The following is a 56,528-nucleotide window of genomic DNA, read 5'->3' as shown; positions in this document are numbered from 1 at the left end:
TATGTAATCACCTGCATCCATTTAAAGATGCAACGCCCCCGACAAAAGGGACGTTAGTACTGCCGAATAGTACTAGTATGTACAGCTAAACACCAACTCAATAGAATGAATAATAATAATAATAATAATAATAATAATAATAATAATACAAGAGGAACAGTCAAGACTCAAATAATATTAAAACAACAAGTTAAGAATCATATACGTTTTCAAGTCAATTTCCATATTATTAGGTTGGGTGATCTTTAGTACCGATATTCCATAATTCACGGTACCTTCGTGTTCTTACACGGAGTCTGATCTCAGCCCGATCGACTAGGCCGTCTCATTTGAGACATTACCTCAATTTCATTATAACTTTCCAGAACAGTACCACCATGTGTGCGGCATGGCGTTCGATCACGACCCGATTGGCTAGGCCATCTCATTTGAGACATTACCACAATTTCATTCACAATACCACCGTGTTCTTACACGGAGTCCGATCTCGGCCCGATCGGCTAGGCCATATCATTTGAGACGTTACCACAATTTCATTAGTCAATTATCTCACATCGTACTTCTTAACAGTTATAAAGTCATTCTTGGCACTTGGCCGTATTCCATAGTTCCAGACCCCTTTTCTACATTCAATATCATTATTAACAACAATAAGGCTTCCTATTCAAGATATTAGATTCACATATGAGCGATTTAGGAATCTTAGGCACATAGAGGCTTTTCATACAATTTGGCACAACAACCTTTATTTCGATCTTGACATGAAGTCTTAATATTTCTAACACATATTCCACATTTTTGAACACATCCTCAATAACAAGATAACATGATGAAGCATTTAGAATAAATATTGAACTTACATCCTTCAACACAAACACGTTAGAAATCGCCAATTCTATAATGATCAAGGGCTTACTCCAATTACATGATCACCGTGAGGTTCGATTCTAATAAGAAGGGGGTTTAGCCAACATATCTTAATTGAGCTCCTTGAAACTCTAAGATGTTCCGGAATATTAGCCACTTCAATTTATTTTAGCAATATAACAAAATTGAACCAAAATTAGGAAGATGAACATGGTTTTAGCTCATTTGAGCATATTATCAAACACTAGGTGTGCATCAATGTTTTAAGCCCCTCTTTGTGGAAGATTTCATCTTTTTCCAACCCATTGTCTATCATTTTTAGCTCGCAAACTTCCCACATACCTTAGGAACACATGCATGCAAAGTAAGCACTCCCATCCCCATGAATTACCTTACTAATGGCCCATTCTAGTTATATTTTGAAATTAAGAGTTTGGGTGATAGAATCTTACCTCTTAGGAAAAAGACCTAGGTGCCTCTCTTGATAATCTTCAAGATTTTAAGTGAGAATTGAAGAGAAATGTGATTAAGATCACTTCTCCCTCTAGGAACCTCTCTCTCACTCTAGAATTATCAGAAAATATGATCAAAATGGTACATGGGATGTGTTTTAACGAAATAGGGTCGGGTTTAAAAACCCCAAAAGTGAAGCTTCGGAACAAGGTCTGCGATCGCATATGTGATCGCATAATTGATATGCGAACCGTATATCGGTCGCATAATCAGTGACCAAAATAGCCAAAAACTTATCTGTGTCTGCGGTCACTATACGGCCCGCAGACCTGTACTGTGGTCGCATAATGAACCACAGAACAATTATGCGGTCGCATAGTCGATCGCAAAGTTTCATCCAAACTGGCCCAATTAACTGCCTCACTCTGCGGCCATTATGCGGTCCGCAAAGTGATTCTGCAGTCACATAATGGACCGCAGATACACATTTCACTGCCAAACATTTTCCTTTACTTTTCGGTGCATTGTTCAATCCAAAAAGTCCGAACCGCGGCGAGCAAGCTTACCGCGGAGAATTTCTATAATACACAACATGTAAAACCAATTCGACACCGCGAAACCTTTTTTTTTTCTTTTGCAAAATTTTACGGGGCCTTACACATATTTTTGGTGATTTCGGCAAAAGATTTGAGTTTTACTGTTATACTTGAAGAGAAAATATTTATTTTCTGAAATTGTATACGAGCTGAGCATTTATTTATTGAGTTATTTCTTGTACCATCTTTATTATATTATTATGAACTGTTGCTGGTTAATGGAGTTGAACTCTGACCTTTGTCCCATCTCTGACCTTTGTCCCAGCTCGTCACTACTTTTAACCTAAGGTTAGGTTTGTTACCTATTGAGTACATGGGGTCGGTTGTACTCATACTACACTTTTGCACCTTGCGTGCATACTTTGGACGCTGATGTTGTTGTGTATGACGGAAGCTAGCATTGAAAACGTACCTGCGTTCCAGTTACAACTGCCTCTTATTTATGGTAGCCCTAGACTTATGAAAATCTGTTTATGTACATTCGGACAGATGATGTATTTATTTCATACTATCTTTGTAAACTTTAAATCTTAGAAGCTCATGATTTGTATTACTAGTCCTTGGGAATTTTTGTATAATAGTTTAGTTGTATTATCATTTTTTCTCTTAATAAATATCATTTGAACTGGTTTGTTGTTAACTGGGTTACCTAGCGGATTGGTTTAGGTTCCATCATGGCTAGATAGATTCTGGGTCGTGACAAGGTGGTATCAGAGCTATAGGTTCATAGGTTCTTCAAGTCATGAGCAAATGTCTACTAGAGTCTTGCGGATCGGTATGCTGACGTCCTTACTTATCTTCGAGAGGCTACAAGGCATTTATGATAAACTTCCCATATTTTTTTCCTTATCGTGCAACATTTATTCAGCATGAAACGTAACTCTTTGAATTCCCTCAACGCATACGTATGTGCATGTGAGCGCTCGGTATCAGCTGTGCATCACCGGCTTGTGATTCCATGGATGAGGTGGGAGGTGTGATTTTGGTGCGCTGATGATGGGTCGGTCTGGAGAACTTGAGGCCAGGTTTTGACTGCAGCTTGAGCACGGGGATTTTGGTTGTGTGAGCATGTACTTTTGGACTTATATGTCCAGTAACATCCCTATGAGTTGCATTTGTGACTCGATGAGTGGCTGGATGGCTATATGATGAGCATGATACGACTACAAAATGTGTTCAGATGGTTTGATTGTGATGAGAATAGTTTTCTTGAGATGTAAAAAGGACTATTAGGTGCTAGATTGCTATCTAATGTGACGTATAGTCTCGAGTTATGAGTGTGTTGAAAGATTTTTCATGTTGATTAATTGTGGAACGAATTAGATTTTCTTGTCTTGTTATGAGTTCAGACTCAGTAAGATTTAGTGATGGCGTAGTAATCGTGGCTGCGAAAGGGTATAGCAAGATGCCAATTTGAGGCCAAGCAGGTGGGTTATCTCCTGCAGAGTAATCTACGGAGGTGTGATCCTTATAATGTTGTGTGAAGTGTTTCTTTTCTAACAACGGGGTATATGTGTTGAGATTTGAATTTGAATTTAGTTAAGAAAGTCGACCTGACCATCACGTGGATGTACGCGAGCGTAGTAGATGATTTGAGGTACTATATGATTTGTGTTATGTGAGCTTATGAAGGATTTAGTTGAATCTCCCTTTGGTATTATGGTAGTAATACAGTATGGGTATTGCGAGTTATCGAGTGTTTTGATCTATGGCTTTTAGCCAAGTGGGGGTGTCTTCTATCACCGATTTGATTGCATGGTTATGTGTTGTACTGGTTTCGATTTGAGACATATTTATGAATCAGATATGACTAGAAGAGGTGGAGAGCGAGGATGACTCGAGTAAATGAATTTCTGGATACGGGTTATGTTACACTTTATGGGTATATGGAAATCATGGAATGAGTTGAGTTGTTATTCGTGACGGATGTAGTGTGCACGATGTATGAATTTGCTCGGTTGAGTTAAGGCAAAATTACTTCTTTGGGGTGTTGTTGTGCTAATTGAGCATAGGCAGTTCTACCCGTTTGGACGGTGCAATTGAGATTTTAATAGAGTGGATGACTCTCGAGAAAGTTCTAATGGATTCAAGATTTTTATGTAGCAGTTGTGAATTTTTTTCCGGATTCATATATGGATAGAATCTGAGATTTACATTGGATGGTGTCGGGACTTGCGGTATTTCTATATCATTATGGATTTTATATTTCAGTATCAGAAAGGTAAAGAAAACGACTTTAGATTCATAGAAGGTCTTTTCAGAGTGGGTGTCTCGGTTGTGGTACTTTTGGGGTGCTTAAGAGGGAATACAACGGCTTATGGGCCTTAGGGCGGCATGGTTTTATGCTAAGATCTTGTGGGGTGAGTTTTGGTTAATGATTGTGGTGTTCTAGCAAGGGAAGTGTCCATTTGAGGGTAATTCGGAAGGAACTCAGAGAAATAGGATAATTTGGTAATAACTTGGATCATCACGGTAATGGATATGATCGGTTCTTTGGGTACTTATGATGTGGTGAGCCTCTATAGGTGTTTCATGGCAATGATCTTGGGTTTTGGCGACCTACGTGACTTAGTTGAGTTAGAGGGATTCAGTTCTAATAGCTGAGTTATGTGCAAATGGATTTCAAAGTATTCTCAATGGTTTCTACCACGGTTCGAGGTGTATATTTCCTGTTGGCATAAAGAGCGTATTGCGTGTTATGATTTTCTCCTGGATGAGATCAAATAAAAGGTTCATGGCTAATTGAATATGTAGTTTGCTTGTGACTCAGAGTTGATTATGAGATTCTCGTACTTTTCATATTCGTGATAGATGTAGTATGTTGTGTGGGATTAAGATTTGCATATGCAAGGTCACGACTTAGTTTTGAAAGGAAGAGGATGAATTCTTAGACAACATGGGCGGTTTCAGATGACTAGATGAATGATATTACTACTTGGTATTGCCTTAAGAGAGCGTACATTTCAGAAGGTGCACTGAGTGTTGACTTACAGATGCTTTATTGGTATTGCGGTACTCGCCTGGTTGATCGACTGTTGATATTCAGATTTTTGCTATGTGGCACGGAAGAATTATAGAAGTATTCCTCGTGGGATGATCGTGTATGATAGATGTGTTAGACATTCAGGCGGTGGAGTTGGGATCAGATATGGTGATTCGTATGTTCTACGGATTTGGAGACCAGGAGTTCTCAGAAGTAGATTGTTTCGTGGTTGTGGACAGTGAAGATATGGCCAAAGCTAGCCAGATGATAGTATATGTTATGGTTAGGTCATTGTGGACTTTCAGAGGATTATTTATCTATTTGTGGATGACCAAAGTTGATTTGTGGCCCATTGGTAGGCCCAACGAGGATGTGTATTCTACACCGGGTCGGATTGGTCGACTCCGTACTGTTATTGTTGGGGGATGTGCCATTCAGTTAGAGTGGATGTTATTCGTGCTCTAATATGATCTATGCGTTACTCCTCTACGCTACGAAGGGTTGTGATTTGTTGGTTATAAGCACACATGGTGTGGTTCTATTTGGGTCTTGTAGCGGGATTTGAGCGAGATGGTTATTAGGGTGTCGAATGGTTGATTGCGCCTTGGTTATGTTCTCTCTGGACTGTGGTATATTGTGCTATTTGCTTCTCCGTGGTTATGGTCATACACTTCGTGTATTTGATGTCGAATTGCGTGTAGTTGCTGATTTTGAGCATGGTGTCTTGAGGTATTTCATATGGACCCGTGTTTGGATGGGGTCACGCAGTGCAACTGGGTTATGTCGGGATATGATCCTTTTTGTTAGATTTGTGTGTCTTGATTCTACTACACAAGATGGGTTTGTAGCTTTGCGGTTGTGGTGGTACTTGTTGAACTTGCGGGATGGTTCTCTCGTTCATTTGGGTTGTTGCTTATTGGGGCACGGATTGCGTGGATTGTGGTTTTAGGTTGTATTGATGTGGCATATCACTAGAGTGGTTGTGTGCTGAGATGAGGTCATCGGACCTAGAATGGGTGCTATCAGATTTGTTTGCGGTATATTTGGAAGGATAATGTCATTGATCGGCTTAGAAATTGGCTATAGTTCTTGTCTAAGGAGAGGGAGCTCCATGGCTTGTTGGTCTGATGAATGGTTGTGAGTTTCTACGTGTTTCTTTCATCATCGGCAGTGTACGAAGGTTTTAGAATGAGGTTTTGTTTCATATGAGGTTTATTACCGGTAATGAGATATTTTGAGCAGCCACCGTGATCGGAAAGTTTGCTACGAGTATGCGAGTTGTGTGGTATGTCATGTAATCATATCTTGGGTTATGGTTATGGCTTTATACAACTTCTTCAGACTTATACAGTATGTAGATGTGAGGTTCGTGTCTTGTAGGAAATTCCAGATGTTGGAAATTGGATTATGTGGTTTACGGGCTGAGGTTGAAGTAATGATCTTCAGTTATGTTGTGTTGTCGGGCCTATATGGAATAGGGTGACGTGGGATCACCCCCGGGTATGTGCATTGTAAGGTTACTCGGCGATTTGATGGCTTTGGAATGACTCTTGACACATTCGAGGACGAACGCATGTTTAAGTGGGGGAGAATGTAACGACCCGACCAGTCATTTTTAGCAATTACACTTTGCTCGGTAGTTTTGGGGCACGAGTAGCCCGGTATGACGTATTATGACTTGTGTGAATTGTCGGCGTTGATTTTAAGGTGTTTTGGAACTTGTTTGGAAGAATGAATTTCATTGTTGAAGCTTTAAGTTGGAAGAGTTGACCAAGGTTGATTTTTTAGTATTCGACCTTGGATCGGAGTTTTAATGATTCTGTTAGGTCCATATGGTTATTTTGGACTCGTGTGTATGCCCGTATTTGCATTTGGATAATTTTAGAAGGTTTCGTCACTAATTGGCGAAAGTTAAAAATTTGAAGGTTTGGAAATGTTCATAGGATTAACTTTATTGATATTGGGGTCGAATTTTGATTCTGGAAGTTATAGTAGGTCCATTATGTCATTTATGACTTGTGTGACAAATTTGAGATCAATCCGAGGTGTTTAGGCTTGTTCGCCGTTAGTTTTGAATTTTTGAAGTTCATTAAGTCGATTTGAGATGCGATTTGTGATTCTGATGTTGTTAAGTAAGATTTGAAACATCGAGTAGGTCTGCATTATGATTTGGAACATGCCTGCAAAATTCAGGGTCGTTCGGAGTTGGTTTGGTAGTATTCAGACACTTGGTTGTAATTCTAGAAGTTCTTGAGTTCTTCCTTCAAATTTCATGCGTGTTGATGTCCAATTCATAGTTTCGGATGTTATTTTGATGATTTGATCGCGCTAGCAAGTTCGCATGATATTTTTAGACTTGTGTGGATGTTTGGCGTGGATCCCCGAGGGCTCGGGTGAGTTTCAGACCATTTTTAGTTGCTGGTTTTTGGCTACATGGGTGTACATTGCGATAGCGTTGATTTGGACGCGATAGCGAAGAGAAAAATAGGAAAAATGGAGCGGTGAATCGCGATCTCGGAAGACTTCATGTGATCGTATAGAAGAAAATCTCTGCTGCACTGACTCGACTTTGGAAGCTTATAACTTGCAATCTATATGGAATTTGGAGATGATCCAAAAATGGAAGTTGTAGCCCATTGTGTCTAATTTTCAGAAAATCAAACCAGTTATCATTTGGAGTTTTGTACAAAACGTTATGTCTAATATACTACAGGTTATCTGAGAAGAGTTGGGAAGGGTTATGTCTAATATACTACGATCGCGAGGAGATGGCTGCGATCGCATAGGGTAAAAATATTCCTGCAAAGTTTCGTAATCGCGATCGCGAAGGGTACTCATGGAGCAGTGTATAAAGTACTCTATTTCGAAGGTTTCAGACATTTTTGCATATTTTGAGCTATGGAGCTCGGATTGAGACGATATTTGAAGCGATTTTCACCATATGGATTGCGCTAAGTGTTCTCCACTCATTTTTGATTATATTTCGTGATTCCATCTTCATTTTGGGAAATTGGATTATGAATTTTAAAGAGAAATTGAGGGTTTTAGCCTAAAGTTTTATGGTATGAGTTTTTGAGTTTTGAACATCGATTCGGAGTCGGATTTGAGTGAAACTGGTATGATTGGACTCGTAATTGAATGGGTTATCGGATTTTATAAGTTTTATTGGGTTCCGAGTGGTGGGCCCGGGTTTGACTTTTTGGCCGATTTTAGGCTTTTGATTAAGGATTCGACCTTTATCATTTGAAATTGTTTCCTTGGGCATTAATTGATGTATTTGAGTTTCTTTTGGCTAGTTACGAGCTGTTCGGAGGTCGGTGCGCGTGGGATGGCATTTTTGGAGCATCGCTTGGCTTGCTCGATATTGGATTTGACTTGTTCAAGGTAAGTAACACTTCTAAACTTGGAGCTGAGGGTATGAGCCCTGATTATACGTGTTATGTGATTTGTTTGGAGGTAACGTACATGCTAGGTAACGAGCGTGTGGGCGTTTACTTTAGAAATTGAGACTCGGTCGATTCTGTAGAGCTGTGTAGCCAATTGACTTGTATTTTCCATGTATTTTTTATGTGTTAGAGAAACTGAGCTGTGACTCATGTTAGAAATCATGCGTAGGAAAATGCTGGTATTATTGGGACCAACTGAGGTCATTCCTACTTTTGAATTATATGTTTAAATTGTAATTTTATTCTTAGTCATGTTCATTCATTGCATATCATATCTCAGTCTCTGTTGCTACTTATTAATACATCATATCATCATTTTGGGCTAGTTTCATGACATTGTAAGCATGAGAGACTGGAGAGATTGATGACTGAGTGAGGCCGAGGGCCTAATTGTGAGTGATATTTATAGGATCGGGCTGCACGCCGCAGCATGTTTTATTGATTTATGCCTGGATTTGGCTTATTATAGCGCTTGGACTGAAGGAGCCCCTCCGGAGTCTGCACACCTACCATAAGCGTAGTTGATATTATATTGAGGGATTGATCTTCCCCGAGCATGGATCTTGCCTAATTATTTATACTGTGTGATGGATCTTCCCTGGGCATGGATCTTGCCTAATGATTTATATTGAGGGATGGATCTTCTCTGGGATGGATTGGCCCTATACAGTACTGAGTGACTGCATGTTAGTTTTCATATATATATATATATATATATATATATTTGGGATGGATCTTCCCTGGGCCGGATTGGCCATATACAGTACTGAGTGACTGCATGTCAGTTATCATATATTTATATTTGGGCTGAATCTGCCTTGTACAGTGCCGAGTGACTGAGCGTGTGGAATATTGAGCGTGATGAGTGGAAATGCGATACAGTGAGATTGGGTACTCTGAGAGTGTGAGTACATGAGTTCATCACCATGCTGCATTGCATTAGACGTGCATACTTGATATGTGGGCATATAGAAGTATTTTTCTTCATGCCATCTGATAATGGAATTTCTTATATGTTATTAAAGTTTTTGAGAAAAATCACAGATTTCAGACTAACTCATATTTTCGGTGATTTCGGCAAAATATTTGAGTTTAACTGTTATACTTGAAAAGAAAATGTTTATTTTCCGACATTGTATACGAGCTGAGCATTTATTTATTGACTTATTTCTTGTACCATCTTTATTATATTGTTATGAACTATTGCTGGTTATTGGAGTTGGACTCTGACCTTTGTCCCAGCTCGTCACTACTTTCAACTTAAGGTTAGGTTTGTTACTTATTAAGTACATGGGGTTGGTTGTACTCATACTACACTTCTGCACTTTACATGCAGATTTTGGACGCTGATGTTGCTGTGTATGACGGAAGCTAGCATTGAAGACGTACATGTATTCGAGTTACAGCTGCCTCTTGTTCATGGTAGCCCTAGACTTTTGAAAATCTATTTATGTACATTCGGACAGATGATGTATTTATTTCATACTAGCTTTGTAAACTCAATCTTAGAAGCTCATGATTTGTACTACTAGTCCTTGGGAATTCTTGTATAACAGTTCAATTGTATTATCATTTCTTCTCTTAATAAATATCATTTGAACTGGTTTGTTGTTAACTGGCTTACCTAGCGAGTTGGGTTAGGTGTCATCACGGCTAGATGGATTTTGGGTTGTGATAGTATATGCCTCTCGAAGAATCCTGTGCATCATTCTAGGGCTAAGCATATAGATATTAAGTATCATTTAATTAGAGATCATGTCATTAAGGGAGATATAGATTTATCATTTGTTTGCACCGTTGATCAACTAACAGGCATTTTTACTAAGCCTTTGCTTGAAGATAGATTATGCTTTCTAAGAGAACTACTTGGCATTATTTCGCATGATCATAAAAATTAGGACTTATGTGTTAATTCTAATTCTTATGTGACTAATGTTTTTGGTTTTCTTTTCTTCTATAAGTACGCATTAATTGAGCGCCTCCGATTTTCCTCTCTTTTCCCATCAATCGCGACTTTTAAGAAAGGAAAATCAATCATCATGTCCTTTCACTGACGCCCTTCCTATCCTGTACTCAACCATCAAATCCTTTTTTAACCCTTTGAATCAACTTTCCTCTTCTTCATTGTTCTTATCGCTCATAAACCCTTCTCCAAAAACCCTTCAATGGCAAAACACTCCAAGAATCCCTCTGCCTCCACCAACAATAGTACTCATTCCAAGAGAAAACCCTCTTTTCAGCCTCCAGAACAAGTAGACCTAGGGTCCGATCACTCTGAAGGGTTTGCCTCTTCTCAGGCAGAACCATCTGACCACACTCACCGAATAGGCAAAAAAGCTCTTGGAAAAAGACCCATGGAAGACCCCTCTTGAATCATTTACCCCCAAGAAATCCAAGGTAGATCTCTCGAGTTCTTTAGAGTTAGACCTCAATTTCTGGGATACTCCAAATTGAGGCTTGTTTGTTGCCCTAAAAAAAGCCCATTGCCCACGGTAGAATAATCGATGAAAGTGCGAGGGTGGGGGGTGGGGTGAATTGTGATTTTTCTTTTCTTTTTTGCAGTAGTCAACTAATTTGAGTTCTAGTCGACTGGACTTTTCAGGAATCGAATAAAAAAGATAAATTGCAGAAAGTAAAGGACACAATTTGTTTTTATACTGGTTCGGATTCAAAGTGAATCCTACGTCCAGTCCCCTTGGGTTTCAAGGGTGATCTCTTTCAAGTATGAAGTAGCTTAGTACAGATGCGTTGATGTTGTTATACACTAACAACTTTTGTCACTCATTCTTCTCTCTATAATTGATACAATGCCTCACCAGTGCTCTTATCTCTCTCTTCTCTTCTTTGTTACACAAGAAATCTAGAGCAGACTACAGTGTTTTGTTTGAAGTAGAACAAAGAGATTGAAGTTGGTTTTATAAAAGTATATTAGCTTCAAGTCTGGAACATATGTATATATATACTTCTTGAGGCCTTTTTGACTTTGGAATAACGTGAATCTTGAGAGATTGCAAACCCAAGGGAGTTGATCCTTGAACGGAATCATAGATTGATTCTTTCCAAGAATAAAGTCAAGTTTCCGTTGATCTTCCTTGATTTGTGGTCTTGACAAGTGTTTCATTCACTAGACATATATTTTCGTAACTTGAGTGATTTGCGATAGATCCCTTGATTTCTGGCTTCAACAATCTCCAGTGTAGCCCTTTGCGATCTTGTTTCCCTTTGTTTTGGGACTTTTCTGTAATAGCTTCCGTCAATCATTTATTGAATCATTGATTTATTCTTCTTCAGTGTCTCTGCTGCTTTTTCCTTTTTCATCTCTAATTATTGATTCTTTCCTTTGCATTACTCCAGTAATAGTTGTTTCCTTAATCTATTCTTGAATGGTATTGCTTCTTGATTCCTTTATTTTATTCTTTGTGATCCTGCACCACATGTGATATATTATTTTTCATCATTGAAACTCATAATTAACAATCGACCTTGACGACATGGAGGCCCTTAATTGTAAGGTAAATGATCTGTTTGTTTTTCAAGGATGGTCGAATTTCCTCTCTTTACCCCCTCCTAAAGTTTGTGAACCTCTAGTGAGGATGTTCTATGCCAATCTCTGATCTAACAAGCCTGATAAGTTAGAATCCCTAGTTCTAGGAAGACACATTGTTCTTGATTGTGCCATGTTTGATTCAAATTTTTAGAGTAAGTGATATGGTTTTCCCATGCTTTTCAAAAATACCCGACCTGGAGACTTTGAAATTACTTTTGATCAAGCAAAGCGTTGTATAGTTGAGTGTCCCTCTGATTTCCTCCCTAACTAGTTAGGTCCCAATGATGTTAGTTTCAAAACCCGAGTTCTGGCCTACATTGTTGCAACTACTCTTCTTCCTCGCACTGGCTCTTTCTCCACTCTCTCTCTCTTAATAAGACACATTTCTTGTCTACTGTCTAGTAAGCAAGCTTAAGGTCAAACTGTCCTCATGGGTCATAAATATTATGGTTGAAAGTGCCGATGACTCCACCAGTCTACCTTATGGTATGATTATCACCCATCTCTTGGATGCCCACAATATCTCTATCTCAGAATACTCTTTTGTCTATGTCTCCAAATCCTATAACTCTAGAGCCTTTATCAGTATGGGGTATGCGTGTGTTAAGGGTTCTTGGTGAAGAAACATGAGGGAGAAATCAAGAATGTTTAGCCTGATTCTAAGGTCAAATCCTTTGGTTCCCATCATAGTATAAGTGATCTTGATCTTGTAAAAAAATTGAATGCTATTGACAACAAGCTGACCATCATCAAGGACCTTCTTGCTGCAACTCAATTAACTGTTGGGGACATTTATGCCATCTGCAAAGAGATAGGGTCCGATGTTTCGAAGATAAGGGTCAAAATTCTCAAGCTAGCAGAAAACGCAGTCAAAGCCTTCAAGGAAGTACATGACATAATTGATGGGGTGACAATTTCAGCAAATGCCAGCTTTGATCGTCTGAAGGAGGCAATTTACAACGCTCTCACTTATTTCTTGCTTCTATAGTTGTGGATATTTCAGATAATTTTTTGTTGTTTTGGACTGGATAACCAGTCGTTGGATGTTTTCTTTATTTTTTCTAACTCTGCATGCTTATAATTGCCTATATTTGCTTATATTTGCCTAAATTGCTTGTCTCTGTTTATTTTATTCTATACATGTGTATATCCCCTATTTCCTGATCCCAAAAGGGGGAGAAAAAGTTAATTATATAGTGCAGGTCAAATAGCAGTACTTGTTGAGGGGGAGTCGACTGCAGCATTGACTACATCATATGAGGTTACAAGCGCAGCACAAACAGCGGTACCTTTTGAGGAGGAGTCGACTGCCACATCATGGAAGTCAAGTCGACTACATCAAAGCAAGCACCAACTCTAACAGGGAAGTAAACTGCTTTTATATGTAATTTTGTCATCATAAAAAAATGAGAGATTATTAAATATAAGTTTCAATGATGAAAAATAATATATTACTATGGTGCATGATCACGAGGGATAAAATAAAGGATTTAAGAAGCTCTATCATTCAAGTATAGAAGAAGTAAAAGAATTTAGAAAAAGATTTGTCAACAGAAGCAAGTAAGGAAGAAGAATGATGGAAACTCCAAAAGCAAAGGAAAGGAAAAGTATCAAAGATTAGAGACGAAAAAGGATGAAGTAGCGGAAATCCGAAAGAAGAATCAATCAATGATTTAATAGCAGATTGACGGAGGATATTATATAAAGGTCCCAAATTAAAGAAAAACGAGATTGCGAAACTTCGCACTGGAGATTTCTCTATCAAAGTCAGACTGTTAAAGCCTGGTATAAAGGGATCCAACTTTGATTACTCATATAACAGAAATATTTGCGTAGCGGAAGAAAAGTCTTTCAAGGCCACAAGTCAAGAAAAATCAACGGAAGCTTTACCTTATTCTTGGGAAGAATCAGTCTACGATTCCTTTCAAGGATCAACTCCCTTGGGTCTGTAATCTCTCAAGATTCACGTCAATCAAGAGTCAAGAAGGCCTCACGAAGTATATATATATCTGTACCAGGCTTGAAGCAGACATACTTTGAATGAACTACTATCACTCTTTTTGTTCTACTCCAAACAAGCATTGTAGTTCTCTTTAGATCTGATGTGTAATTAGTGAGAGAAGAAAAAGAGATAAACACTGGTGAGACATTGTATCAAGAAGAGAGAAGTGACATAGTGACTAAGTTGTTGGTGTAAAGCTACATCAACTCTCTTGTAATCGAGAAACTTCAAATTAAATACTAAAAGAGAGCACTCTTGCAACCCAAGGGGACTGGACGTAGGATTTACATTGAATCCTAACAAGTATAAAAATTATGGTATCTTTAATTCCTACACTTTATTTCTGCTTTACTTTAATTGTGTTCTTATCTTCAGTCGACTAATTGGTAAACTAGTCAACTACATATAGAATACAAAAAAAAAAATTGACAATTCACCCCCCCTGTACTTTCACTATCAATATATACATATATATATATAGAACTTAAATGCCTATATTATTTGATCGATTTCTTCTCGCCCTAATAATAAAGAATGGCAAAAACGTCTTTTTTTCACTTCCCAAAATTTGCATGCTATTGTTAATGATATGAAACTGAACTTCTCAGTCCTCTATACTGAAGTAACGACACAATACCCAGCACTCAAATTCAAAAGCTAGATAATTATGAAAACCATCTTCTTCTTGTTTCGCTTTTATCTACTGTTTGTCCTTAATTACAAAAAAAACTAATGAGATTTAGCCCCATATTTAGAGCTGATTTGCTATTCATTCTATCGATAGTTAGTAATAAATAGTATTATCATGCATCAACAAAATAAAAGAAACAAAAAAGAGGTCATAAGATATGTTTGTCACTGCGGTTATTTATTATTATTAATTTTATTTTATTTTGCTTTTCTTTTGTGAGGAGGGAAAGAGATATCAGATTAAGCAAAATTGAGAAAGAAAGTCGTCATGTTAATTTTTTCAATTAATGGGGACGTCTGGTAGGGCAGAAGTGTCTCTAGATGCGATCAAAGGTGCACTCATTATCTGCTTTGAACTTTAGTTTTCATGGTTCTGCTTCTAATATGTGGCTTTTGTTCACCCGAACTAAAAGCCTTTATCGGGCCTTAAATAATAATAATAATAATAAAGTAAAAATATGTATTAATTATAGATAATTAACTAATAATAATCTAATAATCTATATAAAGACGTCATATATTTATTAAATAAGTATAAAATTAAGGGTGTTGTGCCAAATTTTATTGTTTAAACCCTGTGGAAGTTATATGCATGAATTGGCAGTTGACAACTATCTTTATAAACGAAAAAAAAATGACGATAGTATATGTTATATATCCAATTTGCCAACATGAAAGAAGATGGATTTCTCTATCATGGAGAAGTCACATTCTAGAAATTATTTAGCCATATTTCTCCTCAATGATTACGTCCCATAATTTGTACAACCCCATTTGCTCCACAGTATTGAGGAAATTTACAGTTTATACTATATGTAATTACCAGATCTATTAGCAAGCCAATGAAATTCATGAAAGGTTTGATTGATTGCCTTTGTCGCTCTACAGATCAATTTATTGCCTCTGCCTGTAGTTTAGAGAAACACAAAAGTCGGTTTTAGTGCCATAAATACTCGAATTATATGGGTTGAACACATTGAATCTCTAGATAGCGGATGAATCTTGATGCTAAGTCATGTGTTACTAATTAGTTAAGGGAGAGATTGTTAGATATTCGGTCATAGTGCATTGAAATTTACAAACCTTTTAAAGTTTAGCCATTTTAGAATCAACTACGGACAAACAACTTTAAAATTAAAATTGCGGGCGGGCAGTTTTCAAATTCTATTTGAAGTTGGACTCTACCAAAAATTGAACCGCGGTTAAAACCACCAAAATAACTCCTTTTTTTTTTTTTTTGTAGTGAGTGTAACTTTGGGTTTGAAATTTGAATAAAGTTCAAATTAAGACATAAGGTTTGAAGGTAAACACTTTGGTAGAGCCTAAATTTTAGACCTTATGTCTGAATTAGAATTTGTGTTGTTTGATATCAGTACAATCTTCATGTTTAAGCCGTACCTCTTTACATAAGACAATAAACTTAATGAAAGACTAAGGGTGTGTTTGGTATGAAGGAAAATGTTTTCCATGGAAAATGTTTTCCTAGAAAATATTTTCATGGAAAATGAGTGGTTTTATCACTTATTTTTCCTTGTTTGGTTGGTGAGTGGAAAATATTTTCTTTTCTAGTGTTTGTTTAGAGAGTAAAAAATATTTTCTAGTGTTTGGTTGAGAAAGAGTTTTGGAAAATATTTTCCCTTCTCTCAATAGGGAAAATATTTTCCTCCAATTGGAGGAAAATGAGTTTGTGAGAAAAATATTTTGCTTCGTACCAAACACACCCTAAATAACTCTGATTTTTCAAAGAGGCTGGACGTAGGTGAAAGGGGGAAGTACACTATTTTACTTAGCTCCACCACTAAAACAAAAAGCTATATTAGTGACTTCACAAAGAAAAGCCCATAGACGGGGGAGGGGTGGAGAGAAATGATCATGCTATAGTTTGAAGAAGATTTTTCAGTGGGCACCAAAGCTTTTAAATGTTTGCCATGTACAATAGATTTTTAAAAAATCATTTGGACAAAATCCCTCAAATATCTTATGTTAATGCATGGAAATTTTGAGTTAGTGATGCATGAGGCAATGAAGTTACTAATGGAGACACCAAAAAGCTTTGTTTTTGACAAGTTTGTGTTTGTGCTGCCTTTTTTTCACTATGGTGTAAAGGTTCAAATATGGCAATTAGTGTTTGGAGCACTTTCCAAATGTCAAATATTTAATTTGAACTATATATGTATTAGTTGAGCTCGGTATACAAATTTTCTGTATCATTTGACTCTTTTAAAAATTTAATCACGAGAGTTTTAACATTTTCTTTATGCTAACCGTCTATCTATCGCATCCCACTTTCTTCATACATACTTGAGTATATGAATGTATAGTAGGGAGTATTTCATGTAAGTCCATCAAATATCTTTTAGTTACTTATAGTGACCTATTAACTTTTACTCTTAATATTGACTTAAACATCATATTAAGACTTGTCCTGTGAAATTATAAACTGAGCGTAAATGCACTTAAAATTTAGTTATTAAACAAAAGAATTATTTTTTCCTTTTATTAGTAATAATATAGTTTAACCTATTGTATTACATGACGAATACAAAGAGAGAGAGAGAAAGTAGTTCTATCTAAGACTATAGCTTGTCTAGAAAGGAAATGAAAAGTCAAATTTAAACATATGGAATCAAAGGCTGAGTTTTTTATTTTTTGAGTTTTAATTTGAATTCTAGAAAATGAGCTTATTAAATTCTGGATAAATTATTTATATCTATTGAGTTGATTTCTTACCATAAATATAAAATTTGAGCCTAAACTATTGAATTTTGCCGTACCCGTAAGTAAAATGTAACCGCGCTTGTATAAAATCTTTATTACACCAGTATATTTAGTTGGGTTTTTTCTAACGGGTATGAATGAGAAATGGAAGAGGCACCTCTTGGATTGCACCTATTCATTTCACCCTTTCATTGTCTATAAATTTAGATGCTTGGCCTCATTTTTACGCACAGAAAAATCTGAAAGCTTCTCCTCTCTTCTCTACATTTTTGCACTATTATTTTTAAAAACTTACATATAAGTGTCAAGTGTGATTTACTCTGTTTGTCGAGTTCACTGAAATTCTGTAATTTCGATTGCCAGTATTACAAAATAGTTTTTACGTTCTATCCTGAGAGAAAGTAATCCATAACTTTGGACAACAGTGAGAGGATTAAATTCCTTAAGGATATACAAGTAACTTGTGGGCTCAAAAATTATTTTATGTTTTGTTTTATTGAACTAACATTTCTTTTCTTCTCTGATTATCTGGTTTAATTCGAACACAATTTACTATCAATCTCGAGAAACTTAACTATTTTTGGATAGCTGTTACAGAGGAGAACCAGAGCGAAAATCTTTTACTGTGGTTAATGAACAAGCAGTATTATTGAAATGAGGCCGAGAGTTCCTGGCACATGGGGGCGGGTGGCATGATTGATTGAGAATTATGACACAGCCTATTTCTTAGAAAAGCGAGAATTAATGCGTTGTTGTTTCTCGTACACTTTTTTATTGCATTTTGCTGGAATATGATATGGCAAAGTTATACCAAATGTTGAGTGGCCGTGAAATTTGACAGCGATGATCTCGGCCACTCGGTCAAATAATAGAGCAAATTTATCTTGTTTTAGAATGTTCTGTTACAAAATAAATATGTTAAGCATATGAATTGTTTGAAGATTACCATAGTGATGCCACCTACTGCCATGTGTTGCTTTGGCATAATAAAATTACCAATTAGGAGGAAGGCATGTCATATAGTTGCCTTAAAGTAAGAATCATTGGTTGTAAACATTCCAGTAATTTGAAGACATGACAAATATGAAGGCATTGGGTAGGCGACAAGTTGTTATACTTTCTGTCAAGAATGAAAAATTTGGATCAATTAAAAATGTGGTGGCTACATTTTGGTGTTCGACGCAATCGTTGCTATCGATACGACGAGGATCACCAAATGGCATTTATACAGGGAGATATTTAGCCTATGTTCAAATGCGAGAAATTGATTCTCTCCAAATTTGACAAAACGGTGCGGCTGATCATCAAGTTTATTTTGATGAATCAGTAGATTCTATATAAACTTAGCAACCCTTATGTCAATGCGGTGAAGACTGCAGCCCGCAATGTAAAATATAAGTTGGCACAAAATCGGGTTTTATTTCCTTACTCTGCTTACTTTTGATTTTTGTCGCGACCCTAATTTCAAGATATGTAAAATATAAGTTGGCACAAAAAAATGTGCAGAAGTGTAGTATGAGTACACCACAACGGTACCTAATAAGTATCAAGCATAACCTCATATAGTAGTGACGAGGCTATGTAATACACCTACCGGGACATGTTAACAGAACAAAATATAATAACGAAAGTAATGAAAAACGGAGAAATGAATAATAACGAAGCAATTTAGTAACGTAAACTAATGATAGAATTGTAAGCATAAAGATAACCAGAAGGAAGCAATTAATGAGAACCACAAACAGTCTAATACGGACAAAACTGGTAAGACAAGGAAGAAATAAAAGCAACAAAATCTGTTCAACCAATAACTCTTTTCAATATGAAATGCACAACAAGAATCACGATCGAGGTATCGCCTCGCATTCATATTTCACAATTTCAATCACAATATTTTCTTATACCGTCGCATGAGCCTTACATTTAGATAGTTTTAAAAATATTTTTTTCGAAATAACTACACGCACTTTAGCCCACCTTATGCCGTCGCGTGGCTTCAAGTAATGCTCTTATTAGTAACACACACATAAATCTCACCTTGTATGAAGTATTAAAAGGGAAAACAGGGTGCAACTACATAAAACGCCCGATCGGGTCATTACAATTTCCTAACTTATGTGTTTTACAAATGTTAGGGTAAGATACAAATTATGTGATGATCTCAAAAATTATATTTTATTTGCATGCAGTAAAATCAATTAATTGGTATATTATTTGGTAGTATGCATGAAAATATATGAAAGAATATTTTCAAGGTATGTAAGATGTGAATTAAGCTTACTGTAATACTTGCAAATTATTGTGAGATCATAAAGATCATATTTTATATGGATATACATATGTTAGTTTGATAAAAATAACATGTCAAACTTTTGAAAAGTTTAGGGGTTACGATGATTTAGTTGGAAGGTCATTTGAAAAGAAAATTAAAGTACTTGTAATTTTCTACCCTTATTTGGATACTAAAATCTTCGTGATTTTTTACTCATACTTTGAGATTAAAATATTTGTGATTTTCTACTTGTTTGTAGATTAAAAGTCCTCGTGGATTTTTACTCATTTATGGAAGATTAAAGTCTAAGTGACTCTCTACTCATTTTTGAGATTAAAATCTTAACGATTTTTTACTTTACTTTAATACTCGGTTTGAAGATTAAAAATTTTACCGTTTATTAGATCAAGTTATATCAGATATTACTCGGTTGAAAGATTAAAAACTTCACCGTATTAATTCTAATTGTGTCAGATTGGTTTAAAGATTTAAAACTTCACATTTTATTAATCCTGGCTCCTTCGTGACACAAACAACAGTTCTTGTTGTTGGATCTTCAAAAGTAATAGGGGTGGCTAATATGAATTTTTTGAAGAAATATTTTTGAAATATGACATTATTCACCAAACATTTTCCTCTTACTTGCCACAATCTAATAAGATTGCGGAATTAAATAATAGAACGTTAAAGGAGATGATGAATGCCATGTTCTAGTTTACCATAGAACTTGTGGGGGAAAGCTATCCTTACAGCTAATCGAATACTCAATCGAGTACCCTACAGTAAAAACACAATCTATTCTATATAAAAAATGAAAAGGATGAAAATCCAACTTGAATTATTTCAAAGTTTGGGGGTATTTGGCAAAAGTATAAGTTCCTAAATCTAAAAAGGTAAAATTAGGATCGAAAATAGTTGATTGTGTTTTCGAAGAATATGCAATCAATAGTAAAGAATATCGTTTTTTGGTCGTTAAATTGGAAATTCCCGGCATTTATATTAATATAGTGATAGAATGAGATAATGTTGAATTCTTATATCCGTATAAAAAGGAATGTGAGTCGTCTTTCGAAAGATCTAAGCGACCTCGGGAAGAGACAAATGAAAATATACCTAATGAGGAGAATCCGAGACGTAGTAAACGTCAAAGGATAACTACTTCCTTTGGATCAGATTTTCTGATATTCTTGTTGGAAAAATAAGCCTCAAACTTTGAACAAAGTTATGTCTTCCTCGGAAGCACAATTAAAGAAAGAGGCAGTCAATAGTGAGATATAATCCATATTAAATAACCATACTTGGGAGTTAGTTGATCATACTCTAGGGAACAAACCGTCGGGTTCCAAATGGATTTTCAAGAGGAAAATGAAAGATCATGGCACTATTGATAAGTATAAAGCTAGACTTGTTGTCAAATGGTATAGACAACGAGAAAGTCTTGACTATTTTGACACATACTCACTGTTTATGAGAATTACGTACATATGAATGTTAGTATCATTGGCTACAATATATAGTTGATAAGTTATGTGAGTATGGTTTTGATGATTTGTCAAACTTCATGGAAGAACATAATAGGAACCTGATACAATCAGTTCCCTTGTGCTCATTACAACATACTCTGTTGTCTATTTTTAATTCTCAAGAAATTCAGATAAGGGAACTGCAAAGAGAATAGATTGTATCAGGTCCTCAGGTCATCGAGCAAGTCAACTCTACAGTTGTTAAAGTTATTGCACTGTACTTGCAATAGTACAGTAGCACAACTGTAGTTTGCTAGAAATCGGAAATGCCCTTGTATCTTCTCTCATGATCTCACATATATAAACAACATGATACAATGTTTTGACCTAACACTTGCAAACCTAAAAACATATATTCTCTCAAGTGTGCAGCCGCCTCTGTTTTTCTCATATGCATTGAAGAACAAAACTGCTACAAACCAAGGACCAGATCCCAGCATTGAATATGTCTTGTGTCCTTTAGTTTGTTGTGTCTTTGTATTTTGTTATTTACTTGCATTCCTACACGGCTTTTTAGAAGCATTTAGTAGGACATCATTTAACCATTATTGCTTTGGTTGTTTGAATATAGTTATTCAAGAGTGTAGCTTTATAATAGAGTTATTACAAAGAGCTTACAATAGAGTTATTGTAAAAGGTGAGGGATTAAGAGTTTAATTCCTAGATTACAATAGGTTGTAATCTGAAGTTTGCTCGGTTATAGTGGAGTTTAAATCCTACTGGGGTAGGTCGTGATTTTTAATTTTTTGAGCAGGGAGTTTTCGATTGTCACGATCCAAAATCTCCTAAAGGCCGTGACGGCACCCAACGTCGCTGTCAGACAAGCCAACAGTGAATTATCGACATAATTACTCATTTAAAAATTATAAAATCATAAATCCCATTAAATAAATAAAATAAACATCGGGTACTCGTAGGAGCCCGTGAATTCTCTTTATAAATTTCCGTATAAAGTATAAATTACAAGGTAAAATGATAATAATTACGTGAACTATAATAATGAACATCCAGTAGGAACCCCCAAAACCCGGTGTCACAAGTGTATGAGCATCTACCGAGAAATATAATAAAATACAACATCTGTCTAGAATACATTCGCAAAACAATGCAATAAGTGTAGCATGAGTATGTAAATCATCGCGTACCCAGTAAGTATCTAGCCTAACCCCAGAGAAGTAGTGACGAGGGGTCGACATCGACACTTACTAGTGGTCCAATAAATCAAGTACAACAGAAAGTAAAGAAGTATGAGGCATGGTAAGAACAGTGTAAACAAATTTTAACACATGGTACGATCCTCCTCTGAATAGTAAACTCAAGCCCTCAATTATCGGTCACCTCCTCAACCGGAGTGGATATGGAAAATGGTCCCCACCAGGTAGATCGTTACAACTCAAATCAAGAAAACTCACAGATACGATGGATTTTTGCCAAATATTACACACGACGCTACCGAGGCGAACGACCCGATCCTATAAGAGTATTTATAGAAATGCTGAGGTGTACGTCCCGATCCCATAATAATGTGTGCACTGTCGAGGGTCGAACGACACAAACCATAGATGAATCTATTTTACTGCGGAGGCGAACGACCCGCTCCCATGAGAATACGAAGCTTTAACGGGTCATTTCCCCCACTCACGAAGATACGTGTGAGTTATGAAATATAAAGAAGCTTTTCAATGAAAACGCATAACGTGCGATAATTTCGTATGGGAAAACACAATTAATCCGCGGCTAATGAAGTAGCTAATCAAATCTTTATAATAGCGAGTCTATCACTCTACGCAAGCCTAGTCTCAGGTTGCAACGCGAAATAAGGGAATTATACAGGCAAGGATAACTCAAATAATATAATTAAAGCATGGTGTGAACCTAAGTCTACCTGAACATAATCAGGAACTCTAGCATACGCACGAACACTCGTCACCTCATACGTGCACAACTTCCACAACATGTAGCATACAACGAGAACAACACCTATGGGGTAATTTCTCCTCATAGGGTTAGACATGAGACTTACCTCACTCCGAAGTTTCATAACCGGCTCCAACACCTCTCTAGCTCCTCAAACCAATGCCCATCGGTCCGAAACTAGCAAATAATGTGCAAATCAATCAAAAATATACTCCAATGGTTACAATTAATCAATTCCCAACTTCGCTCGAAAAGTCAATAAAGTCACCCTCGGGGACACATGCCTGGATTCCAAAAATTCTTGAAGAAAATCATTACCCATAACATTACGAACTCAAATACATATTTTATTCCTAACTTCACTTCCAAAATCGTGGTCAAAATCCGAAATACCAAGTTCTAGGTTTTTCTCTTAAAATCCTAAGTTTCCCACAATTTTTCCATATATTTACAAGCCCAAATTCGTATATTTAACTCAAAACTTGTAGAAATAACTTACCTCATGATAGACGATGAAAATGGCTCTCCAAAATTTCTCCAAGGCTGGCTCCCATGGGAGAAATAGAATGAAAAAGAGCCAGACCCACGTACTTAACAAGGCCTCTGTCCAGCGATTATCGCACCTGCGCTCACTTGACCGCATTTGCGGTCCCGCAGGTGTGGCCAAAATTCCGCTTCTATGGTTCCCTTAAGGATTCCCCTCCTTCGCTTCTGTGGAAATACCCCTCCTCCCCTATTTCGCTTCTGCGACCAACATCCCGCACCTGCGAGCTCGTAGGTGCAGTGGATTATCGCACCTGCGAATCTAACAAATCATCACACCCCTCCGCTTCTGTGACCTCCTTTGGCTGCTTCCGCGAGCTCACACTTGTGGCCCTTTCCACGCAGGTGCGATGGCACTAGATCTCAGTTGCGTCAGTAATTCTTCCAAGTCCAAACCCGATCCGTTTCCAATCCGATTCGCATCCCCGGGACCCCATCCAAACATACCAACACATCCCAAAACATGATACAGACTTAGTCAAAGCCCCAAACCACGCCAAACAACATCAAAATTACGAATTGACGATCGAAACCTTTCTTTAAACTTTCAAACATTCAAACTTTGCCGAACGCGTCTGAATTATACTTAAACATTCTGGAATGACGCTAAATTTTGCGTGCAAGTCACAAATCACGATACGAACCTATTCCAAGGCGCGAAACTCCAAACGGACATCGATATCACCAAAGTCCACCTCAAACCAAATTTAGGAAATTCTAAAACCTTCAAAATGCCAACGTTCCACAATAAGCGCCGAAATGCTCCCGGGTGACCTGATACTCAACCCGAACATACGTCCAAGTATGAAATATCATACGAACCTATTAGAACCTTCAAATACCTATTCCAAGGTCGTTTACTCAAAAGTCAATTCTTCTAACTTAAAGCTTCCGAAATTAGAATTTTCCATCCGAATCAACTTCGAACTTCCCGAAATTCAATTCTGACTATGTGTACAAGTCATAATACATGAAATGAAACTACTCATGGCCTAAAACTACCAAACGACGCACTAGAGCTCAAAAGAACCGATCGGGTCATTATATCTACGTAAATATCGCGTGTCTTTTGTTTACTACTGTTTGCTGTGGGAACTGAGAGAGAAACTGATTCTCTATATTGTTTGGTGGACCCTTAGTTTCTATCAACTGATATCAGAGCAAGTTCTTTCTAAAAGGTTAACAACAAGAAAGGATCTTCATCTTGGATGCTCCACCAAACTTTCAAGAAGGACAATCAACCTATAGACCCCTAAGATTCAATGGCCAACACTGTTGGTAGAAAACAAGAATGAGTGATTTAATCATGGTTGAGGTCTCAGAGCCGTGGGATGTGATATGTGATGGACCTTTTGTTCCCATGAAAACTATTGCTGAGGGAACAATTACGGTCCCAAAAACAAGAAATGAGTACAACGATGCTGATAGAAAGGCTATTGAGAAGAACTTCACGGCAAAGTAGATTTTTTTTTGTGGAATTGGACCAGATAAATACAACCGTATCTCAGTTTGTCAGTCTACTAAGGAGATTTGGGAAGCTCTCCAAACTGCCCATGAGGGAACTACTAAGGTTAAGCAGTCCATAATTAATATGCTTACTACTGAGTATGAGCTTTTCAAGATGAATGAGGATAAGTCCATTCATGATATGCACTCATATTTCACCTCCATTATCAATGAGCTTCACTCCTTTGGAAAAGCCATCCCAAGAAACAAGTTGGTCCAAAAAATACTTAGTGTTCTACCAGGTTCCTTTAATAGTAAAGTGAATGTTATCCCTAAAGCGAAGGATCTGCAGAAGCAGACCATTGATGAACTCATTGGAAATCTGAAAACTTATGAGATGATGAAGAAGAAATATCTTGAAATAAGAGATCCCAAAAAGGAGAAGAGCTTGGTTCTCAAGGCTGACAATAGTGATTCAAGTGGAGATGAGACAGACATGACCTATCTTACTCGAAGATTCCAGAAGCAGGACCACTACAAACACAACGCTGACAAGGTGGCTAGGAGAAAACCAGTCCCCGACAGGAGGTTCAAGAGAAGAGATGTCGCTGACAACATTGTGAAGCAAGCTCTGGCTTCCTGGGGAGATTCCTCCTGTGAATCTAAAGGTGAGGATGGCCAAGGAGATTCCTCCATGATGGCCGTTGAAAGTAGATCTACAAAGTATGATTCTTTATTTGCACTCATGGCCAAATCTGACGATGATGAGGACAATGATGATGATGCGATAAATTTCCTTGACGTTCAAAGAAACTTAAAAAATTACTCTCAAATGAAACTAATATCTTTAGAAAATGTTTTGATTGATGCTTATCACAACCTCATTAATCAGAAAAATATTTTAACCAAGGAAATTGGAGAGGTAGAACAAGAGAGAGATGATTTGGTGGTTGTAATTGTAGATCTGAAGAAACAAGTGGAAGAAAAAACAAGAAAAAATACCTTGTTAAAAAATCAAATGAAAAAATGGATGAACACCCATAAGGGAAAAGAAATGGCTAGTGAGGCTCAACTTAAGCTTGAAAGTGAGCTAAAAAAATGTCAAATCAAGCCTTGCTGCTGAACTTGAAAAGAATAGACAACTTCAGGAGGAATTTAAAAGGATTAAAAATAATCTACATAAGTCACATAAATGGACGTGGTCCACTGATGTAATCACGTCTATGTATAAGAGTAATAGTGGAAATAGGCAAGGAATCGGGTTCCATAAGGCTAAAGCTCCCTATAATCCCCATGGCAAGTATGTAACTGTGACTGATAATTGGCCTTGTACTCATTGTGGTCAAACTGGTCATTACAAGGACTCTTGTAAAGCTAAAGTTCAGTCTCAACAGAAAAATATAATTTTTGTTGAAAAGAAACTTACTGCCAAAGAACCTTGTTCTCTGAAAAAGAATTATGTGATGCTTGCATGGACAAAAAGAAGTTTGATTCATCTATTCTATCATTACAAGGGACCCAAATTGGTTTAGGTTTCTAAGTCTAATCGGTGATTTTTTGTGCAGGCTGGAGTGAAGGGAAACATTCAAAAATAGTACATGGACAGTGGTTGCTCTAAACACATGACTAAAAACGGCAAGAAGGGCTATATTCTTGGCATTGGAAAGATTGGCAAGACACTCTCCCACTCAATTGAAAACGTGTATTATGTGAATGACTTAAAATATAGCTGATTGAGTGTGTCCCAAATCTATGACAAAGGGAACAAAGTGGAGTTCTTGTCTAAGTCCTGCACTATCACCAATCTCATAACCGATGAAGTGATTTTAGTTGCAAAAAGGTTCAAGAACATTTATGTTGAAGATTTTAACTCTTTGAACGGTGGTGATCTTACATGCCTAAGTGCTATTGATGATAATGCTGAGCTATGGTACAAAAGTCTAGGCCATACAAGCTTTTCCTTGCTGAACAAGCTGATCAAGAAGGACCTGGTTCGTGGGCTTCCCAAGTCAAAATTCAAAGATCACAAAGTGTGTGATGCGTGTGTAGAAGGGAAGCAGGCCAGGTCACAAAGTGTGTGATTCGTGGGCCGCTTTTTCTCGCGAAATCGGGTTTCGACATGTGTCAACTCTTTTAAGGGAGGGTATTAAAAGAGAAGAGTCACCACCAAACGGTTTTAAGGTGCGTTAGGGAAACTATTACGTCAAAGAGAAGGTGTTATGCACTCTTCGAGGTCCACAGCTGTGGATCCTGGTCAAACCTAAAACTATGTGGATTAGGCTAGGTCATCAAATAAACAAAGAAATATAAAAAGTCAAAGAATTTTATTATAACACAAAGAGAATTGGTACTAATCTTTAATGATTATAAGGATCCCGCTACATTGGTCTATGTTAAATGACTAAGCGTATAAAGGAAAGGGGGTCCTAAGATTTTTAGCCTAAAGGAGCACCCCGTGCAACATAAATAATACTTCACAACTCCTTTTAGATAGGAGTTGCTCATATTATTCAGCGGGCACAAACTATCATCTCCTGCTACCCGATTACTATGTTGAAGTTGTTTACCTAAAGCGTTCTAATTCAATTCCAAGTCGTATCCTATGCGTGCATTACCCGTCCCATGCCTATGGTCCAGGAGGCTTTGTACCTCTATTTGGGTGGTTCTTGACTTACTTAGGCTGCTCAAAAATGATAAAACTAATTGGGCATTCAAAAATAAAGAGGACTGCACATAATAGCAAAGAGTGGTTCATGTTAGCCTCCACACATAAACAGAGAAGCACACAAACTGATTTTCAAATTAAGCAATAGAACGTTTCGAACTTGAGACTCAGAATCTTTTGGTCTTATGGGCATGATCTCTATATGATTCCAATATCAAACAGGCAATGCTGCATTTTAGGCTAACGTATAGATTAAATCATTATAAGTCCTATAGACATGGTTTCTAAGTGATTCTAATTTTAGCAATAAACAGGCAACGGATTTGCAGATTACAGAAACCTATAGGCATGATTTCTAGATCTTTCGCAAAAGGCAGTGAAATGACTCCAGAACCATGAACTACCAACGCTGATTTTATAGACAAGTTCGTTAGGCAGGTGACAATGTCCTAGAAGCATGATATCTAATAGTCGGCGATTGACATTGATTTTATATAGTTTTATCCCTATAGGCATGCTATCTAGATGAGCAATACAAATGATATGGGTTGCTGATTATTAAACCCATAGGCATGAGCAGTACAATGATAATTGAGGCAGCGGATAGATTAATCATTCGAAGTCCTATAGGCATATCACCTAGGTAAGTAGAATATTGTAGTGATACGCCATATAGTCATATTATCTAAGAAAACACAGTAGTGGAGAGTGGTACAACAGATACTTGAAATAGCATGCGTTGGCCAGTTAAGTAATGTGTATGCGTCTGACTCCTATAGGCAGGCTTTCTACTCATGAAGTTAAACATGTGAAGCAAATGACGAATAAATCACATAGATCCTATAGGCATGCTTTCTACCCATTTATGTGAGAATTAGAGTACCCTACCTCTCTTTTACTAATCTCCCCATCTGTTTTTGTTCACAAATTATTACAGACCCCAAAATAATGAATATAAGCGCGAATATTATATATTAAAAGGCTGCATGCCCAATATACAGAACATGCCCAAAAGAATATAACCTAGTAACACCTGGGCCTTCAGCAAGCTTCTCCTTTAACACGAACAGTGAACCCATGATCTAGCATGTTTCAGAGTGGGAATGTATCAGCTACACACCCAGGGCCATACACAAACTCATAACAAGCTTAAAGGGGGAAACCATACATGATAACCAATTGACAGTCCTAAAGCCTATTAACAGTGGTCATAATTCTTAGAGGTGGGAACAAGATTGGTTAAACAAGAGGGCTTGAGCATACCAACTGGGTAGACAACTTTGGCATAACAAGTTTGACATAGAAGAACTAACACCATATTGAACAATTATTCAACAAAGGGTGGGTATAGCATACTGAGCATAGTTACACATTAAGAAGGCTGAATAGGCAAGTCTGTAGAGTTGACGGGACAAACACACACATATACTAATTTCTCAGAAATCAAGTTTAGCACAAGACATTAACCAAAATGTCAGAAAAAGATTTTAAACAGGTGAGCCTTATTCGAAACAATCACAGTTAGAGGAATATGCAATTTCACATGAAGGTGACCATAAACAACATAGAAACAAACTAATGGCATGGTTTACCATAAACCTCATCAGTGTCCTCACTCATGAGCACTTAAAAGGGAATGAGACAGGTACGCATAACCATTCGTACCCATTACCTAGGCGGCAGAGAAACTATCATAGCAATTTTCCCTAGAAGCCATTCTAAACCAAACATGCAAGATAACTTAATGGAAACATGCTTTAGATAATTGATACAGTCTCAGAGATCTATCATATTGAGCAAGAATAACTCAACAAGGTCTAGAATACAAACATAGAAATACAGGACAAAGTAGAGAACCACATTAGTCTAGAAACACCTAATAATGCTAGAATCCATTCCAATAATGAAAACATCTTACATGTGCTGAAGTCTACTGAATTCAACTAATAAAGAACATGGAATTGCATGGGATTATAAAACAATATCATAGCAGTACAATATTAGGGACCCATGGATAACAGGAAAACCGACTCATGCTTATAGAATTTAAACAACATCGATACATATAACACATACGTCATAGATAAACAGAAAGAAAAATAGTTAACATTGCAAGAGTTAAGGACACTAACCGGTAGCAAAGTTAAATGAATAAAAGAATGAGGAGTTAGAATACTGATAGCAAAAGAACCTCAGATCCTCGATGCTTCAGAGTTCATAAGAGCCTCGAGAAGGGCTCCGAGAAGTGCTTGCACCAGAGGAGGTTATTTTAACAATATTATGGCCTTGTCTTTCAGCAGGCCAAGGATTCAACGATTCCAGAAAATATTCAAGTATCTCAGAAGAAGTGAACGAGTGAGAGAAGAGTGTAGCGAATGTACTAGCAGTGAAAATTAGGTCTCTCTCGAGAGGAAATTGGGGAGGGGTTTATATAGTGTTCAAATAGAGCGGACGGACACGAAAACTCATCAGTAAAACACAAGAAAGGAAAGAATATATCATATGCAATCAAAATCAGTGAGGAAAAAGAAAAATCTCAAACCCTAGTTGGGTCCAACGGTCTTGAATCGAACCAATAATGCAAGAATCGTTCATTGTAGAGTGTATATAGACAAAAGATCGTCTAGATCTTCACAAAATCATAGTCAATCAGGCCTGCTCTTGAAAGGTAGTTCTAAGGGCAAGAATTAAGTAACACCACAGAAACGCACATAATAGTTAAGTATCACAAAATAGGTAAGTAGATTATGGATTGATTCCATGTTTAGGTTGGAATTGGAGAGGATTAAGGGTATGACAGCTAGGGTTTTTCAGAGACGAGTGGAGTTGAGAGGTTTCAGCGACGACTATTAGGTGGGAAATGAGGATTAGGGTTTAGGTTGGGTTAATTAAAAGGGGAAAATGAACGAGGGCCGTTGATCTTGAGAGATCAACGACCAGGATAAAAAATTGAACGGGTGGTTCATTTAAAGTGGGTTGCGACCGGGTTTTAGTAAAGGGTCGTTTGGCTTGGGCTGGGGTTGTTGGGATGAGGATTTGGGCTAAATTTGGTCCGAAATTGGCTTACAATTGGGCCATAGTTTAAATACACAAAATTTATAAAAAATAATAATTTATAAGAGTAATTAATAAATAGTAAAAATATTACTTATGCAGTAAAATGATTGGAAATATTAATTTAGCATTATAACAATATAAAATACTATTTTGGCACAAATAATGTAATAAAAACGTAATTATGCATGAACATAGGCTATTATTGCAAAAATTACATAAATAACTAAAATATAGATGTAATTATATAAAATGAAGTAAAATATTATTAAACACACACATGGATATAACATGATAAATTTGGATGATTAAGTCATCATAGATAATTTAAAGGGATAATATTTAAGTAATGTAAATGCAAGAAAATTAATTTTAAAACTCTAAAAATTGCAGAAAATTATGGAAAGTACTTGTATAAATCTTGTAAATCAAATAATGATGCAAAATTGACATTTTGAAAATATATATACTATTTGAAAAAATATGAGGGCAAAATTGGGTATCAACAACTGCCCATGTTTACCCGGGAATGATGAAAGAGTTATCGAGTAAAGAAAATGATGACCGATTTTGGCTGAATTGAGTGGGGAATGATGTGATTGAAAAATGGGAGCCGAACTTTAGTTCCTGAGTTGCCTACATATCCCTGGTGTTACGGTAATCGGGCCGTGCATAGTTCTGGATCCAACGACGAGCAAAACCGACGGAGTTGTTATAAGAATGGTCGTATGTTTCGAAGAGGTTCTTTTGGGTAGGATAATGTTGTAAGTAACGGACAATTTTAGATGGAGTCATGAATGCAAATTTTGGACGTTGCGGGTGTATGAGGCAGATATTCGAACGGTCATGAAGTAAAATGTAGTCAATTATTGGTAGTTGGTTATGTTCGAGGTATTCAAAGGATGTGAACGTTGTGAATGGAAACTGGAGTGAAGATTGCTCCCGTTTGTAGAACAGTTACCTCCCGAATTACCTGCAAAACTTAAAATATAGTGCATGCAAACATATATGGGTCATTGCGATAATTTAAACATGATTCAAATTCCCTTTGGACCATGAAGGTTGTCTTTGGACGATGAGGATGATGTCCTTAGACCATGACGTCCTGGGCCATGAAGCGTATGATAAGGGAATCACATGCCATGAAATGGTGTCCTCGGACCATGAGGATGATGCCTCTGGACTATGACGCCTTTGAATAATAATGTGTAGTTTTGCGAGATCCTCAGGTCATGGAATGGTGACTCCCGGCTATGAGGATGGTGCCTTTGGACTATGACGCCTTCGGACCAAATGGCGATATTTCAGCCCATGAAATGCAAAGATATGGTGCTTAGTTATATGCGAGGATGAGACAAGACAAGGATTAGTCTTATATAAGATGAGGGCAGCGCTTAGCCCTATACGAAGGAAGTGGATAGTGCTTAGACTTATGCAGTGTAGTGGAGACAGTATTTAGTCTCATGTAAGGAAATGAGACAATGCTTAGTCTCTGACAAGGAAAGGCAATGCTTAGCCTCAAGCAAGGAATAGAGACAATGTTTAATCTCATGCAAAGGAAGGGAGACAAAGCTTAGTCTCATGCAAAGAAAAGGCAATGCTTATCCTTATGCAATTACGGAGGCAATGCTTAGCCTCATGCGAGTAGTGGAGACAGTGCTTAGTCCCATGCAAGGAAAGGCAGTGCTTAGCCTTATGCAATGAAAGGTAGTGCTTAGACTTATGCAATTATAGAGGCAATGCTTAGCCTCATGCAAGAAATGGAGATAGTGCATAGTCCCAAACAAGGAAAGGCAGTGCTTAGCCTTATTCAATGAAAGACAATGCTTAGCCTTCCGCAATTACGGAGGCAATGCTTAGCCTCATGCAAGAAATGGAGACAGTGCTTAGTCTCATGCAAAGAAAGGCAGTGCTTAGCCTTATGCGATTACGGAGGCAATGCTTAACCTCATGCAAGAAATGGAGATTGTGTTTAGTCTCATGCAAAAAAAGGCAGTGATTAGCCTTATGTAATTACGGAGGCAATGCTTAACCTCATGCAGAAAATGGAGACAATGCTTAGTCTCATGCCTATTTCTTAGCCTAATGCGATTACGAAGGTAATGCTTAACCTCATACAGGAAATGGAGACAATGCTTAGTCTCATGCAAAGAGAGTAAATGCTTAGCCTTATGCAAGAAAAGCAATGATCAGCTGCGAGGGAGAAAAATATTTCTTAGCTTGATGTGTTTGCGTTTATCAACTTGTCGTCATGAAGGTAGTGATTTCACTATGCGTATGTATCTACGAATATTATTGTTGTGTCTATTGTACCTGCATTCAAAGGAAAATTGTGAGTTTTTGCGGGGGACAGTTGGTTCGTGCTCTTGATTCCCTGCTTTGCCTTTATTCCTGTCTTGGGGTCCTGCTTGAGTTACCCTGGGTAACATTTGGCTTAAGCAGAAATGAAGTTTTCGAAAAGCATGTATGCACTTGATAAAATTATTTGCAAAAGTGTAGTTGTTTTGCAATATATGATAGTGTATGAGATCAAATAATTTAAATGAACCGGTAACTGCGACACATTTAGAGACATTGCAACCTCTTTGCTTTAGAATTTTGATGGTCCTCGTCAAAATTCTGCCCCAGTTTAAATGCATACTCCTGACAATACATCCCTTGGCTGTTACACACATGATGAAATCGGACAAACTCGATATCCTGCCCCAGTTTCTGATCATGGGGAAATGAAAATTTTATTAGTATGTGATCGAACACACAGGGCTGCCTACGTATCCCCTCTTAAACGGGAATCAAGTCAAGCGTAGTTCAGTTACATCAAATGGAAAAATGCAAATAATCTTAAATATAGTATCTCTTGACTGTATCTGAATTGATAGGTTTCGGCTAAATCTCTCCGTCCATTTCAACAAATATAAGTGCTTCTCCTGTTAGAACTCGATGAACCATGTAGGGACCTTGCCAGTTGGGTGAGAAATTCCCCTTAGCTTTATCCTGATGCGGAAAGATTCACTTTAGCACCAATTGCCCCGGTGTGAACTGCCTTGGCCTGACGTTTTAGTTGAAGGCCCTTGTCATTCTGTTCTGGTAGAGCTGACCGTGCCATACCACATTCATTCTTTTCCCATCAATGAGAGCTAGTTGTTCATAGTGGCTCTGTACCCATTCTGCATCATTGAGCTCAGCTTTTTGTATGATTCTTAGAGAAGGGATTTCTACTTCGGCAGGAATAACTGCTTCAGTACCATAAACCAATAGGTAGGGAGTTGCCCAGTTGATATGCGAACTGTGGTACGATATCCAAGAAAAGCAAATGGCAGCTTCTCGTGCCATTATTTGTAATTGTCCACCATTTTCCTCAATATATTCTTGATGTTCTTGTTGGCGGCTTCTACGGCTCCGTACATTTGTAGCCTATATGTTGTGGAGTTCCTAAGCTTGATCTTGAATGTTTCACACATGGACTTCATTAAATCGCTGTCGAAATTGGCGACATTGTCAGTAATGATTGACTCTGGTACTCCAAATCGACAAACAATGTGTTCCCGAACAAAATCCACTACAAACGTCTTAGTTATAGCTTTATGAGATGTAGCTTCAACCCATTTTGTGAAGTAATCTATGGCCACTAGAATGAACCTATGCCCATTTGAAGCAGCGAGTTTGATTGGGCCGATGACATCCATACCCCAAGCGGAGAAAGGCCAGGGCAAACTTGTTGCGTTGAGTTCATTGGGTGATACTCGTATCATGTCAGCATGGATCTAGCATTGGTGACACTTCTGAATATACTTGATGCAGTCTGTTTCCATAGTCATCCAGAAATACCCTGCTCTTAATATCTTCTGGGCTAAGGTGAAACCATTCATGTGCGGTCCGCAAGTTCCGGCATGAATTTCCTCGAGCAATCTGGATGCCTCCTTGGCATCCACACACCGTAGTAACCCTAGGTCAAGAGTCCTTCTATATAAAATTCCCACACTTTGAAAGAAATGGTTGGCTAATCTTCGAAGCGTGCGCTTCTGAGTATGGGTAGAAGTCTCTGGGTATTTTCCCTTTTCTAGGTACTTCTTGATGTCATGGAACCATGGATTTCCGCCAAGCTCTTCTTCAACATGAGCACAATAAGCGAGATGTTTATGAATCCCTATTGGGATAGGATCAATGAAGTTCTTGTCCAGGTGTTGTATCATGGAAGACAAAGTAGCTAACGTATCTGCAAACTCATTCTGAATCCTCAGAACATGCTTGAATTCTATCTTTGTGAACCTCTTGATCAGCTCTTGTACACAGTGCAAATATGGAAATATTTTGGTGTTATTCGTAGCCCATTCCCCTAGAATCTGGTGCACCAAAATATCTGAATCTCCGATTACCAACAACTCCTGAACATTCATGTCAATGGCCAACCTGAGCCCCAAGATGCAAGCCTCATATTCTGCCATATTGTTGGTGCATGGAAACCTGAGTTTTGCGGATACCAGATAGTGTTGGCCGATTTTTGATACTAAGACAACCCCGATACCTACTCCTTTGAAGTTTGCTGCTCCTCGAAGAACATTCTCCAACCATCATACGCCTCGGTGATATCTTCTCCTACAAATGATACCTCCTCATCGGGAAAATACATTTTTAATGGTTCGTATTCTCCGTCTACGGGATTTTCTACCAGATGATCTGCCAGTGCTTGCCCTTTGACTGCCTTCTGAGTTAAATAGATGATGTCAAACTCGCCCAACAGTATTTGCCACTTTGCTAACTTACTCGTAGGCATGGGTTTCTGAAAGATGTATTTTAGCATATCCATCCTTGATATGAGATATGTAGTGTATGCACAGAAATAATGCCTCAATTTCTGAGCTATCCACGCCAAAGCACAACAGGTGCATTCCAGCAAAGAGTACCGGGCTTTGTAACGCGTGAATTTGTTGCTCAGATAATATATCGCCTGCTCATTTCTTCAAGTTTCATCATGTTGTCCCAAAACACAACCAAAATCTCCATCCAATACGGACAAATAAAGCAGCAGAGGCCTTCCTGGTTCTAGTGGGACTAGAACAGGTGGTTTAGATAAATACTCCTTGATTTTGTCGAAGGCTTTATGGCATTCTTCAGTCCAACTTGTTGCACCATCTTTCCTCAGCATCCATAAGATTGGCTCACATATCACAGTTGACTGTGCTACTGATGTAATTGAGATGCCCTAAAAAGGTCATCACATCTTTCTTATTCTTAGGAGGTGGTAGGTCTTGGATAGATTTGACCTTTGATGGGTACAACTCAATCCCTCGGCGACTGACGATGAATCCTAACAATTTTCCCGCAGGGACTCCGAAGGCACATTTTGTAGGATTTAACTTCAAATTGTATTTTCGAAGCTGGTCGAAAAACTTCTTCAACTCTGCTATATGATCCGAACTCCTTTTAGATTTGATGATAACGTCATCCACGTACACCTTTATTTCCTTATGTATCATGTCGCGGAAGATGGTTTTCATGGCTCTCATGTAGGTGGCTCGAGCATTCTTCAAACCAAACGACATCATTTTGTAACAGTATATCCCCCTCGGTGTGATGAAGGCCATCTTTTCAACATCCTCTTCATCCATCCAGATCTGATGGTATCCTGCGAAACAATCCACAAAGGATTGAAGTTCATGCTTGGCATAGTTTTCAATTAGTATGTGTATATTGGGCAACGGGAAATCATCTTTGGGACTTGCTCTGTTTCGATCTCGGTAATCAACACATACTCTAACTTTCCCGTCTTTCTTCGGAACTAGCACAATGTTGGCCAACCAAGTCGGGTATTCGACCACTCTAAGAACCTTGGCTTTGATTTGCTTGGTGACCTCCTCTTTTATCTTCAAACTCATATCCGTCTTGAACTTTCTGAGCTTTTGCTTTACCGGTGGACACATGGGATTAGTGGGTAGCTTGTGAGCCACTATAGATATGCTCAAACCAGTCATATCGCCGTAGGACAATGCAAAGATATCTTCATATTCTTTTAGGAATCTGATGTACTTTTCCTTTTCTGATGGTGATAGATGAATGCTTATACGTGTTTCCTTGACCGTTTCGGAATCCCCTAAGTTAACGGTCTCAGTTTCCTCTAAATTAAACTTTGATTTGTTTTCAATGTTTTCCACTTCTCTGATGATTTCCTCAGGTATTATATCATCTTTCAGATCCTTTGAATCACTATCCTTATGTCGTGTTGTCTCATTACATGTCACAGTCGTAGGTTCATCGGGATAAGTAACAATAATGTTGAAAAAGAAAATGTAAAGAATAATAATAAATACGAAAAGCAATAATGCATTAATAAAATCTTAAAAACGTCAACAAGTACGGCTCGATGACTCGAGCAATTATTTCAAAATAAAATACTGAAAAATGTCTCAAATGCTTAAAACTATTTTTTAAAAATAATTCATGTTAATTTTTCAGGCTACCCAGGGACTCGACGGGCCTGGGATGGTGCAGCAGTACAGTTATTGAGAAAAACTCCTTTCTCCAAGGTCTGAATAGTTAGGCCTTCCTCCTTCTCCTCCTCCTCAACTATTGCACTGCAGTCCATATCCTCTTCGTCTAGAAACAATTTCCTCATGCCCGCTAAGACTTCATCTTCCTCTGATCCCCACATCATGTCAGCTTGATGGAATGTCTAGTGTAGAGATTGTACCGGTTGTTCCAGTAGATAATAAGGACCACGCCATGGTGGTGACCAATCCCGGTACTCCTGCCATGTGCATTCATATCCGAGTCCAAAAGTCGTGCCATTACGCTGTGGTTGTACGGGTTTGGTGATCCCTTGGAGATTTTTGCCGAGACCCTTGCTGGGTTCATACCCTGTCCATAACAGTATGCTTTCTATCCTGTTGCTCCACCATCGGTCCTTTTCAATTGTGTTGACTCGCTCAATGCGATGGTATGTTTTTCCACCCAGCTTCTTTCTATTTTCGATGGCTGGAACAGTCTGATTGGTGTAGAAGGGGTTACTTCCATCTCCATGAATGATCACCTCCTAATGATTCCACTTAAATTTCACAGCCTGATGCAGGGTTGAAGCTACTGCACCAGCAACATATATCCATGGTCATCCCAATAATAGGTTGTAAGTAGCAGATATATCCAACACCTGAAACTCGACATCAAACCAAGTCGAGCCCATCTGTAGACTGAGGTTGATCTCTCCAATGGTAGCTCTCTGAGATACATCAAATACTTTCACATTCATGCTTCCCATCCGTATCTCGTGCATACCTTTACCTAATCTCTTCAGAGTAGTCAGTGGGCATATGTTGAGACTTGAACCCCCATCTATCAGGACCCTGGCAATGAACTTATCCTCAAATCGCACTGTGATGTGTAGTGCCCTGTTGTGACTCAATCCTTCTGGTGGTAATTCATCTTCATGAAATGTGATTCAGTGACTCTCCAATACCTGTCCGGCCATATTAGCCATATCCCCACTAGTGATGTTGGTGGGTATATAAACATCACTTAACACCTTCATCAAAGTATTTCTGTGTGTGTCTGAGTTTTGCAGCAGTGACAAGATAGATATCTGAGCGGGAGTTTTGTTCAAGTGGTCAATAATAGAGTACTCTCTTGCTTGCACCTTCCTCCAAAGATCATCATTGCCAGTCTCGACAATAGGTGGCTTAGATATAACTTCCTTGCTTGTTCCTCCTAGGTTCTCAGGTGTGTAAACTCGGTCAATTCTAGTCATACCTTGTGCTGCCCCTGTTTCCTCTATTTTTGCTTTTCCTTTTCTCCTTGCTTCCGCAACATAGTCCCATGGGATGGCATCAGACTGGTAGGATGGCATGGGAGCTACCATCACGGTGAAGTGTGTAGACACCTCAACTTCAAATGACGCCTGGGTTTGGACCACAACCGGTGTGAGGGTGACTGGAGACGTTTTAGGAGCATCTCCCTCTCGAATGAGTCCTATTGACCCCTCCGAGTCCCATTCTTCATCTATCTCTATCACATTCACTCCCTCACCTCTATGATCCTGGAGAGGATTGTTACAAACATTTGGTGCAACTTCTTTTGCCTGTATGACCTTAGTGTCAATCAATGTCTGAATTTTATCTTTTAATGTGTGGCACTCATCAATAGTATTGCCCTTCATTCCTGAATGATAAGCATATATCTTGTTGGGGTTGATCCACTGGGAAGCATTATCCATAGAAACGACAGGAATGTGAGTGACATAACCAACACCCTTCAGCCTCTTGTACAGTTGGTCTATGGGTTCGACAATTGGGGTTTATTGTCTAGGTGGTCTTCGGTCAAAATTTGGTCATGGGTTTTGGTAGTTTTGGAGGGCGGGTGGTGGAGAGTGGTAATATGTGGGTTGAGTATTATAGGCATGATAGGTGGTAGCAAGTTGTTGGTATCTGGGGGGTGAGGGTTGGTATGTGGGTGGAGGTGTTTGGTATGTAAGAGGAGACTTGGGACCCTGGGCTACCATTACGGCACCTACTTCTTTCTTTTTCGAAATACCTCCCGATTGCAAAGCTTTGTTCGTGGACTACAGCGCCTCAAAGTTGGTTAGCATCCCACTCTTAATCCCACTCTCCCGTGCTTACCCAACTAACCCACTTCTTCGGGTCTTGACTGATGTACCAAGACAAAACATCTCCTATGAGGCTTCGCATGAACAACTTCATACGGATTTATTTATTCTTTCCCACTCCTGCAAGTTTATTACAATATGTTCTCAGATGCACTTTCAGATTACCAGTCCCATCGAACAATTCGAATTTGGGAGGTTTGTAACCCTCCGGCAGTTCCATATCCGGCTGAATACATATGTCTTCATAGTTTAGACCTTCAACGCCTTTACCGACTTTAACATTCTGAACTCTACCAGTGAGCTACTTGAGTTCCTCACCCATGTTCTTAATGAGCAGGTCCTTTCCGGTTGATTCGGGTATGTATAGGTCTTGGTGCGGAGTATGGGGTAACGTTTCCACATATATCGAATTACTTTGGTAGACTCCGGGAACTTGGGTATAAGGGTGGTCATTGGTTGAGTTTTGGGGATTAGGAGTAGGTTGTTGTGCATTGTAGGGAGTGTGATAAGTAGTGGTTTGTGGGTATTAAGCTGGATGATAAGGGTGTTGTTGAGGAGTTGGTACTGGTGGGGGATTAAGGTTCTAAGGAGGTTTGGGATACTGGTGTGGTGCAGGAGGATTTGTTGGTGGGTTTTGGTTTTATGTGTTTTGTGGTGGTGTGTGGTTCTGCGTAGTCAGATTTTGCTGGTTGATGTTGGGGACATTAAGAGTGAGGGAAAGTTTTGCTAAGTTTTGAACCTACACAAGTTCGCCTTGTAGTTCCAAGATTTTCTGTTCCAGACGTAAGACCAATTCATTCTTTGCCGGAGTACTTCGACCACCCGAGGTTTCAACGTTTTCTGCCACAGTAGCATTGTCTTTTCTGATACCACTCAAATCGTCCATCTTCCCTTTTCCTTTGCCTTTGGGATCGAGTGGTGGAGGACCTCTGGATCTAGTGTGATATGCTGATGATGCCAGTATGCATGAACCAACCTTGGGGAATGGGAATAATCAAAAGAAAAGAAATATAAAACAAAAGGTAGCCAAGTTAGTAAGAAATATTGAAAGAATGCTTGCGATATAAAAATATGTTTTGCAAAGTCCTGCAATAATTCGCGTGCTAATTTGGGGGACATCATTATGCCTGAGGTAGGCTTATGCGACACATAGGCTTGGAGAAAATCGATGCCAATAATTGCGACATTTCATTAATGCAAAAAATGAGCCAAACCTTTACTAAATCAACAATAATAATAAAGTTACTAATGGCATTTAGGCTTATTACAATCGAAATCTAAAGCTAAGGTAGAAAGCAGTAAAGGATATAATTTCCTCGTCTACTTGGTCCCTGAAGGACCTTCCCCGTGCTTGGCTCTTTTGACTCAATCAATTAGGTTCCCAGATCGCGCATATCCAACAGTAAGTAAGCATTTGCTAGATGCCCTCTTTCACTACCATCCATGCTTTGACAATCTGAGAGTCTCTTCCTCATCTTTCCTTCAAGCTCCATCAATCCTCGTTCCAAGTATTCCAACCTCTTTGTTGAGTTAGTGGCAATTTCTTTCTATTCTTTTATTGCTTCCATATTCACTTTGTGTTGTTCTAAATGTTTAGCTTCAGACTCGAAAACCCTTTTGTGCAGCCTTCTATACTTAACCTGTGCCTCAGCAGCGTCATCTATGATCCTGTCTTTCAGATTGATTCCTGGCTTGACATCTCCCCCTATATCGTCCACCAACCACGATGGATATAAGTACACATGACCGACATGATACCTGTCTGGCTCAATGGTTTCTTTTTCCACAATGATCTTTTGGTTCCACATATGTTGCGCCTAGAACTTGAATGGAATGACGTCCCATTTGAAATCTGCCTTGTATTGGACCATGTTGGAAACCCGAGGTATGACCTGTTTTCTTCCTGCTTGTCTCATTACCCTTATAGGAGCATAAGGATAGATGCCTCACAACCCTATCAGTACCAGATGAGTAGTCTCGCTTGACCTAATGATGAACTCACTGCTAGGAAACCACTCGAACATCCAAAGTACTTGCTCGTCTGTTTAGATTGCTAAAGAAACGCACCCAACTTACAGTATTTCCAGGTTGTGCAAACCTGTCTAGGATAAATGTCATTTTGTTTGGGTGATGGTAAGCTATGTGGTCATTCAACGGCCGTCGCAGAAGTTCGTGACGATATTCTCCTCTCTGAAAGTGTTCTAATAGCTAAACTTGTAGTAACAGATTACAACTTTCGAAGTGTCCAAATCCCTACTTGCATCGATCTAGAGCACGGTATATTTCAGCTAAAATCATAGGGACGATGGTATAAGTTTGTCCTTCGATGCCTTCCATCAAAGTCCTAGCGACCATGGCTAAGCGAGTATGGATCCTTCCCCCCTTTCATTGGAAATATCAACAACCCCAAGAAGCAGACGATGAACACATAAATCCAGCGGTACGTCCAACCCAAGGAAGTAATGGCAAGTTCATCATGATGAAGATGATATGACTTGCTATGCCCATACCGTTCGTAATGAAATTTGAAAAGGATGTATGACTTCTTTAAATAGAACAACTCGTCATTTTTTCTTGAAACCCAACATCTTTAGAAAATCGCGGGGGTTGCGATTCTATGGAACTAGTAATCCTGGACTATCCCATGGCAACTTAGCGAAGCCTCCTATTTCTTCCAGGAGAGGAGTCATTTCTCTGTCGCCAAATCGAAATACGACCCTTTTCTCATCCCAGAACATGGTAGCATCCTCAATCAATGACCTATTTGGCTGAATGTTTAGCAAGGATGGCAGGTTACCCAATACTCTTCTCACATGGTTCTTGTCGCAAGGTGCAAGGTCTTTCCACCAGTCGAGTAGCAAGGGTGGAATGTTTTGGACCATACTGAACCTGGAGACTTCGTGCCTCATTTTCTACAAACAAACAAAAGTTAGCCCCCTTTTCCTTTCCAAATTTGACTATTGACGCAATAATGATCAACACATTGACTCATTTTCTCCAAGAAATGCACATAATATGATAGTGTCCAATGGGATTGTAAAAATCCCGTCGGACTTTGGACAAGGTTTATCTTAGCGGGTTATTACGTTAATAACGCTCCAATCCATGCTAGGTTTAGCATGATGCATGTACATTTTAAGTTGGAGTAAGGTTTCTAGAATGGTCTAGACTGGTACTCCCAAGTGGACAACTTGAGAGGGAAAGGCACGAGACCGTCGATTGCACGAGTTGATAATTGGCACGAGTGGAGTATGATGTGGAACATGCTTTATGCAAAGATAATAACACGTTGCTAAGTATTTGCATGATAAAATATGTAAAATCAGTAAATAAGATAGCAAAAGTAATCATGGAAAGAATAGAAAAGAAAGACAAAAGGAAGAAGTCAGTTTAGTTCGTAGAATATATGTAAGAATGTAATAAAGTAAGTAAGGAAGTAGGCACGATATAGCAATTTTGACAAGATAAAAGAGCGGTCATAGCAAGTAAAGGTGAATAGGGAGAAGGGAAGTGCATGTCATAGCAGATTTAAACAAATAAAGGTGAGTAGGGGAAATGATGTGCATGTCGTAGCAGATTTAAACAAATAAAGGTGAGTAGGGGAAGGGATATACATGTAACAAAGTAAGTAATCCACATAAGCCAAGTTCATTAGGGTAAGAGCCTAAGTGTAAATCCCCAGCAGAGTCTCCATACTGTCACGCCCCGTTTTCTCGCGAGAGTGGGATTTTACGTGTGACAACTATTTTAAGGGAGGGTATTAAAAGAGAAGAGTCGCCACCTAACGGTTTTAAGGTGTGTTAGGGCACCTATTATGGAAATAACTCTGTTTGACTAGTCAGCGCCACCAAAGATTGGGTAAGGGCTCAAATTACCTCAAAGAGAAGGTGTTAGGCACTCTTTGAGGTACTGTGGGTCCCGACCAAACTTAAAACTATGTGGATTGGGCTAGGTGATCAAATAAATAAAGAAATATAAAAAGTAAAAGAATTTTATTATAACAAAAAGGGAATTGGTACTAATCTTTAATGATTATAAGGATACCACTACATTGGTCTATGTTAAATGACTAAGCGTATAAAGGAAAGGGGGGTCCTAAGTTTTTTAGCCTAAAGGATCACCCCTTGCAACATAAATAATACTTTGCAACTCATTTTAGATAGGAGTTGCTCATATTATTCAGCGGGCAGAGACTATCATCTCCTGCTACCCGATTACTATGTTGAAGTTGTTTTCCTAAAGTGTTCTAATTCAATTCCAAGTCGCGTCCTATACGTGCACTAACCATCCCATGCCTATGGTCCATGAGGCTTTGGACCTCTATTTGGGTGGTTCTAGACTTACTTAGGCTGCTCAAAAATGATAAAACTAATCGGGCATTCAAAAACAAAGAGGACTTCACATAATTGCAAAGAGTGGCTCATGTTAGCCTCCACACATAAACAGAGAAACACGCAGACTGATTTTCAGATTAAGGAATAGAACGTTTCGAACTTGAGACTCAGAATCTTTTGGTCCTATAGGCATGATCTCTATATGATTCTAATATCAAACAGGAAATGTTGCATTTTAGGCTGACGTACAAATTAAATCATTATAAGTCCTATAGACATGGTTTCTAAGTGATTCTGATGCTAGCAATATACAAGCAACGAATTTGCATATTACAAAAACCTATAGGTATGATTTCTAGATCGTTCGCAAAAGGCAGTGAAATGACTCCAAAACCATGAACTACCAATGCTGATTTTATAGACAAGTGACAGTGTCCTAGAAACATGATATCTAATAGTCGACGATTGACATTGATTTTATATAGTTTTATCCCTATAGGCATGCTATCTAGATGATCAATACAAACAATATGGGCAGCTGATTATTAAACCCATAAGCATGAGCAATACAATGATAATTGATGCAACAGATAGATTAATCTTTCGAAGTCCTATAGGCATAGCACCTAGGTAAGTAGAATATTGCATTGCTACGCACTATAATCATGTTATCTAAGAAAACACAGTAGTGGAGAGTAGTACAACAAATACTTGAAATAGCATGCGTTGGCTAGTTAAGTGATGTGTGTGCATGTGACTACTATAGGTAGGCTTTCTACTCATGAAGTTAAACATGTGAAGCAAATAGCGAATAAATCACATAGATCATATAGGCATGCTTTCTACCCATTTATGTGAGAATTAGAGTACCCTACCTCTCTTTTGACTAATCTCCCCATCTGTTTTTGTTCACAAATTATTACAGAGCCCAAAATAATGAATACAAGTGCGAATATTATATATTAAAATGCTACAGGCCCAATATACAGATCATGCCCAAAAACATATAACCTAGTAACACCTGGCCTTCAGCAAGCTTCTCCTTTCATACGAACAGTGAACCCAGGACCCAGCATGTTTCAGAGTGGGAATGTACCAGCTAAACACCCAGTGCCATACACAAACTCATACCAAGCTTAAAGGGGAAAATCATACATGATAACCAATTGACAGTCCTAAAGCCTATTAAAAATGGTCATAATTCTTAGAGGCTAAGGGAACAAGATTGGTTAAACAAGAGGGCTTAGGCATACTAACTGGGTAGACAACTTTGGCATAACAAGTTTGACATAGAAGAACTAATACCATATTGAACAATTATTCAACAAAGGGAGGGTATAACATACTGAGCATAGTTACACATTAAGAAGGCTGAAGAGGAAAGTCTGTAGAGTTGACGGGACAAACACACACATATACTAATTTCTCAGAAATCAAGTTTAGCACAAGACATTAACCAAAATGTCAGAAAACGATTTTAAACAGGTGAGCCTTATTAGAAACAATCATAGTTAGAGGGATATGCAATGTTACATGAAGATGACCATAAGCAGTATAGCAACAAACTAATGGTATGGTTTACCATAAACCTCATCAGTGTCCTCACTCATAAGCATTTAAAAGGGAATGAGATACACATACATAACCATTCGTACCAATTACCTAGGCGGCAGAGAAACTAACATAGCAATTTTCCCTAGAAGCCATTCTAAACCAAACATGCAATAGAACTTAAATGGAAACATGCTTTAGATAATTGATACAGTCTCTAAGATCTATCATATTGGGCAAGAAGAACTCAACAAGGTCTAGAATACAAACATAGAAATACAGGACAAAGTAGAAAACCACATTAGTCTAGAAACACCTAAAGCTAGAATCCATTCCAATAATGAAAGCATCTTATATGTGCTGAAGCCTACTGAATTCAACTAATAAAGATCTTGGAATTGCATGGGATTATAAAACAATATCATAGCAGTACAATATCAAGGATCCATGAATAACAGGGAAACTGAGTCATGCTTGTAGAATTTAAACAACATCGATACATAGAATACATACGTCATAGATAAACAGAAAAGAAAATAGTTAACATTGCAAGAGTTAAGGACACTAACCATTAGCAAAGTTAAACAAACAAAAGAATGAGGAGTTAGTGTCGCGCCCCCTCTTTTTCGCGAAATCGGGCTTCGACACGTGACAACTCTTTTAAAGGAGGTATTAAAAGAGGAGAGTCACCACCTAATGATATTTAAGGTGCGTTAGGGCACCTGTTTGCGAATAACTCTGTTTTAACTAGTTTACATCACCAAAGATCGGGTAAGGGCTCAGGTTACCGCAAGGAGAAGGTATTAGGAACTCCTCGAGGTCCACAACTGTGGGTCTCGACCGAACTTAAATGATATGGATTAGTCTATGTAATCAAGTAAGCAAAGAGAGAGTACAAAATCTAAGAATTTTATTATAAAACGATTTTTTGAATAGAGGGGTACAACTATTTTTGATTCTAATAGAAAAAGAAAGAAAAGGGGGGGAGGGGGGGGAGGGGGGTCCTAAGTTTTTTTAGCCTAAAGGATCACCCCGTACAACATAAATAATATTTCGTAACTCTCTCGAGATGGGGTGTTACTCATATTATTCAACGGGCACATATTATCATCTCTTGCTACCTGGTCACTATGTTAAAGTTGTTTACCTAAGAGCACTCTAATTCAATTCTAAACCGTGCCCTATGCGTACACTACTCGTCCCATACCTATGGTCCAGGAGTATGTGGACCTCTATTTGGATAGTTCTAGACCATTATCTAGGCAGCTCAAAATTGCAAAAAACTGGCAACAAGCAAAAGGACTCCACATAAAACAATTAAAGGCTCATATTGACCTCAACACCTAAGCAGCAAACGCATGCAAACACATATGCCAATTAGGAATTGGAAGACTCCAGAATCTTAAGCCTATAGACATGCTTTCTAGGCGATCAAAGTATGCAGGCAATTCCAGATGTAAGATATTGCTTATAGACAGAATTATGCAAGTATGACAAACTGGTTATTGAAAGTTTTAAGTTACCAATCCTATATGTGTGATGCCTAGGTGATCTACTCAGTTGGGTATAACAGAATCTGCTGGGGAGAGTCCCAGAATTATCCAGATTTTCCTAACAGTGTCACTCAGTAATAATGTTTAAGTAGTCTAATATTAACAAATTAACAAGCAATTATTTCCTATAGGAAGGATCTCTAACAATTGATGATTAGAACTCGTTTTATTTATACTAAGTCCTATAAACAAGATTTATCGTGAACAATGTGATACAATAGCAAATGAAGTGATCAAAATCCTATAGGCATGATTTCTAGTGAATAACTGAAGTGAATTGAAGGAAAATTCATTAACACTCATTCATATAGGCAGGTTCTAATGAATTTAAAAGTAGTCATGAAAACTGAAGGAGTGCTCAATTCCTATAGGCATGCTTCTAATGCATTTGAAAGTCATGCAAAGTGATTACTTCCTATAGGCATGATGTCTATAAACACGCAACAGTAAACATTGCATCTGAACTCATGACTAATAGTAAACAAGTAGTGTGTGTGTGTTTCTCCTAATATCATGATTTCTACAGTGCTCATGTAATCAAACAACACGTATAACAAACACATTGTCAAGTCCTATAGGCATGTTATCTACCAACTTTGCATGTAGATATTGAATTCTACCCATTCCCTATTTACTAACACCCCAATTGTTTATTCAAAGGGTATTACAGGCCTAATGACGAGTAAAATATACAAATATTACATAACAGTGATAAGAGGCCCACAACAGGCCCAAATAAAACAAATACCCCACATTGCCTGGGCCTTCAATAGCTCTTACACAGCATACCTAGGCCTTCAACAAAGAGCCACATTCAATACATGACCCAGGGATCCACAGAGGAGTCCAGAACCAGTTTACTCAACCATGGCACCAAGTGTTGCACCATTTAAATCAACCAATTCAAGTACACATCACATAACAAGGGGAAGTAAAGTGAATAGGAACAGTTTGAGATTGAGGGAGTGACTAAGGACCAAGCCCTAGTGTGTCAGAGTTCACAAGGGTATCAATTGGACCCCGAGCAGTGCTTTCACTAGGGAGGCCAATAATAGAACCTAGGTAGCCTTGGGTTTTAGCCGGCAAAGAATGTAGAGTTCAGAATAGCATAAGTTGCAAGTAAGGAGAGTGGACAAAAGTTAGGGGATACACTCATATCCTAAAGTAGACATAGCCAAGTTGAGCATACAGAATAGCCAGTCAAGCAGGTCATAAGACTTGTTCAGTAGAACTTCAACGTTTGGCAAAGTAGCACATCACAAGCACATATTGGGAGAATTAGGGGAAGGAACATGTTTGCAAAGTTAGACAAAAATCAACACTAACAGGTTGAGACCTAAGAAGTACGATTTAGGCTAAGTATACATCTTAGCATCACAAGACAAACAGGTTAATTCTCATTAGGAGGTAAGGCAGCGTTGAAACACATATTATGACAGGCCAAGCAACCACTGAAGGAATAGGGAATTAAGACATACTGGGGGAGGGGGGGGATATTAGCGAGATCACAGTTGAGGAAAGAGGTCTTATAACATTTTAAAACACATTAGGTATGCATGACAAGCATCATAGAGATTCAATACAGAGTGAGAAGCAAGCCCATGTTAAATAATACATGTAGGTATTCTAATATAGACACAGTAGACTAATTACCCTAAGAAGGTTCAGATTATGCTAACTATAAGTCCGGATCATGCTAATTTGGCAATAGGACAACATTTAGACATGAGAAAAACTGATTACCATTACTGGTGAAGCAAGGATGAGGGTTAAACATGCTAAATGGCATACTGATAGAGAGCAGGGTCAAAACATGTCAGATAGGCAAGTCATCAATACAAAAATTCAGAATATGTGGGGAAACATACTTGTGCCATACAACGGGGGTACATATTCATGCTTTTTAACTCAATCAACTAGTCGATTAAAGAAGTACAAATTATGCTAGTGAGGCATATTCAAGTAACAAGCTTGATAGCAAAAGATTAAATTAAACACCAGAATATGATAACAAGTATAAGGGTCCCAAATAGTAATCATTTCTAACACGTTGACTGGTCAGAACTTAATAGAACCGGGTTTAGGCATGCTTGAAGCTAAAGGCTAAAGAGACCTAAAGAGTTGAGGAATGCAAACGGAATTACACACAAAAGCAATCCAGAAAACATGCTGAACTGACCAATTTCAGGAATGAAAATGTATACAAACCATAGATGCCTAGGAATGAAATTGCAAAGTATAGTGACCCACTAGTTAAGCGAAGAATAGTAAAGAATAAACCCGGACTATCCCATGACATCCTAGCGAATCCTCCTATTTCCTCTAAGAGAGGAGTCATTTCTACATCACCAAAGCGGAAGACAACTCTTTTCTCATCCCAAAACATAGTGGCAGCATCAATCAATGCGTTATTTGGCTGAATGTCCAATAAGGAAGGCAAATTTCTGAGGACCCTATTCACCTGATTCTTGTCACTAGGTGAGAAGTTCTTCCACCAAACAAGCAACAAAGGTGGGATGTTTTGAACCATGCCGAACCTGGGGACTTCGTGCCTCATTTTCTGCAAAACAAATAAAGTTAGCCCTTTTTCCCTCCGGGTCTGACTATTTACACATTAATGATCAACATAACGGCATGTTTTCTCCAAGTAATGCACATAATGTGATGGTGTACATTGGGATTATAGAAATCCCTAGGGCTTTGGACAAGGCTTATCTTAGTGTATTATCACGCGGACAACGTTCTAACCCATACTAGGTTTGACATGATGCGTGCACAGTTGATATTGAAGCGAGGTTTCTAGAAGGGTCTAGACTGGTACTCTCAAGTGGACAACTTGAGAGGGAAAGGAACAGAATCGTCGACTGCACCGATGATCGACTAGTTTACTGCAAATAAGCCTTTCCAATTTAAAGGGTAATTTTGGAAGAGCGCGGTAACTCATCAAGTGTCGCTATGGTATTAGTTGGGCACGAGTGAAATATGATGTTGAGTATGCTTTATGCAAAGATAATAATACATTGCCAAGTATTTGCATGATAAATATGTGAAAGCAATAAACGCAGTATTAAGATAAAACATAAAGGACATAAAAAGAAAGACAAAAAAAGAAGTTAGCTTGTGGAATATAATAAAGTAAGCAAGGGAGTAGGGGTGGGAGAGACATGATAAAGCTAATAAATAGCAGTTAGAGCAACTAAGGGCGAATAGGGAAATGGATGTGCATGTTATAATAAATTTAAGCAAATAAAGGTGGAGAAGGGAAGGGATGTGCATGTTATAACGATTTTAAACAAGTAAAGGTGAATGAGAAAGGGATGTGCATGTAATAGAAAATATAAGAAATAAAGATGGAAAAGGAATGTCCGTTTTATAACAAAGAAAACTAATCTACATAATCCAAGTTCATTATGGTAAGAGCCTTAGTATCCCCAGCAGAGTCGCCATGTTGTCGCGTAATCGGGTTTCGACTCATGACAACTCTTTTAAAGGAGGTATTAAAAGAGGAGAGTTGCCATCTAACAATTTTTAAGGTGTGTTAAGGCACCTATTTGCGAAAAACTCTGTTTTAACTAGTTTACATCACCAAAGATCGGGTAAGGTGCTCAAGTTACCTCAAGGAAAAGGTATTAGGCACTCCTCGAGGTCCACAATTGTGGGTCCCGACCGAACTTAAATTATATGGATTATTCTATATAATCAAGTAAGCAAAGAGAGAGTACAAAATCTAAGAATTTTATTATAAAAAGAATTTTTGAACAGAGGGGTACAACTATTTTTGATTCTAATAGAAAAAGAAAGAAAAGAGAGGGTGGAGGGGGGGTCCTAAGTTTTTTTAGCCTAAAGGATCACCCCGTGCAACATAAATAATATTTCGTAACTCTCCCTAGATGGGGTGTTACTCATATTATTCAGCTGGCACAGACTATCATCTCCTGCTAACCGATTACTATGTTAAAGTTCTTTACCTAAGAGCGCTCTAATTCAATTCTAAACTGTGCCCTATCCGTGCACTAACTGTCCCACACCTTTGGTCCAGGAGGATTTGGACCTCTATTTGGATGGTTCTAGACCATTATCTAGGCAGCTCAAAATTGCAAAAAACTAGGCGACAAGTAAAACATATAAGGACTCCACATAAAACAATTAAAGGCTCATATTGACCTCCACACCTAAGCAGCAAACGCATGCAAACACATATGTCAATTAGGAATTGGCAGACTCCGGAATCTTAAGCCTATAGACATGCTTTCTAGGCAATCAATGTACGCAGACAATTCCAGATGTAAGATATTGCTTATAGACAGAATTATGCAGGTATGACAAACTAGTTATTGAAAGTTTTAAGTTACCAATCCTATATGTGTGATGCCTAGGTGATCTACGCAGTTGGGTATAACAGAATCTGCTGGGGAGAGTCCTAGAATTATCCAGATTTTCCTAACAGTGTCGCTCAGGAACAATGTTTAAGTAGTCTAGTATTAACCAATTAACAAGCAATTATTTCCTATAGGCAGGATCTCTAACAGTTGATGATTAGAACTCGTTTTATTTATACTTAGTCCTATAAACAAGATTTATTGTGAACAATGTGATACAATAGCAAATGAAGTGATCAAAATCCCATAGGCATGATTTCTAGTGAATAACTGAAGTGAATTGAAGGAAAATCCATTAACACTCGTTCCTATAGGCAGGTTTCTAATGCATTTAAAAGTAGTCATGCAAATTAAAGGAGTGCTCACTTCCTATAGGCATGCTTCTAATGCATTTAAAAGTAGTCATGCAAAGTAATTACTTCATACATGCATGTTATCTATATACACGCAACAACAAACATAGCATCTGAACTCATGACTAATAGTAAAGAAGTAGCGTGTGTGTGCTTCTCCTAATATCATGATTTCTACAGTGCTCATATAATCGAACAACACGTATAACAAACACATTGTCAAGTCCTATAGGCATATTATCTACCAACTTTGCATGTAGATATTGAATTCTACCCATTCCCTATTTACTAACACCCCAATTATTTATTCAAAGGGTATTACAGGCCCAATAACGAGTAAAATATACAAATGTTACATAACAGTGATAAGAGGCCCACAACAGGCCCAAATAAAATAAATACCCCACATTTCCTGGGCCTTCAATAGCTCTTACACAGCATACCTAGGCCTTCAACAAAGAGCCACATTCAATACATGACTCAGGGATTCATAGAGGAGTCCAGAACCAGTTTACTCAACCATAGCACCAAGTGTTGCACCATTTAAATCAGCCAATTCAAGTACACAACACATAACAAGGGGAAGTAGAGTGAATATGAACAGTTTGAGATTGAGGGAGTGACTAAGGACCATGCCCTAGTGTGTCAGAGTTCACAAGGGTCTCAATTGGGAGGCTAACAATAGAACCTAGGTAGCCTTGGGTTTTAGCTGGCAAAGAATGAAGAGTTCAGAATAGCATACGTTGCAAGTAAGGAGAGTGGATAGAAGTTAGGGGATACACTCATATCCTAAAGTAGACATAGCCAAGTTGAGCATACAGAATAGCTAGTCAAGCAGGTCATAAGACTTGTTCAGTAGAACTTCAACGTTTCGCAAAGTAGCACATCAAAAGAACATATTGGGAGAATTACGGGAAGGAACAAGTTTGCAAAGTTTGACAAAAATCAACACTAATAGATTGAGACCTAAGAAGTCCGATTTAGGCTAAGTATATATCTTAGCATCACAAGAAAAACAGGTTAATTCTCATCAGGACGTAAGGCAGCGTTGAATCACATATTATAAAAGGCCAAGTAACCACTGAAAGAACAAGGAATTAAGACATATTGGGGGGGGGGGGCATATTAGCAAGATCACAGTTGAGGAAAGAGGTCTTATAATAAATTAAAACACATTAATTATGCAAGACAAGCATCATAGAGATTCAATACAGAGTGAGAAGCAAGCCCATGGTAAATAATGCATGTAGGTATTCTAATATTAACACAGTAGACTAATTACCCTAAGAAGGTTCAGATTATGCTAACTATAAGTCCGGATCATTCTAATTTGGCAATAGGGCAGCATTTAGACATGAGAAAAATAGATTACCATTACTGGTAAAGCAGGGAGGGGTGGGGGATTAAAAATGCTAAAGGGCATACTGATAGAGAGCAAGGTCAAAACATGTCAGATAGGCAAGTCATCAATACAGAAATTCAGAATATGAGGGGAAACAGGCTTGTCCTATACAGTGGGGTACATATTCATGCTTTTGAACTCAATCAACTAGTCGACTAAAGAAGTACAAATTATGCTAGTGAGGCATATTCAAGTAACAAGATTGATAGCAAAAGACTAAATTAAATACCAGAATATGACAACAAGTATAAGGGTCCCAAACAATAGTAATTTCTAACACGTTAACTGGTCAGAACTTAATAGAACCAGGTTTAGGCATGCTTGAAACTAAAGACTAAATAGATCTAAAGAGTTGAGGAAAGCAAACGAAATTACACACAAAAGCAATCCAGAAAACATACTGAACTAACCAATTTCAGGAATGAAAATGTATACAAACCATAGATGCCTAGGAATGAAATTGCAAAGTATAGTGACTCACCAGTTAAGCGTATAATAGTAAAGAATAGGTTTTAATTGCAAACCCAGAATCCCTAATGCTTCAAAAGTTCCCAAGAACTTATATGAACTTAGCAGTGCTCGCACAAAGAACGGGTTAAGTAATAAGATGCTAATGGCCTTGGCTTTCAGCCGGTCAATACAGAATACCAACCAAGAGAGTAGCAAAACCTCAAAATTTTAGTGAAGAAATCGATTTTTTTTTAAAAGTTTGTCCCAGAAGGGAAAACGAGGGGGTTTATTTAGTAGTCAAAAATTGAACAAACATATAAGGAAAAAGAATAATTTAAACAACAAACAAGGAAAAGAAACATGCAAATATATTTGAAATCAATTTAAGAGAGAAAATCTAGTAAACCCTAATTTTTAGGAAAAGTGTAAATCAGCAAAATGCAAACAAAATCGGACTCACATAGTGTAGAATAGAATGCGTGTAGACGAAATATGATCCAGATTCAAGAGATAGGAATCAATCGGACAGAATAAGAGAAGTAGTACTTGCCATATTTAGGCAAGTACTAGGTGATACCATAGAGAATCAATCAGTAGCAGAAACACACAAATATGATAAGTAAATGAGAGGAGAATCCCATTAGAAGAGGGGTTTAGAGAGGCGAAGATTAGGGTTCTTCAGAGAGAGGGAGAGTTTTAGGGCGGCGGATTTAGAGGGAATAGGATTAGGATTTGGGGTTGGGTGATTTAAAATGGGGGATTAAATGTAGGTCGTTGATCTTAGAGATCAACGACCAGGATTTTAAAGAGGGGTTGAGTCGGGTTGGCTAGGCGGGTCGCGACCGGTTTGGACTGGGGTTATTGAGTTAGTGTAATGGGCTGGCTTGGTCCGAAAATTTGATTCAAAATTGGGCCAGCTTTTAAAAATGGATATTAAAAGAAAAATAATTTAAATAAATATATAAAAATACTACTTATGAAAATTAATACTTTACAATAATAAGAGACTATAAAAATATAAGATATTATTTTGACCCTAAATGAAATATCAATTTCAATAAGAATGCAAAATGTAGGCTATTATAGCAAATTTATGCAAATAGCCTAAAAATACCATTGTAATTATATAACAAATGGGGTAAAAATATTTCAAAAATGTATTAGGGATGAAAATAATAATTTTATGTGATTTAGTCATCACAAATAATTTAAAAGAGTGATTACTGAATTTTTATGTAAATTAATGCAAGAAACATTAATTTAAAAACTCTGAAATTATGAAAAATTAAAGGAAATGCTTGTGTAAATCCTGTAAATTAATAATAATGCAAAAATAATTTTTTGAAAGTATGCATATTATTTGAAAAATATATGAGGGCAAAATTGTGCATCAACAGTTAGAATACTGGTTGCAAAAGAACCCGAGATCCCCGATGCTTCAGAGTTCACAAGAGGCTCAAGAAGGGCTCCGAGCAGTGCTTGCAACGGAGGAGGTTATTTTAACAATATTATGGCCTTAGATTTCAGTCGGCCAAGGATTCAACGATTCCAGAAAATATTCAAGTATCTCAGAAGAAGTGAATGAGTAAGAGAAGAGTGTAGCGAATGCACTAGCAGTGAGTCTCTCTCGAGAGGAAATTGGGGAGGGGTTTATATAGTGTTCAAATGGAGCGGACGAACATGGAAAATCATCAGTCAAACACAAGAAAGGAAAGAATATATCACATGCAATCAAAATCAGTAAGGAAAAAGGAAAATCTCAAACCCTAGTTGGGTCCAACGATCTTGAATCGAACCAATAATGCAAGAATCGTTCATTGTAGAGTGTATATAGACAAAAGATCGTCCAGATATTCACAAAATGAGAGTCAATTAGGCCTGCTCTTGAAAGGTAGTTCTTTCCAAAAATAGGGAAAGAATTAAGTAACACCACAGACACGCACATAATAGTAAAGTGTCACAAAATAGGTAAGTAGATCATGGATTGATTCCATGTTTAGGTTGGAATCAGAGAGGATTGAGGGTATGGCGGCTAGCGTTTCTCAGAGACGAGTGGAGTGGAGAGGTTTCAACGGTGGCTATTAGGTGGGAAATGAGAATTAAGGTTTAGGTTGGGTTAATTAAAAGGGGGAAATGAACGAGGGCCGTTGATCTTGAGAGATCAACGACCAGGATAAAAAATTGAACGGGTGGGGTCGTTTAAAGTGGGTTGAAACCGGGTTTTAGTAAAGGGTCATTTGGTTTGGGCTAGGGTGGTTGGGCTGAGGATTTGGGCCAAATTTGGTCCGAAATTGGCTTAAAATTTGGCCATATTTTAAATACATAAAGTTTATAAAACAAAATAATTTATAAAAGTAATTAATAAATAGTAAAAATATTACTTATGAAGTAAAATGATTGAAAATAATAATTTAGCATTATAAAAATATAAAATGCTACTTTGTCATAAATAATGTAATAAAAGTGCAATTATGCATGAACATAGGCTATTATTCCAAAAATTACATAAATAACTAAAATATAGATGTAATTATATAAAATAAAGTAAAATATTATTAAACACATACGTGGATATAAAATGATAAATTTGGATGATTAAGTCATCATAGATAATTTAAAGGGATAATATTTATGTAATTTAAATGCAAGAAAATTAATTTTAAAACTCTAAAAATTATAGAAAATTATGGAAAGTAATTTTATAAATAATGTAAATCAAATAATGATGCAAAATTGATATTTTGAAAATATATATATTATTTGAAAAAATGTGAGGGCAAAATTGGGTATCAACACTCGTTTAAACCAAAGAAAGAAGTAAGCACCTCATGGCCAATGGATCTTCTTCATATGGATCTTTATGTACCTATGAGGATACCTAGCAGAGGAGGAAAGAAATACATCTTTGTGATTGTTGATGACTATTCTAGATTTACATGGACATTATTTCTGAGGACCAAGGATGAAACCTTTACAGTATTTGTTGCATTTGTGAAGAAGATTCAAGTGAAGATGGGTTATATTGTTGTGAGTATCAGATCTGATCATGGCACCGAGTTTGACAATGCCAAGTTTGACGAGTTTTGTTCCGAAAATAGGATAAGTCATAATTTTTCTACTCCTAGAACACCTCAACAAAGCGGTGTTGTGGAGAGGAAAAATATGACTCTTGAGGATATGGCTAGAACAAT

At 37.9% G+C, this 56,528-nt stretch overlaps 3 protein-coding genes across 3 annotated transcripts; 1 reads left to right on the top strand and 2 right to left on the bottom strand.

The window, feature by feature from the left end:
* Nucleotides 1-25,148: 25,148 nt before the first annotated feature.
* Nucleotides 25,149-27,084, top strand: LOC104112286 (kinetochore-associated protein DSN1-like). The gene is made up of 2 exons (XM_009622163.2): nucleotides 25,149-26,088; nucleotides 26,765-27,084. Exons 1-2 carry the CDS (start codon nucleotides 25,149-25,151, stop codon nucleotides 27,082-27,084), a joined length of 1,260 nt encoding a protein of 419 aa, XP_009620458.2.
* Nucleotides 27,085-33,608: 6,524 nt separating this feature from the next.
* LOC138909518 (uncharacterized) lies at nucleotides 33,609-34,055 on the bottom strand. Its single transcript, XM_070200722.1, has 2 exons — nucleotides 33,831-34,055; nucleotides 33,609-33,716 (listed from the first exon to the last, which is right to left on the bottom strand). Exons 1-2 carry the CDS (start codon nucleotides 34,053-34,055, stop codon nucleotides 33,609-33,611), a joined length of 333 nt encoding a protein of 110 aa, XP_070056823.1.
* Nucleotides 34,056-34,486: 431 nt separating this feature from the next.
* Nucleotides 34,487-35,167, bottom strand: LOC138909517 (uncharacterized). The gene has a single exon (XM_070200721.1). It carries the CDS (start codon nucleotides 35,165-35,167, stop codon nucleotides 34,487-34,489), a length of 681 nt encoding a protein of 226 aa, XP_070056822.1.
* Between the last annotated feature and the right edge of the window lie 21,361 nt (nucleotides 35,168-56,528).

The sequence above is a fragment of the Nicotiana tomentosiformis genome, chromosome 4 (genome assembly GCF_000390325.3).
Source record: "Nicotiana tomentosiformis chromosome 4, ASM39032v3, whole genome shotgun sequence".
NCBI classification, from domain to species: domain Eukaryota; kingdom Viridiplantae; phylum Streptophyta; class Magnoliopsida; order Solanales; family Solanaceae; genus Nicotiana; species Nicotiana tomentosiformis.
Note: the sequence above shows the minus strand (reverse complement) of the source record. Positions and strands in the feature narration are given on the sequence as shown.

Coding starts and splice junctions, on each gene's coding strand:
- LOC104112286 (XM_009622163.2), top strand. CDS start 25,149: ATGCTTACTACTGAGTATGAGCTTTTCAAGATGAATGAGGATAAGTCC. Junction 26,089..26,764: donor GGCTCAACTTAAGCTTGAAA/GTGAGCTAAAAA, acceptor TCTATGACAAAG/GGAACAAAGTGGAGTTCTTG.
- LOC138909518 (XM_070200722.1), bottom strand. CDS start 34,055: ATGGCACGAGAAGCTGCCATTTGCTTTTCTTGGATATCGTACCACAGT. Junction 33,717..33,830: donor ATGGGAAAAGAATGAATGTG/GTATGGCACGGT, acceptor TTTCCGCATCAG/GATAAAGCTAAGGGGAATTT.
- LOC138909517 (XM_070200721.1), bottom strand. CDS start 35,167: ATGGCAGAATATGAGGCTTGCATCTTGGGGCTCAGGTTGGCCATTGAC.